At 43.8% G+C, this 58,479-nt stretch overlaps 1 protein-coding gene across 1 annotated transcript; it reads right to left on the bottom strand.

The window, feature by feature from the left end:
• Positions 1 to 47,124: 47,124 nt before the first annotated feature.
• On the bottom strand, positions 47,125 to 56,349 carry LOC114431143 (zinc finger protein 383-like). Its single transcript, XM_028398758.1, has 6 exons — positions 56,096 to 56,349; positions 52,664 to 53,026; positions 51,878 to 51,912; positions 51,652 to 51,773; positions 47,257 to 47,350; positions 47,125 to 47,164 (listed from the first exon to the last, which is right to left on the bottom strand). The coding sequence occupies exons 1-6, from the start codon at positions 56,121 to 56,123 to the stop codon at positions 47,156 to 47,158; spliced, it is 651 nt and encodes a 216-aa protein (XP_028254559.1). The 5' UTR covers positions 56,124 to 56,349; the 3' UTR covers positions 47,125 to 47,155.
• Between the last annotated feature and the right edge of the window lie 2,130 nt (positions 56,350 to 58,479).

The raw sequence follows: 58,479 nt of genomic DNA, 5'->3' as shown, positions 1-58,479 counted from the left end.
CTACGATGTCCTTCTGAGGAGGGGGAGTTGGCAATGGATTAATCAGTGCCGGTTTATCAAGCAAATTAATCTTAATCAATCCTACAGGATCCCTACCGGACACGTCTACTCCTACGACAATATAAAAATCATCAGATTTGGAGTCCCAACATTGGCCAGGCACTCCAGAAGGTTTAACATAAGGGTTTTGCTCCAAGCCAATAATTGATAGCATAATGGGATTCTGTGTGTGGCTCCAATCCCTTTGTATACGGAAAAACCCACTTAACAAGATCCGCCCATCTGAGGTTGTTTTAGCTGTTCTAGGTGCCCAATTTGTTGCCTGCCATACATGTTCCCATGAGGAACACCATCTCCAGGCCCCTGGCCATCCTAACCCACAAACATAGACATTATACTCTCTCCACGATGCATTATGTCCTCCGCAGTTGATTACTGCACACAGATCAAAAATATAAGAGGACTCTGCACCCTTATAATAGTCTAACTCTATACCCCTTTCTTTTCTCACACATGCATCTCCTCCTGTCCCTGGTGCTCTCCTCACCCTACGTATGCTGGACCCTGAGGAAAAAAACAAATCACTTCTCTTTTCACACACATATAAACTCAGAATTACAACAGTTACAAATAACAAAATAAAACCACCCAACACTCTCCATTTTCCCCACAGTTCCATCTTGACAGTCGAGGTCTTCTTGATAACAGGAACCAAAACCTCTGCTCCTGAAGTTTCAAACCTTCCTCTTGACAACTGCTCACTCGTGTCGGCTGTAATTCACGTCTCGTCCTCTTCAACCAAGTAGGGTAGACTACCTACTGGTCACATTCCTGCGTTTAGGGGATTATTCTGCCCCTTGTATTTTCTCCTTGTCCTGCTTCGTCAAATGTCGGCCAGGGTCCGCCCTGGCTCCACGGCCGGGGTGCACTGGCTCCAATGATACCAGGTGTCTCCTTTCCCTTTCAGCCGCACCGCATGGGAGGTGCGCTCCACCACCTGGTAAGGACCTGTCCACCTTGGCTCCGACCACTTCTTCTTTATCACCTTCATGAGGACCCCCTCAGTGTGTGGCATGTCCTCATCTGGTCTCTCAGTTTCTCCTTTCACCTGTGATATACATACTCACACCAAAGCTTAAAATTCATTCCAAGAGGCTGTCAGCCTGTAAAAAACTCATATTATGTGAATTATGTGGCGTTATTCACTGAACATCATATACATGTTAATACAATAAAAACACTTGAACCCATATAAATTTGGTCTGTGCACAGATTTTAGCCAATTTTTGTTTTAAGTTCTGGTTCATCCTTTCCACTTTTCCCTGTGACTGTGGGTGATATACTGCACCATACCTATGTCTTAGGCCCAAAGCCTGCTCCACCTTTTCTAGGTCTGCACTCTTGAAGTGAGACCCATTATCAGATCTAATTCGTTCTGGAAATCCATGCTGTAGAATGTAATGATTAATCAAACACTTTATCACTGTAGCACTGTCCTCCTTCTTTGCAGGCCATGCTTCTGGCTACCCTGTGAATGTATCTACTGCCACCAGGAGATACTAACATCCCTGGCGCCTCTCCACCATGTCTGTGTAATCAATAACTATTTCCTGTACAGGAACAACTGGGAGCAGAAAACTTCCCATATCCGGCCTCACTGTGGGTTTGGGATTATACTCATACATATTTTACACTCTTTTACCCAATTTTTAGTAATCTCTGACATAAATGGATGCCACCAATGTACCAGATTCCTCAGCATCTGTTTATGTCCAACATGCCCATGCGCCTCATTTAAGACTCTCTTCCTGAGCCCTGGTGGAAGCACTGGCTTCCCTTCTGGAGAATACATCGCATACATCTTGACTCTCTCTCTTGACTCTGCCCCCTCTACACCCAGACCATCTTTTCCTGGGAGAAGTTAAAGACCTGATAAGCTATTTTCTGCACCATTTTAATAATTCCTGCTGCATGTCTGGTGCAATCTAACTGTTTAACCAAGTTAAAACAAATTAAAACCTATCTCTTACCCCCCTTTTTCTGAAACAGAACACCATGCACATCTCCATCTGTTTCAGAAACATCAAGTAAAATGAACTAAGTGGTCTGGGAGGGCTAATCCAACAGCACATGCCAGAGACTCCTTCAAGTCAATAAATGACTGCTCTGCTACCTCTAATAACAATTTATGTGGATACTAGAAGAGCCAGATCAGTGTGGAAGTTGAGACTCTGAAAGAGACAAGAGTACCGTGACACAACAACTTACATCCAGAAATTATGTGGTAGTGTAGCTAACAGCTCCTGAGCCTTATGATCAATCATTTGCTATACCGTCTGTTTGTGTTTGTGTTAAAAAACATGGAATCGTCCACTTTGTGAATGGTAATCTAATAAGGTTTGAGGATGAAGAATGCTGAATACCTATCCGCTGTGATAGCCACCTATCAGAAGTAGCTTTACATTTCTTGACCATGGAGCCTAATTCTATAGCTTAATATTCTAGATGAATGGCTAATAAAACATGTGGCACACATTTGAGCCACTTAAAACTATACATCAGCAACTACTCCTTCCTCAGCCACAAACATATCATCTACTATGATGGACCAATTTCGTCCCTCTAATAAGGAAGAGAACCTCTCCTGGTAGAGAGATCCTCATGCCTGTCATAGAAGAGTGTAACATACAGAGGGTCTGTGGCAGCCTATAGGATCGGAGAGACATTATCCAGGGTTTCCACTGCTGGAATAGACTGAGGAGACCACCCCCTTGAGGAAACTCAGGCAGGAGGCAAATCCAGTAGATATCTGCACAAGTCTCTGTATCTTAGTGGTGTCATCAGCCACTATCCAGTTACTCCAACACTCAGGGAGCAGGCAAAGTTCTGTTCATCAGTGAATGTCACTGTTAGTCCATCTGGGGAGCACATAATGGAGGTTCCAGTTTTGATCAACAAGTCTCTGCCCATCACATTCACTGGTGATGAGCTGGAGCAAATGAAACAATGTCTGTGCTGGTCTGCTAATGCAGTTTCACAAGTTCTGTGAATGGCAGATGTTGAAGTTCCCCAAAGAAGCCAACTGATGGAATGATGTCAGATATCAGTGTGATCCTTGGATGCCATTTCCCTGGGGAGGATACCAGGGAGCCCCTTGTGGGCAGTGTAGGGGTTGCACTCTGTAGGGACAGTTTCTTTCCCAATGGCCAGGTTTTCCACAATAGAAGCAGTCACCCCCACGCATACTGCTGTATCCACCCCTTCCATGCCCCCCTCCCCTACGGCCACCCCTCTTCCTCCAGTTACCTCCTCTATGACTTTGGCACCACCCATCACGATAGTGGGTGCGGGTGACCCAAGGTGGGGTTAAATACATATCAGGTTCTCCCACAACTGGGGACTGTGGCTGAGGTGGGAGAGTGAGCTGAGGCTGAACTACCAGCTGTGATGTATGGGTGTATTTCTTCATTTTCCTCTGATATGCTGCTTCCTTTCTAGCTTGAGCTAACTGCAGCTTTAATAATTGTGTCTGCAGCCCTTTCATCTCCATGGTCTCTTTGTCAGTGTGTAGATTCATATGGTGTACAACATGTCTCTTCCAAGCAACAGAATCACTTCCTGGTAAATCAGGGTCATTTTTCCAGGCCTGCTGAAGCAACAGGGGAAGCCCCTCCACTGTTGCTGGTCTATACCAGTGCTGCTGGGCACCAGGTTGACTAAAGTTCTCTCCTGTCTGTCTGTCTGTTACTCGCCCCCTCCCATCAGGGACAGTCATGATGGGGTACATCCCAGGAGGTGGGGTCTGAGATAGGGCAGCGGCTACTGTGGAGGCGGGCGAATAAGGAGGTGGTATCTCCGCCTCCTGAGTTCCCTCGCTCTCTACTTCTTGTTTAATATCAGTGGTACTACCAGACTCCTCACAATCATCATCTATGCAGCACAGATATGCCTGATATAAAATCTTACATTTCTCCTCATCAGCCTTCACTGCCTTCTTCAACTCAACTGTCTCTAATACTAAGGATCTAATAATCTCCTCCTTTCTCTCTCTCTCTAATTTAACTTTATTCTCCACTGTTGCAATCACACTTTTTAGCAACTTTTTATCATCTCCTTTCACTCCCTGTTCTGTCACCGCTTCACAAACCACTGCTTGCAGCTCAGCAGCTGCCTTCTGCTTGTTGTCCGGACCTGCATGTCCATGACAACGGCTTAACATCTTACTCATCTGTTCATCAATTGTCTTCCACTCAGACATAATTACCACTTACAAATTCCTTCTATATGTTAAAATTTAACTTCCTATGTACCTTCTTCTGTCCCTCACTGTGACTCTGACAACACAGAGTCACACTTTCACTTAAAAACACGTTCACACATTCATGTCACACATTCAACTTACAACAAACACTCTGCACAAACTCACTTCTCTGCCAACGCAGAATCAGTTTTAAACACAACAATTCTCCGACAGTATGGAGTACATAAAACAACCACAACAAAACAAGACAAGACAAAACAAATCACCGGTTTATCTTTCTCTCAATAATACAGCGCTTTCTCAATTTACTTAGGCCTACATTTGAAACTTATTGCCAATCTTTTAAAACATTTTAAACGTATTGCCAATCAATCGTTATTTTTGCCAATCCGCTTTTATTCTGGTTACGCCCAATCTTTACATCAAGTTTTTCACTTTTTCATTCATTTAACACACTTTGATTCTATTACTGCCAATCCATTCTTTCTTTTCAGGGGTCATCAAATTCCCTCGGGCTCTCAACCGAGCTTATCTATGCTCGCGTCCAAACATAGTCGGGGCTGCAAAACCCAATGACTTTCTTAAATTTTTATGTGTTACTCTTTTTATTTTAATATTTAATTTTTGAATAATTCTTCAATTATGTGGACTCACAATTTGCCTCATACAATTTTAACTTTAAAACACCATACCAGTCACAGTGACTACTTAATTTAGAGTGTCCAATATGCAGAATTTGATTAAACAGGTTTCTGCTTACCTTGTTTGTTGTTGGCTAGCCAGTAGTCACTCAGTCAGGCAGGATGTTGTTAGACCCTCACTTCTTCAAACCGGGCGGAAACACCAAATTGTTAGGGACATAAAAATCTTCTGGATCCTTTCATTCATCTTCCCCGGTTCTTTGATTAAGAAGAAGTTGACAATATCTGGTCTCAAAATTACAATTTATTCTAACAGTAAAGAAGCAAATTCTGGGTCACACAAACAGAGATCTCTGTGGTTGCCTGGCCTCACAGCCAGAGAACAACATCCCATTCTTTTGTAAACACCTTTTATCCTATCTTGAGATCCCATAAAATCATGTCCTTCCCTAACTCTGCACCAATGGGGTCAGCTCAACTGATATTTAGTTTACCTTATTTGGTAATGGTTAAACCTTAGAGAGGAAATAGCAGGGGGTCCCCTTTTGTCAGTCGTAAACCTAAGTTGAAGATAAGTTCTCCAGGAGAATAATCACTGTACCATACGAGTGATTTTATGACGCCCCATAAAAGCTTACACCTCTTCCCCCATGTAAGTTCACTTTAAGTCCTAACATCTCATAGGCTGTGGGTCAAATCTGAAAGTGACCAGAAAAACAAACTCACATGAAGGGTGGGTCGTAAAATGGGGTCATGGAGATTAACACATTCCTTCAATCAAGATCTGGATTTACAACCTTAGCTTGATATCAACCAGAGCTGTCTCCAAAGAGCAGACAACAGCTAACTGATCTTCTGTAAAACTTACTTCACACATAAGTACTTATAAAACACATTACAGTAATATACATACAGAAATGAAAACTTCATATTAGGGACACACTTCTAGATATGTGGACCCACACCACATAACAACATTATACAAAATAAAATCTTTCACCTAACAATGCAGACAAAAGCCACACTTGCCAGACTAGCGGTTGCTGATTTCTCCTCAGCATTCAGCACCCTGCAGCCCCATATCCCGGCCACAAAACTCTCCTCCCGCTTCCACCTAGATGGCCAGTTAATTCTGTGGATACTTGACATTCTCACAGGTCCCAGAGAGTACTGGTCAACAACTCCTTCTCATACCTCGTTTTACCTCGACCGGCTCCTTGCAGGGCTGTGTGCTATCACCCCTACTCTTCATCACATACATCAATGACTGTAGCTCCACACAGCCCAGCTGTCACTGCTGTCAGGGCCCTCACATCACTATGGATCAGGTTTTCAGGAGTTCGTAGAATGGAGCAACAGCTCACACCTGGAACTGAACATCAGTAAAACCAGGGAGCTGGTGACTTATTCCAAGAAGCAGAGGGACCTGACTACAGCAGTCACCACCATCATCCATGGGGAGCCAGAGGAGCTGAGTTCAGATATCTGGGTATCAGATATCTTATCTTTGATAACCTGCTGAAATTCTCCTACAACACCAAAAACACTCATAGCAGGTGCCAGCTACATGTCTACCTCCTGAGGAATCTCAGTCAGTAAAGACATTCTATGGACTTTTTACTTCACATTTATTGAGAGCATCATCACCTTCTCAATAACTTGCTGTCACTCCATCAGCCTCCACAACAGTCATTAGTCATGACATTTATGGCATGGTATTTTTATATTTTCCATTTGTTCTTACAGGTTAAGGTGTTCAGTTGTGCCTTTAGTTGCCCCTACGGTACAAATAAACTTTTCTGAATCTGAGAGAGTAACACACAGCGTGTGAGGATTACCAGAGCAGATCACTTCAAGACTGGATCCAAAGAAGATACTATCATTGTTCAGCATTATACACTCCAACAGTGTTAATGCTGACTGGACACAGGAGGAGGTGCTCAACACAGGTCTGACTGAAGAACCTCTTTTCACTTGTGTTGACACAGCTGTACCACAACCAAGCTTCATACACACTGCAGCTGCAGAGCTCTGGTTCCATGGAGGATCAACATCAATCACTGGTCTCCACTCTCCGAGGTGTTTCATCTCCAGTGTACCAGCACAGTGACTCTTCTCTCCCACCAACCTGATACTGACTGGATCTGAGCAGAAACAGGAAAATAATTAGTAGAGGAAGTAAAGCAGTAAACTGGATCAAAGCTGCAGCTCCTCCTTACCTGAACAGGTGAGTCCAACAGCTTTTCCATGTGAGCATCTGCTGGTAGCTGAGCTGCTACTGTCACAGTCCAGGAGAGCAGACTCATGGCCTCCACACTGGAACTTCCTCATCCACACTGGAGCCTCTGCTGCTCCATAGAGTCCCCCTTTAAAGACTGAAGGCAAGCTTTATTTATATAGCACCATTCATACACAAGGCAATTCAGAGTGCTTTACATAAGATGAAATCACAGAAAAAAACATTTTAAAACATTAAATTAAGACGGAAATTAAAATCATAAAAAAAATAAAATCATAAAAATATCAAATAAAATCAGGATGATTAAATGAGAAGAGTGCAGTCAAGAAATTAGGAGAACGCTGCAGTAAACAAATGTGTTTTCAGGCCTGACCTGAAATAGAGTGACTGTCTGAGCAGACCTCAGGTGTTCAGGAAGGCTGTTCCACAGGTGAGGGGCAGAATAACTGAATCCTGCTTCACTCTGTTTGGTTCTGACCCTGGGTACACACAGTAGGCCTGTCCCTGATGATCTCAGGCGTCTGGATGGTTCATAGGGAACCAATAAGTCCAGGATGTATTTTGGTCCAAGACCATTCAGTGCTTTGTAGACCAGGAGTAAAGTTTTGAAATGGATTCTTTGACTCACAGGAAGCCAGTGCAGTGATTTGAGGACCGGTGTGATGTGGTCCATTTTCCTGGTGTTACTCAGAACTCTAGCAGCAGCATTTTGGACCAGCTGCAGCTGCCTGACTGATTTTTTGCTAAGACCTGTGAGGACGCCGTTACAATAATCTAGCCTACTGAAAATAAATGCATGAATAAGTTTTTCTGTGTCTTGTTTGGACAGAAAGCCCTTGATCCTAGCAATGTTTTTCAGGTGGTAATAGGCAGACTTAGTAATGGCTTTTACATGGGTGTTAAAATTCAGGTCTGAGTCGAGTATTACACCGAGATTTCTGGCTTGGTTTGTGACCTTCAGTGACATGGAGTCAAGGTAAGCACTGATCTTAGCTCTTTCATTTTTGGGGCCGAAAACAATCATCTCTGTTTTGTCAGCATTGAGCTGGAGAAAGTTCTGGCTCATCCACTCATTGATTTGTTGAGTACACTTACTTAGTGAGTGTAAGGGACTGTAGTCATGTGATGACACTGATATATAAAGCTGTGTGTCGTCTGCATAGGTGTGGTAGGAGATGTTGTGCTGTTCTATGATCTGAGCTAGGGGCAGCATGTAGATGTTGAACAGAAGTGGTCCAAGAATGGACCCTTGAGGAACCCTGCATGTGATTTTAGTTCGGTCAGACTCATAGTTACCAATTGACACAAAGTAGTCCCTATCATGTAAGTAAGATTTGAACCAGTTTAACACAGTGCCAGTAAATCCCACCCACTGCTCCAGCCTGTCGAGCAGTATGCTGTGATCAACTGTATCAAATGCAGCACTAAGGTCCAGCAGTACTAAGACGGAGACTTTGGATGCATCGTTATTCTGATGTATGTCATTTAAGACCTTAATAAGTGCAGTCTCAGTGCTGTGGTGTGCTCGAAATCCAGACTGAAATTCATTAAAAAGATTGTTTTGCACCAATAATGCATGAATTTGTTGAAAAACAGCCTTTTCAATGACCTTTCCCAGAAAAGGAAGGTTAGATATTGGCCTGTAGTTATTTATTGCTGAAGCATCCAGGTTTGATTTTTTTGAGCAGAGGTTTGATTACTGCAGTTTTCAGGGCCTGGGGAAACTGCCCCGACTGAAGAGAATTGTTAACAATCTGCAACACATCTGACAATATGCAGTTAAAAATGTTTTTAAGAAAATGTGTAAGCAGATTGTCAAGTGACCATGTTGTGGGTTTTAACTGTTTAACAGTTTCTGTCAGTGCTGTATTATCTAGAAGGTTAAAATGTGCCAGCTTAACTGGTGGATGAGAAGGCACAAGTGACATTATGGTTTTGCTAGAGCTAGAGCTACAGACTGTTTGTCTTATTTTTAACACTTTATCCGTGAAAAAAGATGCAAAGTCATTGCATGACTTTTTAGACAGCAGTTCAGGTGGCACTGACACTCCTGGGTTTGTCAGTCTGTCTATAACAGAGAACAATGTGCGAGCATTGTTGCTGTTCCTGTCGATGATCGCTGAAAAATAGGATTGTCTTGCATTTTTCAGTTCCTGGTTGTAGTTATGTAGGCTCTCTTTGTAAATGTTATAATGAACCTGGAGTTTAGTTTTTCTCCATCTGCGTACTGCCTGTCTGCAGACTCTTTTTTGAGCTTTAACCAGTGTGGCATTTCTCCAAGGTGACTTTTTCCTTCCTGACAGAACTTTGGTTCTGATTGGGGCAATTGAATCAATAACAGTCATAACTTTGGAACTGAAACTGTTTACAAGGTCGTCAACAGGAGCTGTGGGCAGGGTTGGTGATGGTACAAAAGCCTGTGTGAACAGTGCACAGGTGTTATCATTAATGTGACGCTTTCTGATCACCTTTCCTTCTACCTTGATGGGATTAGCAGGGTTGGTCGTTTTAAAAGCAACACAGTAGTGATCAGAAAGAGCAACATCGGTCACCACAACCTCAGAGATGTTCAGACCTTTGGAAATAACTTGATCCAGTATATGTCCCTTGTTATGTGTTGAGTCTGTTACATGCTGTGACAGCCCAAAGCTATCCAGGATGTTAAAGAGTTCTTTGGCACTTCCATCATTAGGATTATCAACATGAATGTTAAAGTCACCCACACCCACAATCAAAGTCAATGCACATAATAGACAATAGTTTGGCAAACTCATCAAAGAACTTTGCATTGTATTTCGGGGTTTTGTAAATAACTGCAAAGGTTGCTTGACAGGAGGATTTTAGCTGAAGAGCAACATATTCAAAAGAGTCAAACTTTCCATAGGATACCTTTTGCACTGGAGGCAGTCATTAAACAAGATGGCGACTCCTCCTCCTTTCTTGTGCAATCTTGCTTCACTCATGAAACCAAAGTTAGGAGGAGTAGACTCAATAAGAACTGCTGCACTATTGTCTTGCCCCAACCAAGTTTCAGTTAAAAACATAAAATCCAGATGGTGCTTTTGAATAAAATCATTAATTAAGAACGATTTGCCTGCCAAAGACCTAACATTTAAGAGAGCTAAATTTAATGTATTAAAACCTGTGTCCTGTCTATGTTCGGGGACAGACTGTGGCTGACATTGAATAGATTTTAAATTTGATAGTACATTTCTTGGATGGTGGGGCTTTCTTTTCCTTTTACTTATCAAAACATGAATTGATGAGTCTGCGCTGTGGGAGAGTGCTCTCTCCCTGGGCCTCAGGTTGGTAGTGGGATTATTATGGGTACAAGTCCTCAAACAGCAGAGGTCCTGGGTGTCCTAGTCCCTGATTGCAATCTTGGTGCTGTTAAAGGCCTTAGTGGCCAGTGCTCTGGGTGGTGGCCGGGGAGGCTTAGATGGTGTGCTTAGGGGAGTGGAAGAGGGAGGGGTGGGTTGGGTTGACCTCAGCTGCATAATCTGGAGGGAGGACAGAGGGGAGATACTGCATCTTGGGGGCCTTGAGGGAGGTGTCTGGGGGGATGCTGGTGGATGTTGCAGTGTTGAGGATAGGACCCTTGATCTGGCTAGATTGGGGGTGAGGGGGACCATTTTGATCCCAGACTTCACCAAACTCTCCATGTGACTTGGAAACCCAAGAGGTGAAGCAGGGGGGGGAGATGGATATTGAGGAGTTGGAAGAGGATGCAGCTGAGGGGGTGCAGGGCTGTATTGGAGGTGAGGTGGGGAGATCCAGTGAAGCGGTCCTGCTGTTTTCCCCCTGCAGCTGGTGTTCACTTTGCAGTGGAGCCTTAGGTTGGGCCCAGGGGGGGTCGGAGGCGGTTTGGTGTCTCACAGAGTGGAGAAGATTATCGGTTAGCCGCCTCAGTCCACGTCCATTCAGTTGAGGGCCTCTTCCTTTGAACAGGTCATTACGTTCCCAGAACAGGTTGAAGTTATCGATGAAGGTCACTGCATGTGTCTCACAGGTCTTAGACAGCCAGGTATTCAGTGCAAGCAGGCGACTGAATTTATTTATCCTTCTATCAATGTTTGGGAGAGGCCCGCTGATAAATGATTGGACTTCCAGTTTGTTGAGTATCTCTAAAAGTTTAGAGAAATCTTTTTTCAACAGTTCTGATTCGCCCCTGTTGGCGTCAACTGCACCCACATGCAGAATGATCTGTTTGACTCCTGGGTGGTTTGACATAACCTGAGGGAGAAGTCCTGTTATATCAGTGACCGTGGCACTTGGATAGCTGCATGTGAGCATTCTTTCATTCTTGACGTCACTGATAGCGCCGTCTCCAAGCAGCAAGATATCTTTGTCCTTCACTTCTGACACAGATTCTCTGCCTCTGTGTGCCCGATGTTTCGTCTTCGTCTCCCTCTCTGTTTTATTCTTTATGTCCCATTTCTTATTGACTGCATTGTATACTGGCTCGTTTACAGTCAACTCAGACAATGGTTGATATTTGTTTCTGAGCTGTATGCCTGGTGATGCAGCGTATACCCCACTGATATTATCATTCATTTTTCTCGTTCTGTGCCTTTTTGGTTTGGCACCAAGTGTATGCCAGGTGGCGTCAGTCTGTTTAGGACCAGCTTTCATAAGTTTTGGAAAGGACACAGTGTCATCCAGGTTTAGCATATCAGCGGCAGAATCATAATTAACACTGCATCTTGTTGATGCAGATTTAGTCTTCTTACCACCGGGTGTGATAGGGAGAGTCTCATGGAGTCCTTTTTCCATTTCCATTTCCAAAAATCTTTGCTTTAAGCTCTGTGATTTCCTGAAGATAATTCCAGCAGTTTTGGCAGCATAAGCTTGTTGTGGTGTCTGCTCCAGACATTTCTTCACTAGGCTGATGAGTAGACAAAGTGAGCTGCAGCAGGTCCGTTGATTTGTTTAAAAAGTTAAAATCCAAACATCCAGTGGTACAAAACGTATCATGGGTATAAAATTGAACTGTAAAATCTTTGGGGGCAAAAAAAGTGAAAGATAAAAAGGTAAAAAGTAAAGTAAAGGCAGGCAAGAGCAGGAGCAAGCAGAAAAGCGTCTGCACTCTTCAGAAGCAAGGTCAGCAAACTGAGCTCCCTACAGACCACCTCTGCATTCTGCTGGTTAAAGTCATCTTCACACACTGAGGACCAGGACTGGTCAGACTTCACCTCCAGTCTGCCTGAACACACGTTAGTCCCTTCAACCAGTCTGACAGAGTCTGTGGATGCAGAAGGACAGACGGACACAAATTCTGAATATGATTTATTTTCATAAGTGTTTATCACAGCCTCACTCATCCACATTGCCTGTAAAAATGACATCCAAACTGGATGTTTGATGCAGCAGCAGAAGCACATCACTCACAACAAAGCAGAGCTGCAATGCTGAGACCACCATACTGGACTCTCTGCACACTTTAGCTTTGAGACTGTGTTCGTGAACACACAGACACAATCAATGACCGAGGTACAAGCTTGGCAACGTCCAACATGGACACAGTTTTCAGTCTGGTTTGTAAAAAGTTAGAGGAAAGGAGACAGGAAGACAAGAACAGTCTGCTGCTGCTAGTCAGGATCAAGGTATGGTCTGTGTGTAATACAGCTGAGTATGATGATAACAACTGTTGACAATGTAACACAGAAACACAACTTTACCATATGACATTCATGGTTTTACCTGAACAGCTGATTTCTAGACTGGAAAAATTTCTATCATCTGATAGAACACATTCCTTCATTATAGGTTTAGTCTCAACACAGGAAGCTCTGATCCCCCACACATCCCGTAATAAGAATTGATGTTTGTTTACTGCTGAAACTGTGGGGCCACAGTCCAGTTGTCGACATATTACAGCTACTGTCTTCATGGTCCAGTGGCCAAATGGATCAGACACGTCTTTCCAGACTCCATTGTGTTTCAACTGTAGTCTACCAGAGCAAGGGTTAGCTCCTCCCACCAAGCGAACGTCATGAGGATCTTGATCAAAGTGACTGATTAGTGATAGTGACTTGAAACAGAAGAGAAGTTCAAAACTTGAAATGAAAGCTGCAGCTGTACCTGAGCAGGTGAGTCCAACAGCTTTTCCAGGTGAGCAGCTGTTTTCTGTGGACCGTGAGCTTCCACAGTCCAGAAGAGTAGACTCATGGCCTTCACACTGGAACTTCCTCATCCACACTGGAGCCTCTGCTGCCCCATATAGCAGTGTTAATTTTGGCAGCAATTTCGGATTTAGTTTTTATTTTAGTCTTGTGACTAAAATGTCATTTGATTTTAGTCACGTTTTAGTCATAAACATTTTTGAACTTTTAGTCTAGTTTTAGTCGACTAAATATCAAATAATTTTAGTTGACTAAATCTGCCGTGGAATTAGTCGACTACAATTCTATGATATATATTTTTTCATGAAATATTTAAGGTTTGAAGTGCAATAAAAACAGGCACAGCTTTAACTTTTGTTATTTGAAACTCTTTATTTAATTGCTATGACCTTTTCACAAAAGAACCAGTGAACAGTGAGCTGCTCTCCCTGAATACACTGTTAAGTAATGACCTTCTTCATGAATACTCCATAACTACAGCAAAATAATTCAGCGACAATTTAGAAACAGTGCGCATGCTGTAAAACCATCAGCAGCCGTGTCTTCATTTATAGATTTTGTCACGTGTATCTTTGAACGGAAGTTAAGATGACTCATCTGCAAATGTCGCTTCAGGTTTGTTGTGTTTTTACCGCTGATAGTCGCTCCGCACGGTTTGCAAACCGTCTTGTTTGTCTTGACATCAAACGTGTCCGTGTGTCTGTTCTTCTCCTGTGTTGTGTTACCATGCATGAGTACGCCTTCTTCCAGCATCGCGGGGCAACGTCCTTACGCAGAGAGATCACTTCTGATTGGCTCTCTGCCGCCGTCTCCTGATTCGTCCCTCCCTTCCACAAACAAAATTTGCTCTGATTGGATCTGGTCTCCATCAATAATTTCGTCTCGCCTTTATTCGTTGACGAAAGTGTCAATACATTTCGTCTTCGTTTTTGGCACCGTACGTTAGTTTTTATTTAGTTATCGTCTCATTTTTATCAGCAAACAAAGGTCGTTAACGAAAACTATGACAAAAATGATTCGTCAACAAAATTAACACTGCCATATAGTCCCCCTTTAAAGACTGAAGGAGGCCCACAGCTGAGCTCCCTACAGACCACCTCTGCATTCTGCTGGTTTAAGTCATCTTCACACACTGAGGACAAGGACTGGTCAGACTTCACCTCCAGTCTGCCTGAACACACGTTAGTCCCTTCAACCAGTCTGACAGAGTCTGTGGATGCAGAAGGACAGACAGACACAAATTCTGAATATGATTTATTTTCATAAGTGTTTATCACAGCCTCACTCATCCACATTGCCTGTAAAAATGACATCCAAACTGGATGTTTGATGCAGCAGCAGAAGCACATCACTCACAACAAAGCAGAGCTGCAATGCTGAGACCAGTCTGACAGACTCTGTGGATGCAGAAGGACAGACAGACACTAAATCTAAATCTAAACCATTATGATGAGTGTTTATCACACCTCACTCATAACTTTCTGTACAAATGACATCCAAAGTAGATTCCACACCATTTTCCACATCAACAGTTACAAAGTTTACCATCATAGTTAATGACACTGACCTGAACACTTGATCTGTATTCTGTATCCTCGTAGTAAAATCACAGAGCCACAGTCAAGCTGTCTGCACACTGCATCTCCTGCTGTCAGGTTCCAGTCACCAGCCACTCCTCTCCACTCTCCATGTTCCTTCCTCTCCAGTCCACCAGCACAGCGGCTGGCTCCTCCCACCAACCTGACCTCAGCAGTCACTGCTCAGCAGAGACACAAAGTAACAACACATGAAGTGCAGTGATTTGAAACAACAGATGCTGATGTGCTGATGTCATGTTTTTCCTCTATTTACCTGCTGGAAGGTGATTGTCATCAGCACAGAGCTCTGAGGAGGAAACCAGAGAGGAAACATGAAGCAAAAAGAGAGGAAACTTTTCAGCAATCAACTCAATTTTCAAAACATTATAAACTATAACAAACACACCAGATAGTACCTGTATTAAATGTAAACAGTCAAAAGGTATGGAAAACCATTTTAGTTATAGATAAAAATAAATAACAGAGAAAATATAAATGTGGCAATAAATAAGCGTTTATATTTTATTGTAATGTTTATGTATTTATGGCTACAATAAACGGGAAATGTAGAGGGATTTTTGTTTGATACATGCAGCTGGTGTGTGCACTCATAACTCTCTTGAGAGTTTTATCTATAGTTCCACAGGAGACAAGATGGTATAGCATTAGCATGTCCTGGATCATTCAGATTTTTTTTTATATAACTGCATAATGGCATAACAAAAGCTAGATACAGCCCTCCAAGGGTGAACATGTGACAAGATTGAAAAACAACAAGCAAATAATAACAAAAACAATACAAACAACTAACCAACTATACCAGAGTCACCTAGTGAGAGGATCAAGTTTGACAGAAAAAGGCTGGTCTTACCAATATATATATATTATAAACTCTATGGTGATGAATAATTGAGAGGGGGCACAGAGAGCTATTGGATCTGGACTGGAAGCTGAGTGAGGAGAAAAGTCTGATCCAAACATCAATGAAGTGTGTTAAAGCCTCCAGTGACTGACGTGTGGATGCTGAATCTGATTCCAGAGTGTTCAGTTCAGAAACCAAACACATGTGGCTGCTGTATTACCACAAGGTAGTTAGTCAAATAAAAATCAGAAAAGGGCTACAAACACACAAAGGCCCAACACATGGCCACAACAAATTTGCACACACATTTGCATGTTGTGTCTATATGTGTGTGGTGTGTATATATGTGTATGTGTGTCTGTATGTTTGTGTTAGTATCTCTATATGTATGTGTGTTTGTGTGCTGTGTGGTCGGCCTATAACTTTTACAAACTAACTTCTTGTTGGCTGCTACAATCAGAGGCCTGCACACCATCAGCTTCCTGCACTTCTTGCTGTTGATGACAGCTCACTCTCAGATAGGTAGATTGTAGATGTGATGTGACTGTGACATCATGATGTCACTATTTAGAACATGGTGCTTACAGAGAGAAAGAAACAGCAGCAACACTCTGTGAGCCATGTCCACTCGGAGAAAGTAAAACAGCCTTATTTCATCAAGAAAGAACACAAACAGTTGCAGTTGTGACACATCAGCTCTGCTTTTTCTGCCTTTTCCTCTTAATCTACTCTATTTCATCAATGTTCTGACACACATGTCCTGCCTCATGCTTCAACAGGAAGACTCATCAAGTTGATAAGGTAGCAGCTTCAAAATAAGTGTGTGTAAGTATTAAAACAAAAACTGTGTGACTTCAATGAGTCTTTTTTATTTGAAAGAGGACTAAGAGCGCAGGCAGGATAAAGCACACTGGGTAAACGTTATTGTAAATGAAAACACAAAACACAACTCCAAAAGATACAACACTAAACCAAGAAACAATCCAATACACTTACAAGATCCTGGGGAAACAGAAACAACCAAAAAGCACTTTGAGGTGCCTTGAGGTTCGTCTCAGTTATTTTCCTGCTATATTTAGTGATTGCCTTTTGTCATTTCTTTCCCTTCCATTCTGGTCTCCCTCAGTACCTGGATGTGTGTTACTTCCTCCTGTGTTTCCCTGCTTGGTGATTTTCTTCCCAGCCCTAATGTGATTCACCTGTGTCTTGTTATCTTGTGTTTAACCATTGCGTCCATTGGAATGGACACAACATATTTCTGTCTCTAAACCAATAAATATCCTGTAATTGAATGATGTCAGTAATGCTGGTTACTGAGTGGTTGCTGATTATCCAATCACAATCATGCCACGACTTTGAGCACGCTCTGAGAGAGTGACAGATCCCGGACAAGACAAGCATGGTGGAGCGACTGCACAGAGGGAGGAGTAAGTGCCGATTTTCAATCAAAAATATACATTTATGTTCATGTTGGCCAAACAAATTTGCTGTCAGCATAATTGTAACTGGTAAAAGTTATAATATTTGAAGTAATTTTGAACATATATCATTTAATTAATTTACAGGATGTCCATTGCGATGGACATCAGGAGTTGAGCGAGTTTAGCTAACACTCATGTTTAGTGTCAGTATATAAAGAAATAAAATACCTGCAACCTTTCCATAGGTAAAGTATGGTGTCAAAGTTTATTTATTCATGATTATACATTTTTAAATATATATATATATATATATATATATATATATATATATATATATATATATATATATATATATATATATATATATATATATATATATATATATATATATATATTTAAAAATGTATAATCATGAATAAATAAACTTTGACACCATACTTTACCTATGGAAAGGTTGCAGGTATTTTATTTCTATATATATATATATATATATATATATATATATATATATATATATATATATATATTCTGTATAATGTTTTCTGTATAATGTTAGGGACATAAAAATCTTCTGGATCCTTTCATTCATCTTCCCCGGTTCTTTGATTAAGAAGAAGTTGACAATATCTGGTCTCAAAATTACAATTTATTCTAACAGTAAAGAAGCAAATTCTGGGTCACACAAACAGAGATCTCTGTGGTTGCCTGGCCTCACAGCCAGAGAACAATATGCCATTCTTGTAAACACCTTTTATCCTATCTTGAGATCCCATAAAATCATGTCCTTCCCTAACTCTGCACCAATAGGGTCAGCTCAACTGATATTTAGTTTACCTTATTTGGTAATGGTTAAACCTTAGAGAGGAAATAGCAGGGGGTCCCCTTTTGTCAGTCGTAAACCTAAGTTGAAGATAAGTTCTCCAGGAGAATAATCACTGTACCATACGAGTGATTTTATGACGCCCCATAAAAGCTTACACCTCTTCCCCCATGTAAGCTCACTTTAAGTCCTAACATCTCATAAGCTGTGGGTCAAATCTGAGAGTGACCAGGAAACCAAACTCACAGGAAAGGTGGGTCGTAAAATGGGGTCATAGGGGATGAACACATTACTTCAATCAAGATCTAGATTTACAACCTTAGCTTGATATCAACCAGAGCTGTCTCCAAAGAGCAGACAACAGCTAACAAAGGAAATGAATTACAAAAGTCTATGAGAAGTAGGGAAATTACACACTTCTCAATACATTCAGTGTACCTGTCTTCCTTTGATCTTCTGTAAAACTTACTTAACACATAAGTACTTATAAAACACATTACAGTAATATGCATACAGAAATGAAAACTTCATGTTAGGGACACACTTCTGGATATGTGGACCCACACCACATAATAACATCATGCAAAATAAAATCTTTCACCTAACAATAATAATGAGAATACATAAAATGAGTAAAAATGTGATTGTTTTGATATTAGATTCAGGGACAGTGGAGAGGTTACATGTGCATGCCAGAAGAACCTGGTGTGGCAGATGAGATTGGGATAGAGGAGACAGCACAGGGACAGAGGAGGACAGAGGAGGACAGGAGCCAGGAAGGAAGAACTCAAGTCAGGCTTTGAACTGACAACCAACAGCACATCAGATTTCTAATATGATGTTAAAGGTGTCACAGAGGAGGATCTGACTGTCTGACATCTGATTTTTTTTCTTGACTTGTGCTGACATTCAGTAGATTTAGTGTGTGTGCATGGAGGAGCTCAGCTGTACACGGTCATGCTGTGTGTGTCCAGAAGGAGGGAGGAGGACACTTGATGCTGTTTCATGTAAACACGAACAAAGCAGAGAGCAGGAAGAGGCCAGAGTCCACACAACAGGCAGCTTCATGCAGATGTGCTGACAGTGCAGGGCTGATGAGGGCAGTGGAAACAGGTGTCTGATTGGAGGATTGTCCGTCAGTCAGATCAAACAGTCACATCACAGTTTGATCAGTTTTCAGATCACACACAGCAGTATAAATAACACTGAGCAGACATTACACACTCCATAAAACACACTGCTCACTTATAACAGGAATAATAAGTAAAGTTCTTTACAATAAATTCACATTCACATTTTTATTATCACTTCACACATGGCACAGTATATATGACAGTGACTTAAAGGTGGAATATGTAGTTAGAATTAATACCAAATATGGTCACTAGGTGACAGCACTTTAGCTAAAAGTTGTGTTTCCTCCTCTCCTCCACCCACTGCTGCACTACCAGCACCACTCTCGGTGCTTTTTGTTTCCACTCATTTACTGTAGAACATGAATCAATTCAATTCAATGTTATTTATATGAAAAACTATATATAGTATGTGTTTTAGCTGACATGTTGCTCAGGTTCCATTGAACACATATACTAGATGTAAGCTGCAGCAGGATTGACTGATGACTGATCACAGGTGTGACCAATCAGCCGGTGACGAGTGGAGCAGTCACACTAATCTGCTGTTTGGTCCTTATGTGTATGTGTGTGTGTATGCTAATGATGAGTTGAACAGGTGTAAATAATAAAGTGTCTGTGAGTAATATTGTTATTATTTACCAAATGACAACATCTAGTGGAGCTGACATGATTGAAGGAGGAACCAGTTGGTTCAGGAAGCAGTGCAGGTGTGTTCATTGTACAGCTGCTACTCATTGACTCTGTTTATGGAGCAGCTGCTGGGACACACGCAAATTCATGAAGCGTTCCTCATTTTTGGGGCAGCAGTGGCTCACTGGTAGAGCAGGGTTGTCCAATAACCGAAAGGTTGGTAGTTTGATCCCAATCCTCCCTAGTCATTGTTGTGTGTCCTAGGGCAAGGCACTTTAGCTGCATTGCCTCCAGTGCACTCACTCCTTGCTGGTCATTGTATGACACTGCTTGGCAACAGCCTTAAGCAATTTCCCTTCTGGGATTATTAAAGTAAATTAGCATACATTGACCGATTTCAGCCATTCAGCTATCAAAATGTTCATCTCACAGAGGACATTCTGGGTCAACTTCAAGTTTTTTTCAAAAAATTATAGTTTTTCAAATATTAGGCAATTTCGGTGTCATCTGCCAAATGTAGCTCCTCCTACACATTTAAAGCTACAGACTCCATCTTAGTCTTAAAACGCTCATTAGATGCTGCTCTATCAAACTTGCATTCAGAATTTTCTAATTCTGAATTGTTTCCGCACACCAGGCTCTCAAAGTTGGAGTGTGTTTTGAGGTCTCCTCTGCTGTTACCATGGTGACAGGCTGACACACAGAAGCATACACAGAGCAGGGCTCTAGAGTGCGACCATTTTGGGCGCACATGCGACCTAATTTCTCAAAGGTGCAACCAAAAAATATCAGAGGTCGCACCGGTACGACCAGCTGTAAGAGGGAGATACATTCTCTGTGACTCTCAAAAGTCTCCCTGTGGTCCAGCAACAGACACACATCAGGCCCATATCGTGGTCTAAGCCAATCAGAGACGGTGAAGGGCGGGACCTCTGTGTGTGTATCTTTGAAAACGTGTCTGCTGCGGTCACCCGAGACCGAAAATTCATAAGAAGAACGCGGACATATGCTGCGCAGAGCTGATGCTGTGTGATAAAGCTTTTTCCATACTGCACGAGAACGGAGAAATCTGTTCGTGTTCCCGAGGTGACGAGAACAAAGTCGTTTCGGCCCGGACTTTTTAAAACGTGTGTGCAGAACTCATACGGCCCTCTGACTGCAACGCGCACACAAAGACAGACAGGGTTTAAAGACGTTTCGCTGCTGAACAGCAGAAACCGCAGTTTAAGTGAACATGTGCGGAGGAGCAGGAGCATTTGTTGCTACTATGCGGGTTTTGCTAATTTGCTGTTGACCTGAATGAGTGACGATAACGAGCCGGTCATGTTCAGGGAGGGGGCGTGACGTGCTCGTAGCATTATAACAGACTGAACATCCATGAAGGCCGAGTCACTCTGACTGACAGCAGTCAGCTGGTTTAAGGAGTTATAGAACATGATGAACGCCCATTTAAAAAGTATTGTTATTATCCTGCTACAGTGGAGCATTGTCTGCCAGTATGATGTCTGCATACAGCTAAACTGTAACAGAATGAAAAGTCTGTCAGCTGGAGCTCAGCTTTAGAAAGAGAGGAGACACAGGAGAAACTGAGGAAGAGAGGTGAGGAAGATGAGAGAAGAGATACTGCATTAAAAACGTGTTGAAGAAAACAAATATATATCTATATCACAACTATTAAATAAATAAAGGTGTATATAATTTAAATAATTTTTAATTCCCATTGCCAGATAGATAAGTGAGGAGCGACAGCCAGAAAATACAGAGAGAAAGCAAACAGGGAACTGAAGAGTGCTGTAACTTTGAATCTTCATCATGGATTTCTGACAGGCAGACTTGTTGGCTAGTTTGTCCATAATTTGAATGAGTACTATCGGTACATGTATTTATTTATTTTTATTTACCTGTGTTCATTAAACAAGGTCCAAAGTCAGTTTAGGATGATATGTGATTATTAAGCCCGTTCATATTTACTAGAGATCAATTTTTGGACCTCAGTATTTCTAAAACTTTGGCTACAGCCCTGCGAGGCCGTCAGGTAAAGAGTAGATGTAGCTGCAGATGATGAGAGAAGATGAAAAGAACTTCTGTATTAGGATAGGTGTCAAGTTAAGGCCTGATCCATAAAATATATGGACAGTGATTAAAAAACAAACTGCTGTGTGATGTGTGATGCGGTGCACCTAACTTTTGTGCCGGTGCACCCAAGAAAAAAAGGTTAGGCGCACCGGTGCAACCAGTGCAAAAAGTTAGTCTAGAGCCCTGCAGAGGCAAACAAAGCAAACATACAAACCCTATTATGAACCCTATAGTAGCACAACTGTAACTGTGATGATGAATAATGTAGAGCTGTTTTATGTTTTTAGTATGTTGTTGTACACTGTCATGTATGAATGTGTGCACTCACACACATTTTTTCTGCATAATGTCTTGTTCTATTTCATATCAGTGAACCTGTAACCCTGTGACTACAACCCTCGGGTCAGGAGCATTATGCGAAGTTAACCACACCTGTGGGTGCGCGCTCCACAGTATATGAATGACGCGCGTATGACAAAACACCCTCTTTCTATCCTCCTGGTCATTGTGAGCTTTGCCGGTGTTGGCGTTTTCCTCCATTCCTCGCGGGTGATCGCCGCTTTGGGCTGAACAGGTCTATGATCTAAGAGTGGACATCCTCCAGCAACTTCAAGAAATGCATAAGACCATGGATGTCATGGCAGCAGCCCAACAGAGGCTACTGGAGAGACAGCATCCCCGCCTGCACATTCTCACACTGATGCTGTCTCCTTGGCAGCGTCAGGTAATCTGGATAAGACCGACAGCTCTGACTGTGGCTACACGATTGTGGATACAGTGATTCAAGGGGCTGGTGCACAGGCCAAAGCCCTTGGTAACTCCTTAGCTCAGCTCACCATGGCTAGTGTCGGGGTGAAAATCCCCGTTTCCTTCTGATCACCCCCTGAATTAGTTTGTAAGGAAGGACCGGATAAATTATGGTCTCAAAAATATAATTTATTAAACAATGAGGCAAATTCTGAGTCGCAGAGCTCTGGGTTGTTGAGATACAAAGAACAAGGCAAGAACAACCATGAACAAAGAACAACTCATCAACAACAACTGGACATGAAATTCACACATTAATATACCACATGGGCGTTCCTGCCTGCCGGCCCACAGGGGCATCTACTATCCCCCTGCAGACCCTGGTTCATACAGCGAAAAGACCATTAGTGTTTACTGCCAAATAAGGTAAAACTTCAATTCCTTAAATCTCATAGGTTGTGAGGCTGATCTAGGGATGACCATAACATGGGGCACTCAGGAGAAAAACACATTCCTTTAGAATCTGGCTTTTATCTGGTCAAAGGTACTGCTGTCCTTAGTCTGAATTTATGACCATCTCGTACCAAGCGGAGCTCTCTCCAGAGAGCAGAAAAACAACTGATCTCATCTGCCACAGCCTGAACTGCAGAAAACAAAGTTATATGACACACTATGAAATTACTAATACATTCAGTATCCTCAAATTACTTTGATTTTCTATAAAACTTCCTAACACATAAACACTTATGAAAATCACATTATTAAGTGATAAACACATGTAAACATGAATACTGAATATATATATATATATATATATATATATATATATATATATATATATATATATATATATATATATATCTGAACACACTGCATGTTAACACCGTGCAGAATAAATTCTTTCACCCTACAAAGCTAACATGTATTTTTATATTAGCATTGAACCTGTGGTGAACATTGGTTTGCCGCTACTGAAATTGGGATTTTACAGACGTGTTTAATGAGAAGCTGAAGCTCACAGAGGGCTACAAATTTAATGAGACTTGTGAATATACTTCTATGTGGATTTTTAGGCTTCTTATTGTTTATTGCCAATTGTATGTGAATCCATTGTTATTACATTATGTCAATGTATAAAAAAATGTCCAGGACTGATGTAAAACAAGTAAAGAAAACCTGCCAATAACTGAACTTCTCTTGACAATGAATTTATTTCTTTATTTTTACATTAACGCACAAACAAGTATAATTAAAAAAACCTTTGGTTATCATCAATAAAAGTGCCAAAAATCAGGACATATGAACAAACACTGATCACACTGAAATACAGCTGTCCCTAGAGAGGTGGCTGTGCTTGAATTCAGTTGAGGCATGTGAGTCTCACAGTTGAACCAACTTCACATAAAACATCGTTCACTTTGTTTCCTCTGTGTATGTTGGCCTCTTGGTTCATGTAGGTGTCTCCAATACAACAGTCATTCTTAAAGGAACAGTCTAATTATTTGGGATTAATAACATCTTTCTGCCTGACAAAGCAAGAATTTACTAAAACCTTCTTGAAGCAATATTAGGGCAAAATGTCTCCATCATTAAGAGCTATTTATGTGTAAACCTGTTACCACCAAACTGCAGTACATCTCTCATCAGGAGCCAAGATGGCTGTTCCATCTGCTGGCAGTATCGTTGTATTTACTGTAAATTTGAGAAGTGCTGCTCAGAGAATCTTCCTTTTCACACGTGTGAAAAAAAGAGGAGAAAAGGAGTCTGGATCAGAGCTTGACTGTGCTCAGACGATGGACTCTTTGGACAGCTGCTTCCCTCGCTGGCAGCCCTGTAAAGACTGCATTTGTCACTTTGTATCAGACCCATTAAGTCGAAGGAAGAGAATTGTTTGGGCTGCTCGGCCCTGTAAATGGAGATAGGGGCACATGTCACATGTAGGCTATGAGAAGTCCTCATTTCTGTGCACTTAAAGTTTGTGTTTACAGCACAGGGAGATGTGAAATCCATCAACAGGCACTAATGATGCAGGGAAGCTTTCAACCACTGCCCCACTCAGTTCCAGTGGGTAGTAGTCATGGTGGAGGGACACAGGAAAAAAACAAAAAAAATAGTCAATGGGACTAAGAAAAGCTTTGCCAATACTGACACCTGTGTATCAGTATGTGAACTGCAGCCCACACTGTCAGACACAATACAAAGGTTTGTATCATTGATCAATTACCAACAATATCCACACACACACACAGTATATTGCTAAACACTGGTGCCTGAAGGCTGTTCCATACTCCACGAGAACAGAGAACTCGCTCATGCTCCACGGGTGGTTAATGCTCAGGGAAGAGGGCGTACAGCATGACAATAGATAGAAGGTCAGTGTAGCTGACTGTAGCAGACCTCTGGTCTGTGTGAGTTTAATTCTGTGAATGTGTGGATGACTGTCTGCAATAATACATCCCGTCTCCCGGTGTTTAATGTGCGCGTCCAACCACTGTAACTGCATGATCAATACTGGGATTTATTTTTTTCGCCAGCTTTTGGACAGACTCTCCTCTGGGCACCGTGTTTCTCCTTCCAGGAGATGTTTGACAGCTGCTCATCTAAACTGTCCATCGTCGTTGTACTTCCTCCTTCTGTCTGCATGTTTTACACCTGAAGAAGCCCTTACGCTTCTCGACATTCATCACGCCCACTAAATTCCAACCAATCACACAATTGTTCTCTCACAGTGCTGAGAGAAAAAGTTCTGCATGGGCTATGTGTCCGAGAGAGCTGCAGAACAGGCTCTCTGAGAGAAAAATTACATTTTGTGGGCGTAACGTCGGCAACGAGGAGCGAGTTCTCTGTTCTTGTGGAGTATGGATCCAACTTGATTCTTACATGTGGAACTTTAAATGTGGCTTTCTTTACTGCTCATGTGATTAAACAGATTTGCTCTCTAGAGATGATAAAGCTGTGACATACATGTATGACTGTAAGATAAAAAACACACTCACTGTCTGTCCTACGAATGCGTTGACAGCCGCGCTGTCTTTAAAGGCCTTTTCTGCCAGGACCTTTGGCCTCTGTTCCTGCAGAAAGATGATGAACGCATTTCGGGGCTTCTTGACATAAGGTCGCCCATAATCTTCCCCCTCACTCCTTCTCTTTCTAAAAGGAAAAACAAATATACCACAATGAGGACACAAGTATCTATCTCTGTTTAGGTGAATTACACCCAAATAATGACAAATTTACTTTGATTTGCTGGTGAGAGGAGAAGTGTGTGGAGGAGCCACCAGTTCATAGGCCACCTGTCTGCTCCTATATGAACAGACTCTGAGATTAGAAAGCAACGCAGATAGCAGAAGCTGTTAGATTTGTATGATTTACTCACGGTTCGATGACAAAATACGGAATGAAGATGGCAGCTTTTCAACTGGTCCGTTAAACTGGGGAGACAACACAGAAAGTGATTAGACATGTTGTGCTGCTGTCATCTGTCCACCAGGGGGGGGATTTACAGAGTTTATCAATCACAATAAAACTGAAGCAGCAAAGTACACAGACTCCTTCTCCTGTTCATGTTTAGCATTTTTTCCTTCATTGTTTTGTGATTTGTGATTACTAAAACCAAACCCTCTTTAAATACAGTGATCCAGTGTTAGAAACTGTTCCCATAACTACAAACTGCCATTTGCTTGCTTTAGCTATGTGGGTGATACTCATACACCACACTGATAGTGATCTCTCTCATTGACTCTCACATTGAACACACAGTGTGGCCAAAGACATCTGTGGACAAACAAACTGGGCCCAGTGGGACCACTGGGTCATAGGTCTCTGGGGCGACTTCCTGTCAGTGCAGTGTTTGGTGCAAAAGGAAGCCAACGGTCTTATTTCTTCTTTCACAACCTGAACAGCTAGTAATGCCTAGGACTTAAAGGGGAGGTAGTAAAGTTAAGAAATCAGTCGCATTGAGGCTGGCTCACCTTTCTGTATAGCTGGACTGTTCTGGAGGCTGGTGGCTTTAGAGGACGGCCTAGAGGAGTCAGTGTCAGAGTCTTTGCTGGTGTCTATGGACACGATCACATCTTTCATCCCTGATGACTTTTCCTGGGAGGACAGCAGTTCATCTGGCAGGAAATAAAAGGCAGATGGAGAGGAAAGTTCAGGAGAAAATACCAGTGGGGGAACTCCAAAAAACTGCATCAACATTTATTTTTTTAAACTGAATCACATGTTCATGATCAGTGATCATCCACTTATACAGTCATAAGAAGTAATCATGGCCACATATGCCACAAGCTACTAAGTGTTCAATACACACAACAAAAAACCCACATAACAAAAAAGGTTTCAGTCTGTGTGTGTCAGAACCAACAGCCCAGTTCTCTACAACCTGAGCCTCAGCCTGGAGAGGGTGCCACTCCTCTGGAAGACCTCCTGCCTGGTTCCTGTACCTAAGAAGTCATCTCCATCTGGCCTCAGTGATTACCACCCAGTTGCCCTCACATCTTCTCTGGACCCTCTGCAGTTTGCCTACCAGCCGCGTCTGGGGGTGGATGATGCCGTCGTCCATCTACTGCAGCGAGCTCACTCACACCTGGATGGTGGTGGAGGCATGGTGAGAATCACATTCTTGGACTTCTCTAGTGCCTTCAATACCATCTAGCCTCCATTACTTGGTGAGAAGCTGCTGCTGATGGCGGGTCCACTGTCTCCTGGATCACTGATTACCTGACAGACAGGCCACAGTTTGTCCAGCTGGGTGTTGTCCTGTCTGATACGGTGATGAGTGGTGTAGGAGCCCCACAGGGCACTGTGCTTTCTCTATTCCTCTTCACCTTATACACCTCAGACTTTCAGTACAACTCAGAGTCATGTCACTTACAGACGTTTTCTGATGACTCTGCAGTTGTGGGGTGTATAAGTGGTGGACGGGAGGAGGAGTACAGGAGGCTGGTGGACAGATTCGTGGAGTGGGCCGGAGGGAATCACCTGCTGCTTAATGTAGACAAGACCAGAGAGATGGTGATTGACTTCAGAAAGAAGGGAACAGCATTACACCCCCTTTGCATCCTGGGTAAGGATGTGGAGATGGTAGAGGAGTACAAGTACCTGGGAGTGACCATCGACAGCAGACTGAGCTGGAGGACCAACAGCACAGCTGTGTACAAGAAGGCCTGCAGCAGACTCTACTTCCTGAGGAAGCTGAGGTCCTTCAACGTGTGCAGCAAGATGCTGAAGATTTTTAACCAGTCTGTTGTTGCAGCACTCTGTTCTCCTCTGTGGTCTGCTGGGGGGGCAGCATTGCAGCCAGTGACACCAACAGACTGAACAAACTGATCAGGAAGGCCGGCTCTGTCATTGGCTGCAGACAAGACACATTTGAAGCAGTGGTGGGGAGGGGGGACACTGAACAAACTGTTGTTTGTGTTGTTCGACCACCCTCTCCTCCCTGTACTGGACAGACAACGGAGCGCCTTTTTCAAAAGGCTCAGACAGCTTTGTTGTCACACAGAATGCTACAGCCGCATGCTGTAAGACTGTACAACGCCTAATCTCTGTGCCAGAGATAACACAGACTCACTGCTGTAAGGGACACATTCTGCACAAGGTTTAGGTTTTTCTTACTTTCAAACTGCACACTGCTGTTCTTGTATATCATATCATTTCATATCTTCATACCAAATGGCACAATCAGCACAATTTCAGACTTATACTTATACCTGCACTACAAATTGCACATTTTTGCTTCTGCACCTTTGTTTATATTTATCTTGCTGTAATGTTCATACTGTTTAATTTTTACCATTAGAGGTATATTTGTTATTTTTTGGTATGCTTGAGTGACTGTATTTGGCTGCTGCAACAGTGAAATTTCCCAGCTTGGGATGAATAAAGTATTTCTATTATATTCTATTCTATTCTGCATTGTTGCTGCTCTTAAACCATATGACAAAAACAAACATCTAACCACAAGTCACGGTGGTTCTGATAACCTCCAACACTCCGCTTTCCAGCTCTGCAGAAAACAAGTCAGGATTGCTGTGACCTACAGGGAGCATTCAAGGAATGTCTGCACTTGTGCATTGTATGTCATCTATGCACAGCATATGATCTGTGGGTGACAGGAGGAGAGGTCTGAGGAGGAATGTCAACTTGATTTCTGCAGCCATGTGGGGGCTTACCTTTGTCCAGCTCGTCGTGCAGCTCCGACAGGGTGGGTCTGATGAGTTTCTCCCCCAGCGGCGCTGCTGTCTGCCGGTAGAAATCAATGTTGGGCACGGCATCGATGGTGTTGTGACCAAAAGTTCTCAGGTAGTAGGTGTTGGTGTGGGTGTCATAGTGCTTCCCGCTCCGTTTGGATCCGCAAAGTTCACCACCCGAAAACGGCATTTGGCTTCTTCTCCACTGGCCCCTGGATCAGCACCTGGAGGCTCTGGGATCATATCTCTCCTGTTCTAGCGTCTCTTCACTGGCTCCCAGTGGACTCAACAATACACTTCAAGATCCTTCTTCTAACCTACAAGGCTCTTCATGGACTTGCTCCATTGTATCTGCAGGACCTGATTGTACCATATGTTCCTAATAGGACACTCAGATCTCTGAGTGCAGGTTTACTTGTAGTTCCTAGGATTCATAAAAGTAGAATGGGAGGACGAGCTTTCAGCTATCAGGCACCGCTATTATGGAACCAGTTACCAATCTGGGTCCGAGAGGCAGACACTGCCTCCACCTTTAAGACTACACTTAAAACTTTTCTGTTTAGTAAGGCGTACAGTTAGCCTTAGACCTAGTGTGTAGCACAGCTATGCTGCTCTAGGCCTATGTTGTCGGGGGGCACAAACATGATCCGCTGAGCAGTTTCCCTCTCACCCTCTGACCTCTCCTTTTCTCTCCTTAGTCTGGCTCACACTGGTCTCAAGGCCTGCATGCTGACCTGCAGTCCGGCCCGTGAAGTCTCTCTTGCTCTACGTTGTCGGGTGGCACAAACACGATCCTCTGAGCAGTTTCCCCCTCACCCTCTGACCTCTCCTTAGTCTGGATCATACTGGGTAATATCGTCTCATAATCTGTGTTCACTGTCTTCCTCGTAGTTTTGTGCCTCGCTCTCGCTCTCTCTCTTTGCAGGTCTCAAGACCTGCATACTGACCTGCAGTCTGGCCCCTGATCTGTCCTGTGCTCATCGACTTCACTAGCCCCTGCTGCTCATCTTTGCTACCAAATTACTATTCCTACTTATGGACTAACGATATATATAGATATCTATTACAATATAATCACCGTTTCATCTTGCTGTCATGTTTGCTCTGTACTTTATCATGTTTGTATCATGTTTGCTTCTCTCTCTCTCTCTCTCCTTCATCCTCTCTCTCCTCTCTCTCTCTCTCCTTCATCCTCTCTGACTAGCAGCAGGACTGGTTCCCCCTTAAGCTGACGGGTCCTGCTCAAGGTTTCTTCCTCTTAAAGGGAGTTTTTCCCCTGCCACAGTGCTCTTAGGGGGGGTTCCTGTGAAGCGCTTTGAGACAATGTCTGATTGTAATATGCGCTATATAAATAAAACTGAATTGAATTGAATTGAATTGGGACAACGGCGGAGGCGTCGGAGCTCGGGGACCTGTCATCGGTGGTGCCCGTAGCTTCGTCAGAGCATGCGGCTACAAGCTGGAAACTTTCGGTCACTTTCCTCCTTCTTCCCGTCCAACACCGGTCTTTCTGTTGCTCTGAGCAGGATGCTGTTGTCGACCTTGCCGCAGCTCCTCCTAGACTCCCAGAGCTTCCCTCACTGCTATTATACACACTGCAGACGGCATCACCGAAGGGTGGGCTTCCGCTGAGGGGGATCTCGCGAGAAATTGTGAATCGCGGTTTATTTTGGATGAGAAAATGAAATATCGCGAGAAGACATCACAATACCTAGGAGTAGGCGTGACGTTATCAGGAATTGGGGAGGGTTTCAAAGGTTTCAAGGTTTCAACAATTCTGTCCAAACCTACATTGTTGTTACATAATTTAATTAATATAATGCAGCTATCTGAAATGTGTTATTTTCCCATCAATAGAGATGTAAAATGTCCTTGTAGACAGTGTTTTGTCATTTAAAAAGTAAAACAACTTTGTTAATGGGATGAAAAACACTGTAAAACTAGATGGACTGATACCTCTTTAATGTTTTTATTATGGACACTGGCCATTTCATTATCAGCATGAAATATACTTTGTTCTCAAAACAGATGAAAGCTTCATTAGCATCAGCATCACAGAAATGCTCAACCTGATCCGAGCTGCCAAACAGAGCAGTATTGACCAACACACCAGCCCACAAAGGATCCCTGCCTCTGTGACTGCAGGCAGGCAGAGTGGAAAGTTCGTCTGGATGTATTTTGCAGCTTGTTGTCAGCTTACACACACACACACGGCAGCACAGCCAGCATTTATCCATCCAGCTGGAGCATGGAGCTTTGAGTTTAGTAGCTGAACTTTAAAATCTCAGTAAACTTTATGGATGTCAATATTGACAGTGCTCTACAGATGTTAAAATGTCAGAAAAAAGGCTCCTGAAGGCATATTCCATCCTGGCTGAAGGAAGCTAACATTAGCCACTTGGTGCAGTATCAAACCACAGAGGAGCTCCTCTTTGGTCTCTTCACAAAGTTGGCATTAGACAATCAGAGGTGCGCAGCTTGTCATTTGTTTTCTATGGAGCAGCCAACCCACTTCCGTTACTCCCTCTAGTGCAACAATCCACCCACCCACAGATGAAACTGTTTGTGTATGTATGTGCAGGAAAGGAGGAGATTTCCCATAATGTCAAGTTCAGTGTATCAGTATTTTTAAAGCATTTGTCACTTTGTATCAGACCCATTCAGTCGAAGGAAGAGCAGTGTTTGGGCTGCTCAGCCCTGTAAATGGAGGTTTTGTATGGGTATACATCAGATGCAGGCTATGAGAAGTTTTCTCATTTCTGTGCACTTAAAGTTTGTGTTTACAGCACACAGAGATGTGAAATCCATCAACAGGCACTAATGATGCAGGGAAGCTTTCAACCACTGCCCCACTCACCCAGTGGGTAGTAGTCATGGTGGAGGGACACAGGAAAAAACACAGGGTAAAAACAGTCAATGGGATTGGGTCATAGGTGTATTATTGTGATATACACATATATACATACAAATTCAGATAAAGACATTTTCAAGGCATACATTACAAAATATGTTATTTAAAAACTACTAAAATAAAACAAAATATTAAAATATTAAATATTAAAAGAAAATTATAAAATGCAAACATAAATGAACAAAATTGTGCAAAAATGTTATGTACATATTTAGGGCGTCTGAGAACACTGGTGGGGGTGCTCTTAAGAAAGGGGAACATTCAGCGCCATAACGAACTGCAGCAGGTTTTCTGTTGAGTCCTGATCGTTAGGAGTGCCGGCTGCAGGGGAGGCTGGAGGCCGTGTCTCATTTTCAGGTTTTGCTGCAGAGGAACACACACAAACATGATCAGTCGTCACAACTTTAACATGAACTCTCATCTTATAGTCACCACATTTGGCATGTGACTTACCTGTGGCTGGAGCTCGCCTTCTGTCTCTCCTCTTCTTTTTGCCCTAAAATCAAACACATTCTGTTGGATTTCAGCTGATAAAAAAACTCTTTGCAAAGACTGTGGAGTAGTGATGCAAACTGTACATACATAGTTGTCGCTGGGCGACCACTCAGGGTATTGCTGAGCATGAAGGTGTTTCTCTGCTGCAGCCAGTGTGTAGTACGGGGACTGATCTTCTGGTGACATCAAGTTCCACTGTAGACAGATAACAATGCAACATCAGCACCACATGCACTGACACACACAAACACAAGTGTAAACATTCAACATCCAACTCTGGATTTGCTAAATATACACAGATTCACAGTTCATGTTCTACATGGAAGAGTCAAAAAAGCTTTGCTAATACTGTTTAGGTGAATTACACCCAAATAATGACAGACTTACTTTGATTTGCTGGTGAGAGGAGAAGTGTGTGGTGGAGCCACCAGCTCATAGGCCACCTGTCTGCTCCTATATGAACAGACTCTGAGATTAGAAGGCAACGCAGATAGCAGAAGCTGTTAGATTTGTATGATTTACTCACGGTTCGATGACAAAATACGGGACGGCGATGTCAACTGGTCCGTTAAACTGGGGAAAGAACACAGATCGTGATTAGACATGTTGTGCTGCTGACATCTGTCTGTCATTCACACATGAGCTGAGTGTGTGGTTAAACAGGGTCATACTGGTGTCGCAGGAGGAGCATAAGCCGCCGCTGCTGCTGTGTCATACACAGACATGTCATACAGATCCTGCAGGTGGTGTAGAGAGAGAGAGGGAAGCTGTAATACACACACTCATTTCAAAGATCAACATATAACATGTGAGCAGTGTGAACAGTCAGCATACTTCACAGAACAGAGTTACTTGATTGAATCTGTCCTGTCTTCCGGTCTTTAGCAGCCAGCATAGTTTCTGGATAAAGTTTTGATGACCTAAATCCCTGATCTGTGCTCAGTGTCTTACCTGTCCCTGGCTAGCTGTCCCTGCCTGACAGTGCTGGTATCCTGGCTGCAAGCAGACGGGAGCAGCAGGTGGTGGAGTTTGCTGCTCTAACACACAACAAACTTGTCCCTGAGGTTGGGCATAGCATGCAGCAGGAGGAAGAGGAGGAGGGGATGGGTATAGGAGGTCATGTAATGTTTCTTTACATATGGTCGCCCATCCTTGGCCATCCTCTTCCTCCTCAGGCCTTCTCTTTCTAAAAAGAAAGACAAATATACCACAATGAGGACACAAGAATCTATCTTTGGCAGCTGTTTTGTTTTACCACTCGGAGGTCTCCAGCGTCATCTTCTATGCTGTAGTGTGCTGGGGCAGCAGGATGAAGACGGCCGACACCAACACACTCAACAATCTCATCAGGAAGGCTGGCTCGGTACTGGGAGTGGAGCTGGAGTCTGTGGTGAAGGTGACGGAGAGGAGGATACTGAGGAAACTCCTTATACTCTGTACTAACTGCATTTAATGTAACTTGATACCTCAGGCACAAGAATTTCCTTTGGGATTAATAAAGTTTTATCTTATCTTATCTGTTTAGGTGAATTACACCCAAATAATGATAAACTTAAGTTTGATGTGCTGGTGAGAGAAGAAGAAACAGTGTGTGGTGGAGCCACCTGCTCATAGGCCACCTGTCTGCTCCTATATGAACAGACTCTGAGATTAGAAGGCAGCGCATATAGCAGAAGCTCTGTTAGGTTTGTATGAATTACTCACGGTTCGATGACAGAATATGGGGCGGCGATGTCAACTGGTCCGTTAAACTGGGGAGAGAACACAGAATGTGATTAGACATGTTGTGCTGCTGTTATCTGTCCACCAGGGGGGATTTACCCTCTTTTTATAAAATGAAACTGTGTAAATAATCACATGCCTCTGTGGGTGTGTGATCATCGATCAAGAATGTGTGCAGTTAGCTTACGGTTGGAGAATTAGGTGAGACACCCAGCAGCTCATAAAAGTCCCCCTGTAAGGTATGAGATGGATTTATCCACTGGTCACTCTCAGCCTGCAGATGCACAGAGAACAGGTGATTAGACATGTTGTGCTGCTGACATCTGTCTGTCATTCACACATGAGCTGAGTGTGTGGTTAAACAGGGTCTTACTGGTGTCGCAGGAGAAGCATAAGCCACCGCTGCTGCTGTGTCACACACAGACATGTCATACAGATCCTGCAGGTGGTGTAGAGAGAGAGAGAGGGAAGCTGTAATACACACCCTCATTTCAAAGATCAACATATAACATGTGAGCACTGTGAACAGTCAGCATACTTCACAGAACAGAGTTACTTGATTGAATCTGTCCTGTCTTCTGGCCTTTAGCAGCCAGCATCTTTCTGGATAAACTTTTGATGACATAAATCCCTGATCTGTGCTCAGTGTCTTACCTGTCCCTGGCTAGCTGTCCCTGCCTGACAGTGCTGGTATCCAGCTGATGGAGGTTGCTGCTCAAACACAGGGTGGACACAGGATGCAGCAGGAGGAAGAAAAGGAGGGGATGAGTAGAGGATGTCATGCAAGTCCTCGTCCAAAGTTGGGTCCACCTCAAGCCCACTCCAGTCCCCGCACAACATGCTCAAGCTCTTCCATGAGGTCCATGTCTTACTGACGTCCCTGAAGTCGTCCGGAGAAAGATGGACTGTCTGTGTCTGTGACACACAGTAATAGAAAACTTATCTTCAGCCTCCCTTAATAAGAGGCTGTGGGCATTTTAACTTACTGCTACCTTAGCGAACAATTTTACACACAAACACCAATAAATATATTATATGAACGGCCATTTTCAGTATGTTGTTATTTAGCTCTTACGAAGGCCAAACTAGCTCAAAGTGTGTGTGAGTTCTCACCGGGTGCTCAGTGCTGATGGTCTGCTCTGAAGATAAGGTCTCGTTTTCACTAATAATAATAAAAAAGATGCTTCTTGCTCGTTGAAGAAACCAACTGTTGAGCCCGAAGTATATGACTGTGAGGTAGGTTTCGGATGTTGTTTAAAAAATGCATTTTTCTCGTCTCCTGCTACAGTTTTGAAACCAAGCAACATGTTTTTTTAGCTAGCTGCTTAGTAGCAAAGTTAGCAAGCAAGCTAGTTAGCATTTGTTAGCACGCTAATGTTTGGGTCATTGACAAATCAAGCTTCTAAAAGGCTATTTTAAAAGTATTTTTTTAAATAATGTAATGCATATTTTTGAGTCCAGAATAATGTGTTTAAACAAATCTCATTTATTAAATAACCTTTCTAACTGTTTTAACTCATATTTTAACAGTTTTTTTCAATGTCACAAGCAAGAAATGTCAGGTGGCGCAACCATATATATATATATATATATATATATATATATATATATATATTCCAAATATTTATTTCAAGATAAATCTTTGGCAAGTATCCATTAGGGTGTGTACACTAGGTATTTGGTAGTTTTGTTTTGTTTATACAATAATTTAAGATTTTTCCCTTTTGTAGGTCAGGTTTTAACTATCGTTAGCATCCAATTTTGTATTTAAAGACAGAAAAAATATTTAAAAAAATACACAAATTCATATATTCAGTAAAATAAGTACACAGATTACATTTAGAAACCATTTGGTCACTTTAAGCTATTATTTATTAGTTTAAATTGGTTGCACCACATGACGGTTATTAGTTGTATCACCTGACAACATTAGTAATGACATGAAATATGCTGAAAAAATGCATTTCATTTCAAATATTTACATGTGTTTTAGTAAATAGTCTCTATTTACATTTTTTTAAGTAAAATAAATATTTTTTCAAGAATGCGAGTAGTAAACAGCTCATCAAAACTACTTAATACAACATTACATTTGATACAACCCTATACTAAATGATAACTTGAAAAAGGGCATGTCATGAAGAAAATGCAAGTTTGATTGCTGCAGCTGAAGCATTGCTTTGAAGGCTGATGCTCTGAATTGCTGGAGAATCAGAGCAATTCAGGGCTTTGTATGCCTCTGTGTGTCAGCCTGTCACCATGGTAACAGCAGAGCACTCCAACTTTGAGAGCCTGGTGTGCGGAAACAATTCAGAATTAGAAAATGCTGAATACAAGTTTGATAGAGCAGCATCTAATGAGCGTTTTAAGACTAAAATGGAGTCTGTAGGTTGAAATTTGTAGGAGGAGATACATTTGACAGATGACCCTCATTGAAGGGCTCTCTCATAGACTCCTATGTTAAAAATGACATCGAAATTGCTTAATATTTAAAAATTATAATTTTTTTTGAGAAAAACTTAAAGTTGACCCGAATAATGTGAGATGAACATTTTGATAGTTGAATGGCTGAAATCGGTCAATGTATGCTGAAGCTACCCCAGCCTATGCAGCGGCCTGGGAGTAGTCCAGCAGCCCTTATGCCATTAAGCTTAAACAAGGGGGCTGTGCCTGTTTCCGTGAAGACTCCCAGAAGGATCCCTCTACGCTGGTGGACAAGGTCAGAGAGGAGCTCTGGCGTATGGAAGCTTTAGGCGTCATCAGCCGCATGGAGGAGCCTACCGACTGGTGTGCCGCTGCTGTGTTTTGTCATGAAAAATATATTCTGCCATCAGTGGCGCAAAGCCTTGGAACACTGGGTGTTGCCAAATTATTTAGCAAATATGGGCTTCTGGCAGATTCCCCTCACACAAGAGTCAAGCAAAGTACACCACGTTCGACCTTTAACCGCCTGCCTTTTGGCATTGCCTCAGCCTCTGAGCATTTCCAGTGTTGGATGGCAGAGGTTCTCGAGGGGCTAGAGGGTGTGATCTGCCACATTGCTGATTTGTTGGTGTGGGAAAGGATCAAGAGCAACATGACAACAGACTTCATACTGTGCTGAGAAGGCTGGAAAACACGGGCATTACACTTAATGTGGACAAGTGTGAGCTGTCCAAGGGCCCAAGGTGGTCTTTTTGGGCCATATTCTCACATCTGAGGGCATACAGCCTGACCCCGAGAAAGACTAAGGAAGACTAAGGAAGGCTAAGAAAGACACAGACATGAAGGAGCCCACCACTGTGAGGCGACTGAGAAGTTTTTTTTTTGGGAATAGTGAGTCAGTTAGGGAGATTCATTCCACAGTTAGCAGACAAGGATAAGCCACTACGAGACCTTCTGTCAAAGAAGAATTCCTGGGTCTGGGGCGTGGAACAAGCAACTGCCATTCAAAGTGTTGAAGGATGGCACTGTCTTCACCTCCTACACTGGCCATGTATGACCCAAACAAGGACACCAAAGTGTCAGCAGATGCCCTCATCATATGGCTTGGGAAGCGTTCTTCTTCAGAGATGGGGGGAAGAATGGAGGCCTGTGGCATATGCCATCACGGTCGCTCACTGCTACAGAGCAACTCTATGCCACAGGTGGAGAAGGAGGCTTTAGGGCTCACCTGGGCCTGTGAAAGATTTAAAGACTACCTTATAGGTAGGTCCTTCTGCCTGGTGAAACCAATCACAAACCTCTCCTGAGCTTGTTGGGAGCCCAAGCTCTAGACCTTCTGCCGCCCAGGAATTCAGCGTTTCAAGATGAGGTTGATGCGTTACACATACACCATTGTGCATGCTCCTGGTAAGTCGCTCTGGACAGCAGACACACTGTCACGCTCACCTGTGGCCACACACATGTCTGCGGATGATCAAGACCTAATGGAAAGCACCAATGTTGGACATGGACTGCCTAACACAGAGCCTGCCTATCAGCTCCTCATACATGGAAAACCTAAGAGAGCAGTTAAACATGGATATAGTGGATGATCACTGATCATGAGCATGTGATTCAGTTTAATAAAATAAATGTTGATGCAGTTTTTTGGAGTCCCCCCACTGGAATTTTCTCCTGAACTTTACTCTCCATCTGCCTTTTATTTCCTGCCAGGTGAGCTGCTGTCCTCCCAGGCTAAGTCATCAGGGATGAAAGATGTGATTGTGCCGTCCTCTAAAGCCACCAGCCTCCAGAACAGTCCAGCTTTACAGTAAGGTGAGCCAGCCTCAATGCGACTGATTTCTTAACTTTACTACCTCCCCTTTAAGTCCAGGCATTACTAGCTGTTCAGGTTGTGAAAGAAGAAATAAGAGCGTTGGCTTCCTTTGCACCAAACGCTGCACTGACAGGAAGTCGCCCCAGAGACCTATGACCCAGTGGTCCCACTGGGCCCAGTTTGTTTGTCCACAGATGTCTTTGGCCAAACTGTGTGTTCAATGTGAGAGTGAGTGAGACAGATCACCATCAGTGCGGTGTATGAGTATCACCCACATAGCTCCAGGCTCCTTAAGTCCTGTGCAGACCCAGCTGTGTGGAGTTATGGAGCACGTCTTCAATCTGAGCCTCAAGCTGGGGGTGGTACCACAGCTCTGGAAGACCTCCTGTGTGGTACCAGTGCCTAAAACACCACCCTTAAAGACCTCAGCAGCTACAGACAGTGGCTCTGACATCCTACCCTCATGAAGACACTGGAGAGACTGGTCCTGAGACACCTCCGCTCCACAGCGGGCTTCTGTATGGATCCACTGCAGTTTGCCTACAGGCCTAATGTTAGAGTGGAGGATGCTGTCCTCCACCGAGCTCTTTCTCACCTGGAGAAGCCCGGCAGCACTGTGAGAATCACTTTCTTTGATTTTTTCCAGTGCTTTCAACACATCCCAGCTGGCGATCCTGAAGGAACAAACTGAGTGTGACATCAGTGACATCAGAGTGATCAGGACTACCTCACAAACCGACCGCAGTTGTGGAGAGCCCAGAACTGTGTGTCTGACCTGCTCCCCTGTAGCACGGGTGCCCCTCAGGGGACCTGTCCTGGCCCCCTTCCTCTTCACCCTCTACACGTCGGACTTCAGATGCAACACTGACGGCTGTGTGCTGCAGAAGTTCTCTGATGACACTGTAATTGTTGGTCTCATCAGTGACGACAACGACGCGGAGTACAGAGGACTGACGCAGAACTTTGTGGACTGGTGTCAGCAAAACCACCTCCTGATCAATGCAGGGAAAACCAAGGAGATGGTGGTGGACTTTCGCAGACAACACCTGGGTGTTCACCTCAACAACAAACTGGACTGGACTCACAACACAGAAGCACTGTACAGGAAGGGCCAGAGCAGGCTCTACCTGCTGAGGAGACTGCGGTCTTTTGGATGTGAAAGGGGCCACTCCTGAAGACCTTTTATGACTCTGTGGTGGCATCAGTCATCCTGTACGTTGTGGTCTGCTGGAACAGCAGCATCACTGAGAGGGAGAGGAGAAGAAGCTGGACAGGGTCATCAGGAAGTCCAGCTCTGTCCTGGGCTGCTCGGTGCAGGAGGTGGGTGACAGGAGGTCCTGGCCAAAACTGAAATCCAATGCGGGTGAGTCCCACCCCCTGCAGGACACCCTGTAAGCTCTGAGAGCAGCTCAGTGGCGACGGCTCCACCCTCGGTGTGTGAAGGAGAGATACAGAAGGTTTTTCCTTCCTGCTGCTGTCAGACTGTCAGGGTTTCAGTTTTGAGCCAGGCTTTTGTGTTGAATTTGGTTTTGTGTTACTTCCTGTTTATTTTGGTATTTCCTGTTAAGTTCTGTATCACTGACTCTCCTCTCGTTTCAGGTGTCTTGACTTCCCCCTCCTTGTGTATCTCCCTCCTCCTCCCGGTGATTAACTGATCCTCCCTCATGTGTCACACCTGTGTCTAGATGCCAGCCAGCTGCTTCACGGGGTGAGAGCCCATGCAGCTGGGTGTAGCCGGCTGTCCCGGCTGAGAGGGAGCAACGGAGACCAGGTGAGTGTTTCTACTGCGGTCATGGGGGGTACGTAGGTCGACCCCGGCCTCTCAGGAGAGAGAGAGAGAGAGAGAAAAGAGAGGGGAGGACGACGACGGCCTGAGCGCTCTCACTCTCTCCTTCTCCTTCTCACTCTCACTCTCACTCTCCCCCTAGCCCTAGCCCTAGCCCTCGCGGGTCAGAGAGACCCCGGCCTCTTGGAGAGAGAAAAGACGAGGTTGAGGATGAGGCCTGAGCGCTCTCCCTCTCCCTCTCCTTTTCCTTCTCCTTCTCCCTCTCTCTCTCCCTCTCCTTCTCCCTCTCCTTCTCACTCTCCCCCCTAGCCTAGCCCTCGCGGGTCAGAGAGGCCCCGGCCTCTCTGGAGAGAGAAAAAGAGAGGTTGAGGACGAGGCCTGAGCGCTCTCCCTCTCCCTCTCCTTCTCACTCTCACTCTCCCCCTAGCCCTAGCCCTAGCTGAATAGCCTTGAGCTGAATACAGGTCAGAACACCTGAAAAAAATCACCTACAACTGAGTGAATGTACACTAAATATGATGAAAACAGCTCAATTCAGTCATAATATGATGATAATAATCAATTCACACATAATATTGCTAAAATGAGCTGAAAAACAACTAAATATGTTGGTGTGTCCAAAAGTACATTATCTCAGCGAGACAAGCTCAATTTGTGCATTTGAGCTGAATACAGGTCAGAACACTGAAAAATCAGCTGCAACTGAGTGAATGTACACTAAATATGATGAAAACAGCTCAACTCAGTCATAATATGATGATAATAAATCAATTCAGACATAATATTGCTAAAATGAGCTGAAAAACAACTAAATATGTTGGTGTGTCCAAAAGTGTATTATCTCAGCGAGAGAAGCTCATTTTGTGCATTTGAGTTGAATACAGGTCAGAACACTGAAAAATCAGCAGCAACTGAGTGAATGTACACTAAATATGATGAATACAGCTCAATTCAGTCATAATATTGTTAAAATGAGCTGAAAACAATGAAATAGGTTTGTGTGTCCAAAAGTGCATTATCTCAGCGAGAGAAGCTCAATTTGTGCATTTGAGCTGAATACAGGAAAGAACACTGAAAAAATCCGCTGCAACTGAGTGAATGTACACTACATATGATTGAAAAACAGTCAATTAAGTCTAAATATGATGATAAAAGCTAAATTCAGACATAATATTGCTATGAGTTGAAAAACAACTAAATAGGTTGGTCGTGTCCAAAAGTGCATTATCTCAGCGAGAGAAGCTCAATTTGTGCATTTGAGCTGAATACAGGTCAGAACACTGAAAAAAAATCACCTACAACTGAGTGAATGTACACTAAATATGATGAAAACAGTTCAATTCAGTCATAATATGATGATAATAAATCAATTCAGACATAATATTGTTAAAATGAGCTGAAAAAACAACCTAAATATGTTGGTGTGTCCAAAAGTGTATTATCTCAGCGAGAGAAGCTCAATTTGTGCATTTGAGTGAATACAGGTCAGAACACTTAAAATCAGCTGCAACTGAGTGAATGTACACTAAATATGATGAAAACAGCTGAATTCAGTCTAATATGATGAAAACAGCTCAATTCAGACATAATATTGCTAAAATGAGCTGAAAAACAACTAAATATCTTGGTGTGTCCAAAAGTGCATCTCAGCGAGAGAAGCTCAATTTGAGCTGAACAACCCTACCGCTGTCCTCCAAGGGAAAATCCAAGCTCGCAGACACTGAGGACGGAGACGGGGGGCATTTTAAAAATCACCCTCCCCTCTTCCCCGGGCCCCCGACCACAGTGCCCTCTTCCCCGGGCCCGCGACCACAGTTCCCCCTGCAGGCGAAAACCCATTTCCCAGTCCCCTTTCGGACACCATATACCCGCGGGTTCCACGCGGGGGCGCTGTTTCTCAGGAGCACTCAGCAAGGACGCGGGGTGCAGCCGACCCCCGGGGGGGTGGGGGTGTTAGGGGAGAGGGAGAGCGCTCAGGCCTCGTCCTCAACCTCTCTTTTTCTCTCTCCAGAGAGGGGGGTCTCTCTGACCCGCTAGGGCTAGGGGGAGAGTGAGAGTGAGAGTGAGAAGGAGAAGGAGAGCGCTCAGGCCTCATCGTCCTCCCCTCCTTTTCTCTCTCCAGAGAGGCCGGGGTCTCTCTGACCCCGCGAGGGCTAGGGCTAGGGGGAGAGTGAGAGTGAGAGTGAGAGTGAGAGGGAGAGCGCTCAGGCTTCGTCCTCACCTCTCTTTCCTCTCTCCAGAGAGGCCGGGGTTGGACCTAGGGCTTGGGCTAGGGGGAGAGGTGAGAGTGAGAGTGAGAAGGAGAAGGAGAGCGCTCAGGCCTCATCCTCAACCTCTCTTTTCTCTCTCCAGAGAGGCCGGGATCTCTCTGACCCGCCGGGGCTATGGGAGAGTGAGAGTGAGAGTGAGAAGGAGAAGGAGCGCTCAGGCCTCGTCGTCCTCCCCTCTCTTTTCTCTCTCCAGAGAGGCCGGGGTCTCTCTGACCCGTGAGGGCTAGGGCTAGGGTTAGGGGGAGAGTGAGAGTGAGAGTGAGAGTGAGAAGGAGAGCGCTCAGGCCTCGTCCTCAACCTCTCTTTCTCTCTCCAGAGGCCGGGGTTGGACCTAGGGCTTGGGCTAGGGGGAGAGTGAGAGTGAGAGTGAGAAGAGAGGAGAGCGCTCAGGCCTCATCCTCAACCTCTCTTTCTCTCTCCAGAGAGGCCGGGGTCTCTCTGAGCCGCCGGGGCAATGGGAGAGTGAGAGTGAGAGGGAGAGGGAGAGGGAGAGCGCTCAGGCAGGGCGCAGGCCTTGTCCTCCTGACCCCGAGGGAGAGGGCCTTGTTGCGCGCAGGGCCCGGGGTCCTTCCCTACGGAGAGGGTGGGGGACGGGCTCAGTCTCTATCCTCTCCCCGCCCTCTCTTCCTCTCTCCGCTCTCCAACACACGCACGCACACGCACACACACACACACACAAGGAGGAGGAGGACCTGCGTCCTCCCCTCTTTTTCTCTCCGCTCTCCCAACACACGCACACACACACACAGGGAGAAGGAGGGCGGGCGGGCCTAGTCCTCCCCTCTCTCTCTCTGCTCACACAGACAGACCCCGAGGGAGAAGGAGGATGCGCCTCCCCTCTCTTTCTCTATCTCTCTCCTCTCCCCTCTGACCCGCGAGGGCTAGGGGAGAGGGAGGAGGAGTTAGGTCGGGACGGATCACCTCAGGCCTCTGGAACCCGTACCAGGCCCACGGGAGGGTTATCAAAGTGGGTTAGGGACTCCATCCTTGAGTGTCATAGAGCAATACAGGTAAAAGAACTGGATCTAGATAAGGAGCAAATTAAAGAGGAAGGTCCAGTTGAACGTGCACTTGGAATGCAGTGGAACATCAAGAATGATACTTTCACCTTTAAAGCGGCTATCAAAAACCGACCTGCAACCAAGAGGGGAATCCTGTCCATAGTAAGTTCAGTTTATGATCCATTAGGTTTCCTAGCACCATTTGTACTCAAGGCTAAATAAATCATGCAAGAACTTTGCAAATCCACGTTGGGATGGGATGAAATAATCCCAGAAGAAAATGCAAAGCCCTGGCAGAAATGGTTGAGAGAACTAAATCAGCTAAGTGAATTCCACATAAAAAGATGCCTGAAACCAGGAAACTTTTTTCCAGGAGAAGATGGAGACGAGCCCTGGCTAACCTTGTCTGGAAGAGGTGGATAAAGGAATATCTTCCTATGATGCAGCAAAGAAGCAAATGGCATCATGAAAGACGGAACCTTCATCCTGACGACCTTGTCATCATTGCCAACGACACAGCACCAAGAAATTCATGGCTCATGGGCCGTGTTGTGAAGACCTTTCCTGATGCCAAAGGATTTGTCAGAAGCGTTTTGGTAAAAAACAGAACTACTGTACTTCAGAGGCCCATAAGCAAACTGTGCTTGCTTATGGAGGCAGTGGACTGACTGACATGATAAGATTGGACTCCGATGTTTAATTTAAAATGAAATAGATTATGTATGAAAGACTTCTGTTATAATCTAGAAAATGATAATTTGATTATCGTTATGGCTCCTTATAAAATAATTTAAGTAATTGTCTTGCTGTAGCTGTAACAATTAGAGGCTGGAATGTTGGAGCCAGATTAATTTTGAATTTACTTAAATATGTTTACAATCAGAATTTATGTTGCTACTGAATAGATTATGATTTGAATTATTTTTATAGATAAAATGTACTTATTGTGTAGAATGAATGGATCGCTCCCCCCTGGCAATCAACCTGCAGATAGGTGGGGCGAGGTGTGTGTAGGAGAAGTCAGGAGGAGAGATACGGTTTTGTTACCGCAATTTGATTTGATTAGTTCTTATTTTGAGTTACGTTTTTTTTGAAGGACAACTACGGAGAAAATCATTTTTAATGGCCAAATCGCTTAGAGAAATGCGTGAATTGTCAGAGCGACATGACTGTAATCAAATCGGCACGTTTGATTGACTGTGTAGTCTTTCCATTTAGATCGTCATTTTCTTTCATTTAAAAACAGAGAACGTGCACTCTTTAGCTAACTGCATATGGTATCGAAAAGAATCATGTTTTCCATATAGTCCGGCTGAGGAAGCAGCCTTCAAGCAGCAGATAGTTCGTGTAATAATAATTCATTTCTATAGGATGTCCGTGGTGTCCCTACGAAAATGCCCCGCATTGACTTTCTATGGAGACAGTTTTCCGTGGTGCCTGCACGTAATTTCACTACTGTTCGTGTCGGTGCCACGTAATTCAGTGTTAACAGTCCGTGTGTATGTCACGTATTTCTGTGAGATCAGGTTGTGGGAGCAGTCCGGTGACAGGGTCTCCTGTGCCTTCTTTGAGGTCTGTGTTGTCCTGGTAGACACAAGCTAAAGCCAAGGATATAAAATAGAAATTAAAATGATTCCTTCTCATTCAGAAGAGAAAACACTTTTTCAGTATGGTGTGGCACTGAATGTTAGCATCCTGACAGCATAAACACCGACCTTGTGGAGATGAGCTGGGAAATTTAAGACTGAAGGAACAGTTCCGGTTCTGATCCTTACTATCTGACCTTTTCCAAAATCCTCTGGTCTTCCCATCGCTTTCTCAGATTTCTATCCTTTGGAAGCCTACATAGTATGATAAAGTTTGCAAATAATACAAATAACAACAATCACAGTTTTTGTTTCGGTCCAATTTAGTAACATATGAAAGATTTCTTGGTTGTTTTGAGACTGGTTTCACAGCTGGGAATTCAGCGCGGGGATTCACGGTATTATACCGGAGAATTAACAGTAATGGCCACAAATGAACTAAGAAACGAGAGCACATTAGGCTACTCCGATTTTAAAGCCATTACACTGGCTCCCGATTCGCGTTCGTATCGATTTTAAAATTCTACTATTTGTTTTTAATCCCTTCACGGTCTCGCCCCTCAGTACATCTGACATGCTTCAGCTCTACTGCCCTGCTCGCTCTCTCAGGTCAGCTGACCAGTCTCTCTTGGTCGTCCCCTAAACACAGCGAAAACTCAGGGGGGACCGTTCCTTCGCTGTCGCGGGTCCTAAACTGTGGAACACCTTCGACAAATTGATTTTTTTATGGTTTTTCAGTTTGAGTTGACTTTTGCTTTATTGTTCTTACTCCTGATGTTTTTATTGTACTGTTTTATATTCCTGTGTTTTATCAAGTTTATATTTATTTCATAGTGATTTAATCTAACCTTGTTAGGCTGTGTACAACACTTTGGACGACCTTGTTGTTTTTAAAGTGCTATAAATAAAGTTGGATTGGATTGAAAATGACTTTATAAAGGAAAATACAATCATACGTAAATACATTTCCAATCTTACCTGTGACAAGTTATGCCAGTGGATCTCGTTTGTGATGTAAAACAGTTAAATTCCATGCAGAACATGACTGTGACATCTTGTCCTGTCGCTCCACTTTTTGCCAGTTGCAAGATGGCGGTGGTGTTGACGTGAGATTGCATAGTTCAATGCGGCATCTATATATATATGTCTATGAGTGTAACTGTAAAGTGCTGTGCATTTGACATAAACTTCTTGAATCTTGAAACAAACTATGACGTCATCCTTCTGGGACGTTGTTTTTCCGGGGGAAAACACGCAGCTAACATACACCAGACACCACACTCTCACACACCTATGGCTCCACAAAACCACCACCGTGCCGAATGGTGGTGCACCTGGCAAGAGGCTTTCAAGCTAATTACTACGCCAGACGGACGAAGTTGTCGCACAGACAGTTGAGATGAAGCTGATTTCATCAATGGGCTAGATCCGGCCCATGACATGTAAGTATATTTATGAAATGTTTTTTTTTTTTTATTATAGTTTTTTATTTTGAGTCAGAGAAAAGTAAGGAACATATTCAACTGAAAGGTCAGAGGTACTCCCTGGTGATTTAGGTGGCTGGAAAACTGAACCAGACTAGGTGTGCAGCCACCTCTAACACAGTATGTGAACACAGCTGTTGGTATGTACTTTGGCTGAGCTGCTGTCAAAAAAATATGTGCCAATTCAAACAGAAATGCAGCAAAAAATATTGCTGCTGGGAAGTGGACTGAGCTAACAGGCTGAATGTTATCACTGTTGGCATCTCACTGTTCATGGGCATTCTGGTGTGCCAACAACATCTTTCACCTGGCTAATCCTCAAGAAGGTCATGTCCAGAGACCGGTTCCTCACCATCACCTGGAACCTTCATGAGTGATGCTGTGGAAGACTTCTGGCATTCGTTCAGGGGGTTCCCTAGAGGAGAATGCATCTTCATTACTTCTTACACTTTTTTGACCAGGCGGCGGGGTGGAACATTTGTTGTTGGGATTGATTCCACTGGACTGAAGATCACTGGGGATTAAGCCATGGTTCGTCGCAACCTTTTCAACCTCTTTAAATCTTGATCCCTCTTGAACCTTACCATTTTCCTCATTATTACAGTCCATGGGAAATTCCTCATCAAGAGACGACAGTCATCATCTGCAATGTGATAAAATAGATATAAAACTGGAACGTATAACCCACGGTTCCAAATTTCTGTATATAACTTATGCTACATGAAAGCCATAAAAAAAATTAGCTGCAAGCACTGAATGGGCCCTTGTACTATGGCATCTGTGTCTGTACCATATTGTATCATGTACCTTCATCACCAGCTAGGAGGTCCAACATTGATACCACTGGCATTTCAGGGTGTGACTCCCGCAGTGCCGCCAACTTTTTGACTACGACTCTCTTGGCCTGCCTCATGATTGTTTCTCGTTCCTGTCACCATTAAATATCCTTATATCACACAAGTCAAATGTACAAACACTGGATTTACTACAGATCTTACACATGTTTTTGATAAATCAAAACTAACTTAATATACTTACATCTGCTGATAGTTTATGTGACTCCTGTAAGTGCTTATCGAGGCGGGTAAGCTTGTTCTTGCCACATATTTGGCAGTCCAGTTTCTCGGGGGTTCTGTGGTGGGAAAAACAAATTCATATTAAAGCTGCAAGCAGCGATGACGGGCCCTTGCACTCCTTGCAATCTGTGGGACTCGCAGCCGCTGCCCCCTATCGTCCCACATCCTCTCTCTCCTGGTATCGACACGAGCTGTGGTCTGCAGGGCAGAAGAGTACACCAAAACACACATATACAAAAGACAGTCCCCCATCCAGTAGGTGGCGCAGTGACTGTAGCTTATGAGCATATCAATGCGTGCAGTCAGATGTTCAGCATGACTGTAAAGTTTCATCCACATAGGATGAAGTAGAATCAGAATCAGAATCGTGTTTATTGCCATGTAAGTGAAGGGGATTCACATTACTAGGAATTTGCCTTAGTGATTGGTGCATACATACGAACATATAATAATTAACATGAAATCAGATAGAACTAAGATAAAATTAAGGTAAATAAACTAAAGGCTAAATTGACATGGCATAACAGACAATGAACAGAACATAAAATGAGTGGCGGTTGTACTGGCAAACATAGACCCTTATATGAACAAGTGGAAGTGGTACTAAAGTGACCTTGTGAAGTGACAGTGCAGAGCAGTGCATTAATTACAGTTCAACAGTCCAACAGCAGAGGGGAAGAAGCTGTTCTTGTGGCGTGAGGTTCTGGTCCGAATGGACCATAACCTCCTGCCTGAAGGGAGTGGCTCAAAGAGTCTGTCCAGGGTGGGAAGGGTCAGCTGTGATCCGACCTGTGCCTCAGAGTCCCGGAGACATACAGGTCTTGGATAGATGGCAGGCTGTAGCCGATCACCTTCTCAGCAGAGCGCACAACACGCTGCAGTCTGTGCTTGTCCCTGGCAGTGGCCCCAGCGTACCACACTGTGATGGAGGAGGTGAGGATGGACTCAATGATGGCCACGTAGAACTGAACCATCATCCTGGCTGGCACCTTGAGTTTCCTCAGCTGCCGCAGGAAGAACATCCTCTGCTGGGCCTTTTTGATGAGGGAGCTGATGGTGAGCTCCCACTTGAGGTCCTGGGTGATGGTGGTATCCAGGAAGTGGAAAGAGTCCACTGTGGAGATGGGGTGTCTGTCAGGGTGAGGGGGGGGGGGGGTGATGGAGCTGGCACTTTTCGAAAGTCTAGAGTCATCTCCACTGTCTTCTGGGCATTCAGCTCCAGGTTGTTGTCAGCACACCAGGACACCAGACGGTCCACCTCCCTCCTGTAGGCAGACTCATCCCCGTCTGAGATGAGTCCAATGAGGGTGGTGTTGTCAGCAAACTTAATCAGCTTGACAGACTGGCAGCTGGAGGTGCAGCAGTTGGTGTACAGGGAGAAGAGCAGAGGGGAAAGTACACAGCCTTGGGGGGTACCGGTGCTGATGGTCCTTTGTGTTCGAGACATTCATCCCCAGCCTCACATGCTGTCTCCTGTCTGTCAGGAAGTCAGTGATCCACCGGCAGATGGAGTCTGGAACATGCAGCAGGGACAGCTTGTCTTGGAGGAGAGCTGGGCGGATTGTGTTGAAAGCAGAGCTGAAGTCCACAAACAGGATCCTAGCATAGGTTCCCAGGGAGTCCAGATGCTGCAGGATGTAGTGAAGGGCCAGGTTGACAGCATCGTCTACAGATCTGTTAGCTCTGTAGGCGAACTGCAGGGGGTCCAGGAGGGGGGCTGTGATGGTCTTGAGGTACCAGGCGCTCAAAGGACTTCATGACTAAAGACGTCAGTGCCACAGGTCTGTAGTCATTAAGACCAGTGATCCTTGGCTTCTTGGGAACTGGAACAATGGTGGAGGATTTGAAGCAGGCTGGCACATGGCATGACTCCAGAGAGGTGTTAAAGATGTCTGTGAACACTGGAGTCAGCTCGTCTGCACAGTGTCTTAGGGAGGAGGGGGACACACCATCAGGTCCAGGAGCCTTGCGGGGGTTCAGTCTCCTGAACAGCCTGTTAACATCCTCCTCCAGGATTGAGAGGGCAGCTGGGCGGCAAGGAGGACTCTGATGAGGTGTCTTTGATGTGGATGTCCGTGTTGATGGGGTATGGAGAGGTGTCAGGGCTGGATGATAGTCCATCAAAGCGGCAGTAGAACTCATTCAGACTGTTGGCTAATTGCAGGGGGCTTTGGGCTTTTAGTTGGTGATCTGCCTCTGCGTGGAAAGGACTGAGGCAGATCACCAACTAAAAGCCCAAAGCCCCCCACTCAGTCGTTAGCAGAGAACTGCTGCTGGATTTTCTCAGAGGACAGTGATTTAGCACTTCTCACCTCCTTGCTAAACCTGTACTTGGCCTGTTTGTAGCAGTCTCTGTCCCCACTTCTGAAAGCAGCCTCCTTCTCTAGCCTTAGCTGTCTGAGTTTAGCTGTGAACCAGGGTTTGTCATTGTTATAACTCACTCTGGTGCGAGTTGGCACAATACTGTCCTCACAGTACTGAATATATGACGTCACAGTGTCTGTATACATCAAGACTATCAGTGGCAGCCCTGAACACCTCCCAGTCCTCCACAGCCTGGCTGGTCCACTTTTTAGATGTCCTCACCACAGGTTTGGAGAGCTTCAGCCTCTGTCTGTATGCAGGAATCAGATGGACCATCACGTGGTCAGATAGTCCAAGAGCAGCACGGGGCACTGCGCGATAAGCCTCGCTTACTGTGGTATAACAGTGATCCAGTGTGTTTTCCTCTCTGGTCGGGCATTTAATCAGCTGTTTGTATTTTGGGAGTTCTTTGCTCAGATTTCCTTTATTAAAGTCACCAAGGACAATAATTAAGGAGTCCGGATATGTTTGCTCCAAACACAGGATCTGATCCGCAAGTGCACGCTGAGCCTTGTGCACATCCGCACCGGGTGAGATGTAAACAGCGGCCAGAAGCCAACTCACGTGGAGAGTAAAATGGCTTACAATGAATGAATAAGTATTCCAGAGCAGGAGAGCAGTGCTGGGAGATCACAGTCACATCAGTACACCAACCACAGTTGATATAGAAACAGACACCTCCACCTTTGGTTTTACCAGAGAGTTCCCTGTGGCGATCCGCTCGGAGGAGTTGGAATCCCTCCAGCTGCAGCGCACAGTCCGGTATCTGTTCACAAAGCCAGGTCTCCATGAAGCACAAAGCACAAGACGAAGAAAAGTCCCTGTTCCTTCTCATCAACAGTGTCAGCTCGTCCATTTTGTTGCCAAGTGAGCGGACGTTAGAGAGAAAAATCTCAGGTAATGGTGTGCACGTCCCACGTCTGCGGAGGCGCACCAGCTCTCTTCCCTCTGCGCTGGCGTCTCACTTTAACTAACTTATGTGGGAGATAAAGCCACAAAAACATCTATTTCCTGTGTGTTGGCAAAGGGTCAAATTCGTGGCAGTGCTGCGTTTTTGATAACTTTTGGTCCCTAATGCTTTAAGAGTAACCAGACCAATTTTCAGCTGGATTGGACAAATTCCGTAGGAGGAGTTTGCAAAAGTGCAGGGAGTGAAAAATGCAAAACAGCGTGTTTTTTTCCAAATGGGGGCCGTTTTAGAGGATACCTCCAAGAGACTTTTTTTTGTCATCTAGAGGTGATACATATGCGTACCGATTTTCATGGCTGTAGGTCAAACGGGGACTCAGATCTCATTCTAGGGGGCGCTGCTGAGCCATGTGGCCACGCCCGCATATGACGATAAGGGGATATGAATAGGTGCACAGGGGCTGATGTCATGATAGAGTAAGAGGGAGATAGGATCATTAAATCAAGAAACACCAGCTTTCTCTATGATGGCCAAGGGTCACCTTTGTGGCGATGCCCCGCCCACACGGTGTAACATCGATCTATTGATAACTTTTGCTCAGCCATGTCTTCAGAACCATGTGACTAAATCTGGTGGTAAATCAGAGGATGTCTGTCATTAAAGCCTGACTTGTTTGAAACAGGATGTGGAACAGTGGATTTGTTCACAATGGGTCTCTTATGATGCATGTGAAGTGCAAGTAAAGTGCAGAGCCTGAACTGCCTTAAGAGTAACAGTGGCTACCCTTTAAGATAAGGAAACCATGAGCAGCACACAGCTCATAAGAAAGAACCTTTCTGTTGTGCAAATGGAACAGACAACAGGTGGAAATGAGAGGCAATTATCAAGACAGCCCTATAAAGGAGAGGTTCTGCAGGTGTGTCAGCAGTTCCTGCATGATGAAGGCATTGATGCTATGGACTGGCCTGACCATTCCCCAGACCTAGTGTCCCCTTTATTTTTTTGAGCAGTGTATTATAGTGGATGTATGTGATCAGGTATATCTATGCATAAACATGAATAACATGTTTTATTTAATCTTACCGAGCACTCCCATATTGCAAGAGAAGTCTGAACTCATCTTGATTAGGCACAGTGTGGGACACTTTAAGGTGTTGACTTAAGTTGGTGTATCTCCGAAAACACAATCCGCATATTCTCTTACCCTGCAGATAGTTAAAAATAATACACCCAATTGTTAATCAAAATGTAATCAAAAGGCACTGCATCCTCAGCAAATTATCACAAAGTATTCTCTAGTTCTACTTACCATCTTTCCAAACTGGTAATTCCAAACAGGGATACCTGTGGATTTAGAGGGATTTAAGGAAGAAAAGTGGTCAGAATGTTGATAAACAGCTGAGCATATTCAAACAATAAAACCTTTTTCCATTCTACTATGCTCTTTTACAACTTTTACCGTATTTTCTGGTCTATAGGTCGCACCAGCCAAAAAATTTGTAACGGAAAAGAAAGAAACATATACCGGTATAAGTCACATTTTTCGACAGAGTTTTTCAAGTTATATTATAACAATAGAATAAAGAACAACAGGCTGAATATGTGTACAGTATGCTAACGTAACACAACAATGGCTATTCAGTGACAGATGTTCAATAAACAGCGACAATAGTGCTACTATTTACTAGTGTTCACAGAACATGTGCAGTGTGTACAGCCGTGAAATATATCCATGTATTGTAAATATCTAGAAAAATGTGACTGCGAATATCCCCATAAACAGTCCTGACACCCAGTGCATCTTCACCCTATGTCGGACTTAAAGAGAGAAACAGGAACCAAAATTTGCTTCCCCAGGAGCGACAAAGTACTTCCTCCTAACGTAATCTAACATAAAAAAATGCAGATATTTCATTTTAAATAGTCAAGTCATTTCAAGTCTTCTGTTTCAAGTCTACGTCAAAGTCCTGGCTTTCATCAGTAGTCATGCAAGTCTCAAGTCCTCAAATTTGCAACTTGACCCTGATTCGAGTCAAGTCAGGTGACATGGCAACTTTTCACTAAAAACATGTACTGCAAGAAAACGGTTTCTCACCTGTGTGAATTCTTTTATGTCTCTTAAGCTTCCACTGACATGAAAAGGATTTTCCACAAGGTTTACATTTTAGAGATTCTTTTGCTGGAGGAGAGTTGTGAGAGAGAACCACACCACAGCTTAGTTCTGCTTCAATATTGTCACTTTCATAAGCAGCAGTTACTATAGAGGGCTCAGTCTCCTCATTCAGTCCTTGCTGATCTCCCTCATCACTGCTGTACAGAACTTGCCGTTCCTCTTTAACCTGTGGGGGTTCTGGTTCCTCCCAGTCCAGGCTGCAGTTGCAGTTCCTCTCCTGATTACAGAGCTGCTGATCAGCTAGAATCAGCTCTTCCTCCTTACAATTGTGTTGTTGCGTGAGAGCTGGAGCATCAAAAGAAACAAGAAAACAGAGAATGTGAGGATCAGAAAACACATTGTAGTTCAAAACAATTGCAGCCTCCACAGCGCAAACAAGTCATGACTAGTGAACTCACACAGGTAAACACTGTGTATTTCCTTTAAGGCTTCAGTGAATTTTGCATGCAAAATAACTCCATCTTTTTTACAGTTTTCATCATTGAGCCTAACAAATGTAGCACAGAGCTCTAATTAGGATCCTACATGAGTCACAGGATTGCTTGTTTGTCTGTTTATCTCAGGTGTCAGGATAATGTTAAGCAGTAGACCCTGACAGTTGATCTCTTCTTTGAATTGGATGACAGTCGGTTCAATTTGGTCCAGACTGATTTTTTTCCCCCGACTGCATGACTGAACTCATGTTGTTGAGTAGAGATCGACCGATATCGGTTTTTCTGTAACCGATGCCAATGTTTAGAGGTCAGGGTCAGCCTATGACCGATTGGCTGATTTTTAGTGCCGACATCAGGATGTTTTCCCCTTCGTTTACTGCTAAAATGTCATACTAATAATAAGTGGGTACAACACTTTTAAAATTAACACCATAATTTATTGATCATTGACTAGAACCATGTTTTAAATGTTAATTTTGTGCATTTATTTGTTATTAACAGATTGCTTACAAGTTACAAGCCAAATTGCCATACTCTAGTAGTTACAAAACAATATAAAACTGTTGTCATGTTGCACAGCTTAGTATCGAACACAGTGCTCAACCCCATTTGTGAAAAACTGAACCTCAATGATTCAACCAGGTTGTTTCCTTTTAAAAGCTTGAAGCAGGACAACTGGACTTGTTAGAGTTCCTTGAAGATGTTTAGCTTTAGTATACTAGCAACATAGTAAATAAATGGCCATAGGACGCCCCCAGGACTGTTATTGATTCTTCCAAGACTTTTGGCTTGGGGTCCTTCACAGCTGTCTGTGGGTGTGCCTGACTTTAAATCGGCGCAGATTTTGGCCAATGCCAATATACGCTGCTCGAAAAAAAGGGAACACTCCCCCATTTACACATAACCGAGTATTCTAAAAAACGAATATTTCCTTCCCTCCGTTTTCCAAAACAACATTGTACACATCATCATTTTCAAAAAAAGTTTCCGTTTACATTAACCCGCATAAATACGCTCCCAAGAGCCGTCATGACTACGCCAAGCCAGTGGGTGGCAGTGTAGGCAGAAGGAGAAAGCCTTGCAAGCCAATCAGAAGCCTTATCGACGCAGTCTGGCTCTCTGTGTCAGAAGTTGTTCCAAAATTGCTGAACCGGGAGACCTAACATGTCTCTGCTCCTCTACACAGTAAGCGGAGCTGTATCAAATGCAAACACGTACAAAGTGCCGACACCAACAGAAATGCAAATGCTCCCCGGTTTGCTTCCATGACTAGACTACAGCCTACTGTGGCAGCCGTCCTACACAAAAAGTGCCACAAAAACTCAGTTTTTCTCCATTTTTGTCAGTTCACATTCAAACTTCTGCCGGCGATTTTAGAAAGATTGGTTTTCAGAGGCGAAAACTCAGTTTATGTGTAAATAAAAGGCACAAACGAAAGTCTTCGTTTTTCAAATACCTGTGTATGTGTGATTTTGGGGAAGTCTGTGTTTAACACCAACTCACACAGTAGGAATAAAACGCATGCGATGTCAAGTCAAAGCTCATGATGTATGTGCTCACACTGTACGGTGCAATGGTCGGCTGAAACATCACTGCTCACGCTACACGCGAATTCAGGTGCTCAGGTGATCACATTGAACCAGAAATTAAACATGTCTAACCCGGAGCTGTTGCTGTTTCACAGGAAAAATCTAAGTCAGTCACAATCTGTGCTGCGTGTTGCTGCCTCAGCTCATCAAATATAGCCTCCATAAATTCTGTCCAATGCCATGTGGGCGCCGCCATGTTTGTTATCATCTGAAACAATTTCGTGTAGGCGCAGTGACGTCGACCGGCAAACGCATGCGCAGTGGGGGAAAAAACACAGCCTTCGGGCCGTATCTCTGCTTAAACTGTACGATACTCTCACGAGGGGCGACAAAAATATCAAACATGTCAGAAATTCAACCGATCAGCCAAATGCCGTTCGTGCAACGTTAATCGCCTCTCGTGACCTCCGGTACACTGCCCGATTAAAGACGCACGACAAAGCTGAAATTCGGCCGGACCCAAAAAAATCATACGACTCAAAATTCGGGCCAAAATCGGACCAAAAAACGCACAGTGTATGCCCGACTTTAGTAAGCAACACTGATTGTGAATCAATTTCAGCTGCTGTTGTGCAAATGGAACAGAAAACAGGTGGAAATGAGAGCCAATTATCAAGACAACCCCTATAAAGGAGAGGTTCTGCAGGTGCTGACCACAGACCATTTCTCTGCTCTCATCCTTTCTGCCTGACGTTTTGCTCACTTTTGTATTTTGTCAGTGCTCTCACCCCTAGAGGTATCATGAGGTGGTGTCTACAACCCACACCAGTTGCTCAGGCAGTCTAGCTCATGCAGGATGGCACATCAATGAGAGTTGTGGCAACAAGGTTTGCTGTGTCTGTCAGCACAGTGTCCAGAGCATGGAGGAGATACCTGGAGACAGGCTAGTACACCAGGAGACGTGGAGGGGGGCGTAGGAGGACAACAACCCAGCAGCAGGACCGCTCCCTCCTTTGTGCAAGGAGGAACAAGAGGAGCACTGCCAGAGCCCTGCAACATGACCTCCAGCAGGCCACTAACATGCATGTTTCTGTTCAAACTGTCAGAAACAGACTCCATGAGGGTGGTATGAGGGTCTGGCATCCACAAGTGGGGCTTGTGCTTACAGCCCAACACTGTGCAGGGGGATTGGCTTTTGCCAGAGAACACCAAGATTGGCAGATTCACCATTGGCGCCCTGTGCTCTTCATGGATGAGAGAAGGTTCACACTGAGACAAGTTCTGACAAAGATAAAAAGTTCTGACAAAGATAAAAAAAACACTTTTAATGTTAAGTTCTGACTGATATAGAAAGGATTTTCTACAAGTTTGACATTTTAGAGACATTTTACCTTGAGTAGCTTTGTAAGAGAGAACCATGTCATAGTTTGGTTCTGGTCCATTATAAGTAGCAGTTACTAAAGAGGGATCAGTCTCCTCTTTCAGTACATGCTGCTCTCCTTCATGATTGGTGCAGACCTCCTGCTGTTCCACTTTAACCTGTGGAGGTTCTGGTTCCTCCTGGTCCAGAATAGAGTTCTTCTTCTGGTTACAGAGCTGCTGGTCAGCCAGAACATCCTCCACTTGACAACTGTGTTGTTGAGGGAGATCTGCAGGTCAGAGGGACAGAAGAAAACAGAGAGTTTATGTGATCTCCATGATAGTAGCTCCTTTGTCAAAACCTGAACCTCAATGATTCATCCAGGTCATTTCCTTTTAAAAGCTTGAAGCAGGACAACTGGACTTGTTAGACTTCCTTGTAGATATTTTGCTGCTCCTACAAGCTGCTTCAAGCCTTTGAACAGATCAGCACCTTCTCATACTAAAACGAATGATACACTTAACCCTCTTTGTTTGTACAATTGGTTTTACTTTTTGGTAATATTAGAGCCTTCATTTAGATATTTATTCAGAAGTTGTGACTGACTGTGGCTGTTTTTAAATCAAACTCCACATCTATAGTCCACAGCAGCTCTTAACCCTTCGGAGTGCTTAAGTGAAAAATGAACACACCTTTTACCATCACATCATGTCCCTGTTAGGAAGCTACGGCTGAAAATGAAAAGAAAACAGAGGAATTGGTCCCAAAAACGAACTTCATGATTATGTTCGGTGCTGTTTCTGCTGGCAGCAGCATCTTCTAAGTGGTGGAAAGTAACTAAGTATTTATACTTTGTTACTGTACTTAAGTAAAATAATAGTGCATACTTTATACTTTTACTCCATTACATTTTACAGCTATTATCTGTACTTTCCACTCCACTACAAATTTTAAAATGTCTATAGTTACAAGCACATTTATGAATATAGTTGTGTTCATACAGCTGTGCTGGAGTGTACTGCTGGACTGATGTAAGGTCAGACTCTGAATGAAGGTGGTGTCATGCTGCAAGCTGTGTTTCTATAATGCCTCACTGCACTGGCTCAGTTATAACTAGTTAGCTGCTTTCTGTCAAGTCCATCCATTAATCATAACATTAATCTACAGCAGGAATACTTACACAGTAAAAATGCTGAATGCCTGTGTTTTATTAGCAGCCTCTCTGTTCACTTGATGCCCACAGCCTGCCTCATGACACACAAGACTTGTCCATAGCTGGTTCTGGGTACATTTAAAAGATTTCTGTACTGAAAATGTAAATTAACTACACATTGTCAATTTTAATTTTAAAGGTAGGGTAGGAGATTTAATTCTGATGCACTTTTTGTTAAATTAGTGTAACTTCTCTTTACAATCCGATTTACAATCAATTAGTTCGGCAGTTTCGCATTAAAATAAAGAATATGAATCATGTGTGGAAGCTATAAAACGCTAAAAACATCAGCCAATCCCTTCCGGGTGGTGGTATTGGCTGGTTGTCATTCTCTTTGCTCTGCGCACCAGAGAGGTACATGCATGATGGCCAAAGTCACAGACCGCAGCTCATCTTCAGGTAATGTGATTGGGAGGCGTGGCTTCAGGGTGGGCTCCGAGAGAAGGGGGCGTGTGTTTATTTTTGAAATCTGGCTGACTCACTGAGTTTTCAAAATCACCTACCCTACCTTTCAGATGATTTCTTTGATTATTTTAACCTGTTCTGATCCTTTGCAATGGAAATAAATAATATATATTCGGTGTGTGAGTACTTTTACTTTTAATACTTTAAGTACATTTAAAAGAAAGTACTTAAGACTTTTACTTAAGTAGGATTGTTGACGTTGCACTTCCACTTTTACTTAAGTACATATTATGCTTGGTAATTGTACTTTTTTTGTACTTTTACTTAAGTACCAAGATTCAGTACTTCCTCCACCACTGCTTCTAAGCCTCTGTGTGTGCATGTGTGTGTGTTCGCATGCAGCATGAGCTGCTGTGGGAGGACCGTGTGTATATGTATGTATTATCATGCTACAAGCACGTATGCGCCCACCTCTCTGAACATTATCAGGTCATTATATTCAGGTTTGCTGCCGTTTCTGCCGTCAGCAGCTATTCTAAAGTTGGCTCCATACTCCACGAGAACAGAGAACTCCCTGCCCCCTGCCGATGTCACGCCCACAAAATTACGTAATTTTTCTCTCGGACAACCCGTTGTGCAGCTCTCATGGACACATGGCCTGGGAACTTTTTCTCTCAAGGCTGTGCGTCAACCATGCTGTGATTGGTCGGAATTTATTGTGGGCATGATGAATGTGGAGAAGCGCAATAGCTTCTCAGGTGCAGAACACACAGAAGTCCATCGTCTTGATGGACAGT

The sequence above is a fragment of the Parambassis ranga genome, unplaced genomic scaffold (assembly GCF_900634625.1).
Source record: "Parambassis ranga unplaced genomic scaffold, fParRan2.1 scaffold_47_arrow_ctg1, whole genome shotgun sequence".
Lineage (NCBI taxonomy): Eukaryota > Metazoa > Chordata > Actinopteri > Ambassidae > Parambassis > Parambassis ranga.
This window is presented reverse-complemented; position numbering and strand designations above follow the sequence as displayed.

Coding starts and splice junctions, on each gene's coding strand:
- LOC114431143 (XM_028398758.1), bottom strand. CDS start 56,123: ATGGTTCTCTCTTACAAAGCTACTCAAG. Junction 51,774..51,877: donor ATTACCAGTTTGGAAAGATG/GTAAGTAGAACT, acceptor AACTATCTGCAG/GGTAAGAGAATATGCGGATT. Junction 47,351..51,651: donor TTGCAATATGGGAGTGCTCG/GTAAGATTAAAT, acceptor TTCCCACCACAG/AACCCCCGAGAAACTGGACT.